General features: G+C 41.0%; 1 protein-coding gene and 1 long non-coding RNA gene across 2 annotated transcripts; one reads left to right on the forward strand and one right to left on the reverse strand.

The window, feature by feature from the left end:
- The first annotated feature begins 31,222 nt into the window (after window positions 1-31,222).
- Window positions 31,223-50,681, forward strand: LOC115770691. Its single transcript, XR_004018880.1, has 3 exons — window positions 31,223-31,306; window positions 41,554-41,602; window positions 50,607-50,681. It is a non-coding gene; the product is annotated as an uncharacterized LOC115770691 (long non-coding RNA).
- Window positions 50,682-50,790: 109 nt separating this feature from the next.
- LOC115770690 (serine/threonine-protein kinase MARK2) lies at window positions 50,791-57,606 on the reverse strand. Its single transcript, XM_030716083.1, has 2 exons — window positions 56,594-57,606; window positions 50,791-54,045 (listed from the first exon to the last, which is right to left on the reverse strand). The coding sequence occupies exon 2, from the start codon at window positions 53,415-53,417 to the stop codon at window positions 51,129-51,131; it is 2,289 nt and encodes a 762-aa protein (XP_030571943.1). The 5' UTR covers window positions 53,418-54,045; window positions 56,594-57,606; the 3' UTR covers window positions 50,791-51,128.
- Window positions 57,607-61,359: the final 3,753 nt, after the last annotated feature.

Raw genomic sequence — 61,359 nt, forward strand, 5'->3', positions numbered from 1 at the left:
TATAGACATGGGTCAAAATTACGACCCCCATAACTCGGTCAAATCTCATCCGATTTTCATGAAGTTTGGCTTTTTCTTCATGGTTTTCCCTCTAGATTAATCTGGGATTGAAATCTCGATACCGATTTTTTAGTCGAAATTCATGTCCAAATCTTACTCCAAGATTCGTATATAGACATGGGTCAAAACTAACCACCCCCATAACTCGGCCAAATCTCATCCGATTTTCATGAAGTTTGGCTTTTTCTTCATGGTTTTCCCTCTAGATTAAACTGGCATTCAAATCTCGACACCGATTTTTTGGTCGAAATTCATGTCCAAATCTTATCCCAAGATTCGTATATAGACATGGGTCAAAATTACGACCCCCATAACTCGGTCAAATCTCATCCGATTTTCATGAAGTTTGGCTTTTTCTTCATGGTTTTCCCTCTAGATTAATGTGGCATACAAACCTCGACACCGATTTTTCGGCCGAAATTCATGTCCAAATCTTACCTACAAGATTTGTATATAGACATGGGTCAAAAATTACCACCCCCATAACTTGGTCAAAACTCATCCGATTTTCACGAAGTTTGGCTTTTTCTTCATGGTTTTCCCTCTAGATTAATCTGGGATTCAAATCTCGATACCGATTTTTTAGTCGAAATTCATGTCCAAATCTTACCCCAAGATTCGTATATAGACATGGGTCAAAACTAACCACCCCCATAACTCGGCCAAATCTCATCCGATTTTCATGAAGTTTGGCTTTTTCTTCATGGTTTTCCCTCTAGATTAAACTGGCATTCAAATCTCGACACCGATTTTTTGGTCGAAATTCATGTCCAAATCTTACCTCAAGATTTGTATAAAGACATGGGTCAAAAATTACCACCTCCATAACTTGGTCAAATCTCATCCGATTTGCACGAAGTTTGGCTTTTTCTTCATGGTTTTCCCTCTAGATTAAAGTGGCATTCAAATCTCGACACCGATTTTTTGGTCGAAATTCATGTCCAAATCTTATCCCAAGATTCGTATATAGACATGGGTCAAAATTACGACCCCCATAACTCGGTCAAATCTCATCCGATTTTCATGAAGTTTGGCTTTTTCTTCATGGTTTTCCCTCTAGATTAATGTGGCATACAAACCTCGACACCGATTTTTCGGCCGAAATTCATGTCCAAATCTTACCTACAAGATTTGTATATAGACATGGGTCAAAAATTACCACCCCCATAACTTGGTCAAAACTCATCCGATTTTCACGAAGTTTGGCTTTTTCTTCATGGTTTTCCCTCTAGATTAATCTGGGATTCAAATCTCGATACCGATTTTTTAGTCGAAATTCATGTCCAAATCTTACCCCAAGATTCGTATATAGACATGGGTCAAAACTAACCACCCCCATAACTCGGCCAAATCTCATCCGATTTTCATGAAGTTTGGCTTTTTCTTCATGGTTTTCCCTCTAGATTAAACTGGCATTCAAATCTCGACACCGATTTTTTGGTCGAAATTCATGTCAAAATCTTACCTCAAGATTTGTATAAAGACATGGGTCAAAAATTACCACCCCATAGCTCGGTCAAATCTCATCCGATTTTCATGAAGTTTGGCTTTTTCTTCATGGGTTTCCCTCTAGATTAATGTGGCATACAAATCTCGACACCGATTTTTTGGCCGAAATTCATGTCCAAATCTTACCTACAATATTTGTATATAGACATGGGTCAAAAATTACCACCCCCATAACTTGGTCAAAACTCATCCGATTTTCACGAAGTTTGGCTTTTTCTTCATGGTTTTCCCTCTAGATTAATCTGGGATTCAAATCTCGATACCGATTTTTTAGTCGAAATTCATGTCCAAATCTTACCCCAAGATTCGTATATAGACATGGGTCAAAACTAACCACCCCCATAACTCGGCCAAATCTCATCCGATTTTCATGAAGTTTGGCTTTTTCTTCATGGTTTTCCCTCTAGATTAAACTGGCATTCAAATCTCGACACCGATTTTTTGGTCGAAATTCATGTCCAAATCTTACCTCAAGATTTGTATAAAGACATGGGTCAAAAATTACCACCCCATAGCTCGGTCAAATCTCATCCGATTTTCATGAAGTTTGGCTTTTTCTTCATGGTTTTCCCTCTAGATTAATGTGGCATACAAATCTCGACACCGATTTTTTGGCCGAAATTCATGTCCAAATCTTACCTACAATATTTGTATATAGACATGGGTCAAAAATTACCACCCCCATAACTTGGTCAAAACTCATCCGATTTTCACGAAGTTTGGCTTTTTCATCATGGTTTTCCCTTAAGATTAATGTGGCATACAATCCTCGACACCGATTTTTTGGCCGAAATTCATGTCCAAATCTTACCTACAATATTTGTATATAGACATGGGTCAAAAATTACCACCCCCATAACTTGGTCAAAACTCATCCGATTTTCATGAAGTTTGGCTTTTTCTTCATGGTTTTCCCTCTAGATTAAACTGGCATTCAAATCTCGACACCGATTTTTTGGTCGAAATTCATGTCCAAATCTTATCCCAAGATTCGTATATAGACATGGGTCAAAATTACGACCCCCATAACTCGGTCAAATCTCATCCAATTTTCACGAAGTTTGGCATTTTCTTCATGGTTTTCCCTCTAGATTAAACTGGCATTCAAATCTCGACACCGATTTTTTGGTCGAAATTCATGTCCAAATCTTACCTCAAGATTTGTATAAAGACATGGGTCAAAAATTACCACCCCATAGCTCGGTCAAATCTCATCCGATTTTCATGAAGTTTGGCTTTTTCTTCATGGGTTTCCCTCTAGATTAATGTGGCATACAAATCTCGACACCGATTTTTTGGCCGAAATTCATGTCCAAATCTTACCTACAATATTTGTATATAGACATGGGTCAAAAATTACCACCCCCATAACTTGGTCAAAACTCATCCGATTTTCACGAAGTTTGGCTTTTTCTTCATGGTTTTCCCTCTAGATTAATCTGGGATTCAAATCTCGATACCGATTTTTTAGTCGAAATTCATGTCCAAATCTTACCCCAAGATTCGTATATAGACATGGGTCAAAACTAACCACCCCCATAACTCGGCCAAATCTCATCCGATTTTCATGAAGTTTGGCTTTTTCTTCATGGTTTTCCCTCTAGATTAAACTGGCATTCAAATCTCGACACCGATTTTTTGGTCGAAATTCATGTCCAAATCTTACCTCAAGATTTGTATAAAGACATGGGTCAAAAATTACCACCCCATAGCTCGGTCAAATCTCATCCGATTTTCATGAAGTTTGGCTTTTTCATCATGGTTTTCCCTTAAGCTTAATGTGGCATACAATCCTCGACACCGATTTTTTGGCCGAAATTCATGTCCAAATCTTACCTACAATATTTGTATATAGACATGGGTCAAAAATTACCACCCCCATAACTTGGTCAAAACTCATCCGATTTTTACGAAGTTTGGCTTTTTCTTCATGGTTTTCCCTCTAGATTAATCTGGGATTAAAATCTCGATACCGATTTTTTAGTCGAAATTCATGTCCAAATCTTACCCCAAGATTCGTATATAGACATGGGTCAAAACTAACCACCCCCATAACTCGGCCAAATCTCATCCGATTTTCATGAAGTTTGGCTTTTTCTTCATGGTTTTCCCTCTAGATTAAACTGGCATTCAAATCTCGACACCGATTTTTTGGTCGAAATTCATGTCCAAATCTTACCTCAAGATTTGTATAAAGACATGGGTCAAAAATTACCACCTCCATAACTTGGTCAAATCTCATCCGATTTGCACGAAGTTTGGCTTTTTCTTCATGGTTTTCCCTCTAGATTAAAGTGGCATTCAAATCTCGACACCGATTTTTTGGTCGAAATTCATGTCCAAATCTTATCCCAAGATTCGTATATAGACATGGGTCAAAATTACGACCCCCATAACTCGGTCAAATCTCATCCGATTTTCATGAAGTTTGGCTTTTTCTTCATGGTTTTCCCTCTAGATTAATGTGGCATACAAACCTCGACACCGATTTTTCGGCCGAAATTCATGTCCAAATCTTACCTACAATATTTGTATATAGACATGGGTCAAAAATTACCACCCCCATAACTTGGTCAAAACTCATCCGATTTTCACGAAGTTTGGCTTTTTCTTCATGGTTTTCCCTCTAGATTAATCTGGGATTCAAATCTCGATACCGATTTTTTAGTCGAAATTCATGTCCAAATCTTACCCCAAGATTCGTATATAGACATGGGTCAAAACTAACCACCCCCATAACTCGGCCAAATCTCATCCGATTTTCATGAAGTTTGGCTTTTTCTTCATGGTTTTCCCTCTAGATTAAACTGGCATTCAAATCTCGACACCGATTTTTTGGTCGAAATTCATGTCCAAATCTTACCTCAAGATTTGTATAAAGACATGGGTCAAAAATTACCACCCCATAGCTCGGTCAAATCTCATCCGATTTTCATGAAGTTTGGCTTTTTCTTCATGGTTTTCCCTCTAGATTAATGTGGCATACAAATCTCGACACCGATTTTTTGGCCGAAATTCATGTCCAAATCTTACCTACAATATTTGTATATAGACATGGGTCAAAAATTACCACCCCCATAACTTGGTCAAAACTCATCCGATTTTCACGAAGTTTGGCTTTTTCTTCATGGTTTTCCCTCTAGATTAATCTGGGATTCAAATCTCGATACCGATTTTTTAGTCGAAATTCATGTCCAAATCTTACCCCAAGATTCGTATATAGACATGGGTCAAAACTAACCACCCCCATAACTCGGCCAAATCTCATCCGATTTTCATGAAGTTTGGCTTTTTCTTCATGGTTTTCCCTCTAGATTAAACTGGCATTCAAATCTCGACACCGATTTTTTGGTCGAAATTCATGTCCAAATCTTACCTCAAGACATGGGTCAAAAATTACCACCCCATAACTCGGTCAAATCTCATCCGATTTTCATGAAGTTTGGCTTTTTCTTCATGGTTTTCCCTCTAGATTAAACTAGCATTCAAATCTCGACACCGATTTTTTGGTCGAAATTCATGTCCAAATCTTATCCCAAGATTCGTATATAGACATGGGTCAAAATTACGACCCCCATAACTCGGTCAAATCTCATCCGATTTTCACGAAGTTTGGCATTTTCTTCATGGTTTTCCCTCTAGATTAATGTGGCATACAAATCTCGACACCGATTTTTTGGTCGAAATTCATGTCCAAATCTTACCTCAAGATTTGTATAAAGACATGGGTCAAAAATTACCACCCCATAGCTCGGTCAAATCTCATCCGATTTTCATGAAGTTTGGCTTTTTCTTCATGGGTTTCCCTCTAGATTAATGTGGCATACAAATCTCGACACCGATTTTTTGGCCGAAATTCATGTCCAAATCTTACCTACAATATTTGTATATAGACATGGGTCAAAACTAACCACCCCCATAACTCGGCCAAATCTCATCCGATTTTCATGAAGTTTGGCTTTTTCTTCATGGTTTTCCCTCTAGATTAAACTGGCATTCAAATCTCGACACCGATTTTTTGGTCGAAATTCATGTCCAAATCTTACCTCAAGATTTGTATAAAGACATGGGTCAAAAATTACCACCTCCATAACTTGGTCAAATCTCATCCGATTTTCATGAAGTTTGGCTTTTTCTTCATGGTTTTCCCTCTAGATTAAACTGGCATTCAAATCTCGACACCGATTTTTTGGTCGAAATTCATGTCCAAATCTTACCTACAAGATTTGTATATAGACATGGGTCAAAAATTACCACCCCCATAACTTGGTCAAAACTCATCCGATTTTCACGAAGTTTGGCTTTTTCTTCATGGTTTTCCCTCTAGATTAAACTGGCATTCAAATCTCGACACCGATTTTTTGGTCGAAATTCATGTCCAAATCTTACCTCAAGATTTGTGTATAGACATGGGTCAAAACTAACCACCCCCATAACTCAACCAAATCTCATCCGATTTTCACGAAGTTTGGCTTTTTCTTCATGGTTTTCCCTCTAGATTAAACTGGCATTCAAATCTCGACACCGATTTTTTGGTCGAAATTCATGTCCAAATCTTACCTCAAGATTTGTATATAGACATGGGTCAAAAATTACCACCCCATAACTCGGTCAAATCTCATCCGATTTTCATGAAGTTTGGCTTTTTCTTCATGGTTTTCCCTCTAGATTAATGGGGCATACAAATCTCGACACCGATTTTTTGGCCGAAATTCATGTCCAAATCTTACCCCAAGATTCGTATATAGACATGGGTCAAAACTAACCACCCCCATAACTCGGCCAAATCTCATCCGATTTTCATGAAGTTTGGCTTTTTCTTCATGGTTTTCCCTCTAGATTAAACTGGCATTCAAATCTCGACACCGATTTTTTGGTCGAAATTCATGTCCAAATCTTACCTCAAGACATGGGTCAAAAATTACCACCCCATAACTCGGTCAAATCTCATCCGATTTTCATGAAGTTTGGCTTTTTCTTCATGGTTTTCCCTCTAGATTAATGTGGCATACAAACCTCGACACCGATTTTTTGGCCGAAATTAATGTCCAAATCTTACCTACAAGATTTGTATATAGACATGGGTCAAAAATTACCACCCCCATAACTTGGTCAAAACTCATCCGATTTTCACGAAGTTTGGCTTTTTCTTCATGGTTTTCCCTCTAGATTAATCTGGGATTCAAATCTCGATACCGATTTTTTAGTCGAAATTCATGTCCAAATCTTACCCCAAGATTCGTATATAGACATGGGTCAAAACTAACCACCCCCATAACTCGGTCAAATCTCATCCGATTTTCACGAAGTTTGGCATTTTCTTCATGGTTTTCCCTCTAGATTAATGTGGCATACAAATCTCGACACCGATTTTTTGGCCGAAATTCATGTCCAAATCTTACCTACAATATTTGTATATAGACATGGGTCAAAAATTACCACCCCCATAACTTGGTCAAAACTCATCCGATTTTCACGAAGCTTGGCTTTTTCTTCATGGTTTTCCCTCTAGATTAATCTGGGATTCAAATCTCGATACCGATTTTTTAGTAGAAATTCATGTCCAAATCTTACCCCAAGATTCGTATATAGACATGGGTCAAAACTAACCACCCCCATAACTCGGCCAAATCTCATCCGATTTTCATGAAGTTTGGCTTTTTCTTCATGGTTTTCCCTCTAGATTAAACTGGCATTCAAATCTCGACACCGATTTTTTGGTCGAAATTCATGTCCAAATCTTATCCCAAGATTCGTATATAGACATGGGTCAAAATTACGACCCCCATAACTCGGTCAAATCTCATCCGATTTTCATGAAGTTTGGCTTTTTCTTCATGGTTTTCCCTCTAGATTAATGTGGCATACAAACCTCGACACCGATTTTTTGGCCGAAATTAATGTCCAAATCTTACCTACAAGATTTGTATATAGACATGGGTCAAAATTACGACCCCCATAACTCGGCCAAATCTCATCCGATTTTCATGAAGTTTGGCTTTTTCTTCATGGTTTTCCCTCTAGATTAAACTGGCATTCAAATCTCGACACCGATTTTTTGGTCGAAATTCATGTCCAAATCTTATCCCAAGATTCGTATATAGACATGGGTCAAAAATTACCACCCCCATAACTTGGTCAAAACTCATCCGATTTTCACAAAGTTTGGCTTTTTCTTCATTGTTTTCCCTCTAGATTAAAGTGGCATTCAAATCTCGACACCGATTTTTTGGTCGAAATTCATGTCCAAATCTTATCCCAAGATTCGTATATAGACATGGGTCAAAATTACGACCCCCATAACTCGGTCAAATCTCATCCGATTTTCATGAAGTTTGGCTTTTTCTTCATGGTTTTCCCTCTAGATTAATGTGGCATACAAACCTCGACACCGATTTTTTGGCCGAAATTAATGTCCAAATCTTACCTACAAGATTTGTATATAGACATGGGTCAAAAATTACCACCCCCATAACTTGGTCAAAACTCATCCGATTTTCACGAAGTTTGGCTTTTTCTTCATGGTTTTCCCTCTAGATTAATCTGGGATTGAAATCTCGATACCGATTTTTTAGTCGAAATTCATGTCCAAATCTTACCCCAAGATTCGTATATAGACATGGGTCAAAACTAACCACCCCCATAACTCAACCAAATCTCATCCGATTTTCATGAAGTTTGGCTTTTTCTTCATGGTTTTCCCTCTAGATTAAACTGGCATTCAAATCTCGACACCGATTTTTTGGTCGAAATTCATGTCCAAATCTTACCTCAAGATTTGTATATAGACATGGGTCAAAAATTACCACCCCATAACTCGGTCAAAACTCATCCGATTTTCACGAAGCTTGGCTTTTTCTTCATGGTTTTCCCTCTAGATTAATCTGGGATTCAAATCTCGATACCGATTTTTTAGTCGAAATTCATGTCCAAATCTTACCCCAAGATTCGTATATAGACATGGGTCAAAACTAACCACCCCCATAACTCGGCCAAATCTCATCCGATTTTCATGAAGTTTGGCTTTTTCTTCATGGTTTTCCCTCTAGATTAAACTGGCATTCAAATCTCGACACCGATTTTTTGGTCGAAATTCATGTCCAAATCTTACCTCAAGATTTGTATAAAGACATGGGTCAAAAATTACCACCTCCATAACTTGGTCTCATCCGATTTGCACGAAGTTTGGCTTTTTCTTCATGGTTTTCCCTCTAGATTAAAGTGGCATTCAAATCTCGACACCGATTTTTTGGTCGAAATTCATGTCCAAATCTTATCCCAAGATTCGTATATAGACATGGGTCAAAATTACGACCCCCATAACTCGGTCAAATCTCATCCGATTTTCACGAAGTTTGGCATTTTCTTCATGGTTTTCCCTCTAGATTAATGTGGCATTCAAATCCCAATGTATGTATATTGATGTAGTTTTATGCATATGCATGTATATGAATGAATATGTATGACACAAAATATTGTATACCAAGCGCTGAGATATGCTAAAAAATCATGATTTCTCGATATCGATTTTGATCGGTTTCATGGAAATGGGGAAAATGAAAACTTGATCTGCTCAAGCAATAAGATAAACTACTTTGCAAATTTTAAAACACCAGCTATTATAAAACAAACAGACAGACAGCTAGATGGACTAAACTGCAACATCTACTCGGCTGTTAATAATTTAAGGGATGGGCGTTGTCATTACAAATCCTGTAAAAGGCAATAATGAGAGTCCGAGCTACTTCTTACTTTTCTGTGACACATTAAATGAAGCTTTTGAAGTCCTGGTCAATAATTTGTATTATTTTATTCCCTTAACCTCCTTGTCCCATCTCCTTGTCAAAGCCTCGATTCTCTCATACGGCGCTTTGAATGGTTGGCCATCGAAAACAAAACGTGCAAATTGTTTTTTTGGGGTTTGCGCAATTGGCACTTAGCAAAAAAAATATATTTATATAAAAATATATTTATATATATATGTATACATATGTCGAGTCAGTGCAGTGACGTTTGCCAGGACAGTGCTGAAAAAAGCTCATTGCTGGGGGAGCTGAAACTCTTCCTTTCCTGTTAGCAGTGCGCTGTTGTTTGGGGTGTGAGTGCATTTTCAATCAAAATCGCTCAACAACAGCAACTGCAGCAGCAGTCGCAACAACAACATACAACAAGGGGCAAAAACAACAAACAAACTTCACAAAAATTGCACTCGGCAGCATTTTGGCAAGCTCGCAAACTCTTGCGGCGCACATGAGCGCATAAAACAAACAGTTAGGCTGCAAGTGTGCGTGTGTGGGGGTCTGAGTGTGTGTGTGTGTGTGTGTGTGTGTGTGTGTGTTGCACTTGGTCTTTATCTTTTTGCATGTAAACGTCGCTAGTACCAGCGCCCACCGCTGCACACTTCCACAGGCCCACTCCCACGCGTTACCCGCCTTGGGCGCCGAGTGCATTTTTGGTCAGTTGCAGCTCGCGACTGGCATTTTTTCTCGCTGCACTTTAAGTGCAGTTTAGCTTGTGCCCAGCAAGCAACCCCAAACCCAGCCTCACTCCACTCCTCCCCCCCCCCCCCTTTCCTTCCCTTCGCAGGACTGCCGCCACTGCAAGTGCCTGCCACCGCGTTTGACTGGCTCTTTGGCGACTTTGAGTGTGCGGCGTTAGAAATTTCGAAAAAAAAGTTGCGCGTTGCAAATGAGTTCTTACAAAGGACATGCGTCCACCCACAGCCCAATACACAAACATGCGCGCACACACTCACACACACGCACATGTGTGTGCCGCCAGATCACGGGTCGGCTTAGCGGAGTGGGGCTTGGCCGTTGCATTTTGGTGCGGCCTTTGGTTCGTTGACGACCAAGTGCCAATTCGCTGGCATGTTGGATTGAAGCGCTGGAGTGGCGCTTAAGTGCTACGGCTCTAGCCATGCCCCATTCCCCCTGCCCCAATCCCCATGCCCCAGCGGACGACCTCGTTGCGCTTCTTTTTCATTTAATTAAAATTATTTGCTTTTGCCAGAGACCAAACGCAGCCAGCCACTCGGAACTTAGCTAGATTTGGGCGCCGGTCGCGTCTTCCGGGTGTGCGATCCAAAACCTGCTGTAAGTGCGTGCGGCTTATTGTCAATTAGTGCTGCTGCCACAGCCCGCCCGACCTCCAGCCCTCACCGGCCACCAAAATGCAGCGATGCATTCAGGCAGCTGCAATCAAAGCCGAACGTGCAACAGCAGCCTCTGCGTCGTGTGGCAGTCGCAATTATTTGTGTTGCAAATAAATAAAATGCATAAAAACGTTGAAATAAATGCGGCAAATGCTTACATGTTGCCAATTACAACAAACGCACCAAAACAAAAAACAAATTGTAGTATAAAATATAAAATATAAAATATACACAAATTCGCGTTTGAATAAGCTACTAGTGTCCGGCAAAGCGCAAAGGAATGCAGTTGAATGGTCGGGCTTTGGTGTGAGTTCTTCCCGTTCTGTATAACGCGGTAAAGGGTATTTTTTTATTTTCGCTTTTTGTTTGGTTTAAAGTTTATGTGTTAAGCAATTTTCATAAAAAATGTAGGAGCTTTAGATTTAGTTGAGATTCGCTCAACACAAGTTTGCTTTAATCCAAATAGATTACAGAAGATTTTCTACAAAAGAATTAAGGGTGCGTTAACAATAAGAGAAAAAGATACTTCTTCAGTTTAAGAGAAACTGCCTCAGCCTTTCATCTTTAGCGTAAGCAGACTCTATTCCACTTCTTCGCCACGTTGTAAAGGAAACCGCTGGTCCCTACTTCCAAGGATCTATATGAAAAATCATTTTAGTCTGTTTCACATTTTTCGCAGAATCAAATTCGCAGAATTCAAAGATTTTTTTGGTGACCTTTTAATTTTTTTACGTTTTTTAGCGATTTGGGGAACTCCACCAGCAACAGTGGTAAATTGCTGCTTTTAAGGTTGTTTGTCCACTCAGTTTCAAAATCATTTTCAAAGCTTTTTAATAACATTGATTTGATAACACACATGCCACGGGCAAGGCCTGGTTGTACCCGCTAGTCAAAAATATGATTCTGAATTTATTGAATGAACTCTGGCGAGTTGGCACGCTTAACAGTGTAATTAGAATATTCTGTATGGTTGTTTCATTTTAACTAGGGCAATTATAACCGACGCACCATAAATTGCAATTACTTTTCTACAGCTGCCTAATGAGCTGTCAGCTTCCGTTTCTTTCACTGCGGTTAGGACATGCGGTAAGGACATGTGCGCCATGTTACGCTCCTATTAATAATTTCAAGATGCGTAATTATTGATTTTCCATTAACACTTTGAGGTGGCAGAAATTAAAACAAACACAAACAAACAAAAAAAAAAAAAAAAATAGAAAAAACAACCAACCAACGTGTGTGTGTGCGGTGGGCACTTTGAACTTAGGCCTGGTCTCCAACGAGGTCCTGTGCGTCGTCTCACGGCTGGAAAAGCTCTTTGAGGCAACGTTAACGGCGGCTCCCGCTTGTCGTAGTCGTCTGTCGCCTTTGTAGCAATTAGTAGGTGTGTGTTATTTATTAATAAATATTTTACACTTCAACGCCCAGGGTTAATTGCACTCACGTATGCTGAGGTTGCAAGGGTGAGGGTGAAACTGGCAAGCAAACGATTCTTAAAGTAAGCATAGCATAAGATTGATATACAATATCATTACTATACACTTATAGAGGGTATTTATATTTATCCTGAAATGTACAACTCTGTTACTATTAACATATGCATTGTTCTTTGACTTTTTATTATTTTATGTATTTTATTGTGTAGTATATATCGTAAACCAATATTATTCTTTGCTAAGTATATACATTTGAACTTAATACACATACATAATCTTCAAAATGGTTCTCCATCATATTCATCAATTACTATTCATCCATCATTAATTAATACGAATAAATAGCATGCACCCACCCCTTGCCTACGTCCAAGAGAATTGCTTTGTTTTTGTATGTATATTATGAATCATAATCAACATCTAAGTCAACATAGTCAGGTTAAACTTGGCATTTATGAGTTCTACTATGATGATTATATACGAACAATCTTAATAACATCGGACAGTCATATAGATTTACTTGAAGAACTGATCGAAAAGAATTTGAATATGAAACATTTATCCGTTTTTCAATAAATCTTGATCAAAATCAGAAAGGCTATGCCCTCAAGGGTATTTAATCTTCGGCGTGCCTAATATAGTCGTTCTTTATTGTTTTCTAATTAAAAAGTGTGTGTGGAGTGAGCTGGACCTGGTATAGTGCATTCTGTTAGCTGTCTTTGTTATTAAATTTGACAGAAAATGAAAAGTCAAACTGTTTAAGACATTGTACAAACATACTTTAAGCAGCGCATAGACAAGGGTGGTAGTCACTGAGGTTCACGCTGCGTTGAATTTGAATATACCGTATAAGGATGCAGGACTATGGGTATGGTCAGTCGCAACCCTTCTTGGACAGTGCCCAGCTGAGCTCTGTTCAACACAGCTCAACTCGGTTCAACTTAGCCAGCCAACCATCCATCCACACTCGCCACGGGCTGCTGCACGCAACGTGGCGCTAATTTCTTTGATTACTCCGATTCTGAGTGAGACGGCAAGGTAATCCTTTGTGCCTTGTCTTTGGGACATGCACGTAAACAAGCGGAAATGAGCTGCTTTCATTGACCAACTGAACTTCAAAACTTTGACTGGGCAGTTGACTAGGCTCAGCCCTTACTGACAGTCAGTCAGCCAACCCCCAAGGCAATAGATATTTGGTTTTTTTCCTTAATTATTGAGCAGCGGGCGTTATTTTCATTTTTTAATGCCCAGCCAGAGGCATTGTATCCCTTGTCTTCTATGTGTAGAAAATGAAAACTTCTTTAAAGTGTTTCTTGCTGGAATCCAATATATCGATTCCTTTAAAGGGTTTATTTTGTTTGTTTTTAGTTTATTTTACTTGGATTTTAGAAGAACCATGCAGCCCTAATACACCTAATTAATATTAACTAATCATAGCCCGTGAGGGCGCTTCCTCCTTTATAACCGTTGTGTGCGTGCAATTGAATAGACATAAAGGAAATGCAAAAAAGCCCAAGTATCCGCCGAGTCCGGGATTTCTAAATCGGGCGTTTCAGGAGCCGTACTGACCAACAGACGCTATTCAAAATCAAATGCAGTCCTCAACGTCAAACATTATCGCCCTGGGGGCAGTTTCGAGCATGTGCACGATACAAGTTTGAATTGAATTAATGTGTGCTCTCAATATGCATGCGTATGTGACTGTCTGTGTTAAATTAGGAATCAAAAGCCTTCACTGAAATAAATTGATATATATTTAAAATTTGATTTTACTAGAAAAGGTTATTTTTTAAATATTTAAGGTTTAGGAAAAAATCATAAGCAATGTTTTTAAGATGTTCAATTTTGCAATTGAGTCTAAAGTTTCAAAAAACATTTCAACAAATATGCTTAAAAAATATTTTTGGGAATAACAAACATCATCAAATATTAAGATAAACATGTAGAAGGCTCTAGTCGGGATCTCATCTACTAACACCAAATGCCAATCGCGTTACGCGCTGGTTTGGTTCAGCAGCAATAAAAATAAATTTAAAAAAGTGCTTTCTTGGTAGGACTCGATCTCTCCCTATTTGCAACCGCCTCAATCCTAATAAGAAACAAGTAAGAGGTTCTAGTCGGGAGCTCCCGACTAGGGGATACCCTGAACCCTCTTCTTCCAACATCAAATGCATATATATATTCTATTTTAGAATCTATATGTCAAGTTTGGTGACTCTAGATCTAATTATTTACCAAAATTGCCCATAAAGCAGGATATCAATATCGAAACGGAGTAAGTTATCGATTATCGAAAACAAACTCGATCTGCGCGGGAACTAGGAGCATCTACATCTACAATTTCAAGTCTCTAGCTCTTATAGGTTCTGAGATCCTTGCGTTCATGCATACGGACGGACGGACGGACGGACATGGCCATATCGACTCGGCTATTGGTGCTGATAAAGAATATATATACTTTATGGGATCGGAGATGCTTCGTATAGCCTGTTACATTCATTTGATTTTGCACAAATACAATATACCCTTATACCCATTTTTAATGGGTTCAGGGTATAAAAAACGGATTAAAATAGCTGCACAGATAACAATACAGACCCACAGAAATTCTGGCAATTTGCTGTTGCTGCCCCAAACTCGTGGCCAGCCACAACACGTTTTCTTTAATAACTTCTGTTTCTTAACAGATCTTGATGAAATTTTCAACAGTCGATCTGTATGTGCTATAAAACATTTGTATGTTCCCAAAAAGTCAATTGCATTTAAATTGTAGCTTAAATTTGTGGGCAATATAAAATGGTTTATTTACTTGATGTATAGTTATGAAGTAGTAGCTGGGAGGTGATGATAGCTATAAAATAAAAGATAATTAATATATATATATACTATTCTAGAAGCTACATGTCATGTTTGGTGACTCAAGCTCTTATTATTTAACAAATTTGCTAAAAAAAAAAACAGGAATTCGATATCGCTTTTAATCAATTTCTTGGAAGAGGGAGAGTTATCTGACTTCTGACACCAGGAGGACTTATAGCTAAAATTTCAAGTCTCTTGCTCTTATTGGTTCTGAGATCCTTGCGTTCATACATACGGACAGACGGACAAACTTATTTAGAATTTATTAATATTTTCATTATTTATTTAGTTGCTTGAGCAGAAAGTTTTTGGATTGAACCCCCCAGAAGATTATTAGTTAGCACTTAAATAAATGTGTGTTGTTATTAAGTAGAGTGAAAATAATTTCCCATAAGCTCATTTATTATCATTAAATTTAACTTATTCATTGCTTCTCACATCTACAATGACAGTATAAAGGCTGCTCAAACATGCACACATGTACTTCTTCTTTTCCCCGTATTTCTATTGCTCTTCTCTCTTACTCTGTTTTTCATCGCATCTAACATAAATATAAAACATCTCGTCGAACATTGGGCATTCAGTGCGAGCGATGGAAGAAACAGTGGAACAAAAAGGCAAACAGTCAATGAGGTCTCAAATTGTGTAGACTGGACTGAAGCACTGCTAATGATTGATGCTGACGGCCTCTATAAGCATGTGAATTTCATAGCCATACCATGCACAGGCCGTCGTGTGTGTATAGCTGGTAAAGAGAGCTCGCCAAAAAGGAACTTTGCACGCATGCACTTGTCGACTTTTGCATAATGCGCAATGAATGACTCGTGAATGGGGGTGGGGGAGGCTGGGCAGGCGGAAGGCTTTTGGCCGAGCTACTTTTCGGTCATTGTGCGAATGGATGGGCAGTGCTGGGCTCTGGCTGGAGCTGGCTATGCCCACAGAATCACACATACACACATGTGTGGATATGGAAATGGGAATTCTTTGATTTGATTTTTATTTGGCTGTTTGTACGCCACTAAAAAGTTAATTGCACGAAAAATAAGTTAATACACCGCTCCGGCCCAGTGCCCGCACCATACCGCTTACCATCCGCTTGAGTCCGCTCCAGTCGCTGTTTAATTTAATTAGTAGTCGTCCTTCTGTATTCGCACAACTACCCACCAGTCCGCCTGCCTGTCAAATGCGTCGGAGCTCGCGCCCGTGTCCGTATCACGATACGGACCTGCCTCTCTTTGGCTTTTTTTTGCTGACTGTTTGCCAATTCGCTGACGTGAAGCTGTAGCTGTATGTTCCAGCGGCGCTCAAGTCAATTAGCAAGTATTTTTAATTGCTTTAAATTTGCATAATTTCTGTCAACAAGCAACCAGTCTGACTGCTCCCACGCGGATCTCATGGCCTTTCTGTCTGCCCGACGCCAACTGAAGACTTTGGACATTAACTTCAATTAGCCATGACAATGAACAGTGGTCAGTGAGTCGAGGAACGCCTGGGGCTAGGTTAAAAGAAAGTCATCTAATGCCCGGTCTAATCCAAGTTTGAGTGCCCCAACTGTGGCGGGCATTTCAATTAACCCGACGCACCTCAAAACGCACGGCAAGCGCTGGCCATAAACTTGGGCAAGACAAATCCATGGCACACGCCAAGGAACGAAATGTCGAAATGTCCCTTGCATACAATTTGACCTCATTTTGCAGCTGGTGAAGACGCACAACTAATTAGACACATGCCAGCCAGGATAATACAGCTCGGGACAGAGAAGCAGACGACTGATATGTGTGGTTATGAAAGTTCATTTGTATTTGTTTCTGTAGCTGCGGTGTGTGTGTGCGCGCTTGACCGTACGCAAATTACTTGTGTCATAAATTTACCAGACAACCGACAAGCGACAAGAAAAGTCAAGCGACCCAAATGACACCCGAGGCTTACAAGTGGGTCGAAGAATAAAACCTGCCAGCCAGGCTGTAAGCCCAATCGAGCCCGGAGCAGCCCAAGGACTCAATTCAATGTGAGGCGCAGATTGCTTTTGTTTCAGGATATCGGGCAAAAGGTAACTATCACGTATCTTTAAGCATTCACATTAGGTTACGTTTTATGGCATTCTCTCATTCAATAGTTAGCGAGCGACCTTCATAAAGATTCGTATCTTAACGATGACAGTGGCAAAGTTGCAGCATATTCTGTTACACACACACTCTCGCCTCAAGATTCAAGCCTGCCCATTGTCTTTGATTTAAGCGCCAGCAAAGTTGGCTTTAAAGTCCCCAAAAATCGCTTATCGAAGCCCTTCCAATGCCCACCATGGACCAAAGCAGCAGCACAAAGGACCGAGATGCAAGTGCGCCGATAAGCTTAATATGCGTTTTCCTCAACTGCTCATTAGGTTAGCATGCCCGACGGTAGGATAACCGGTTGGCCATAGACACACACACACACACACACATACTCAAGGCCCGACAATAATTATAGGTTTGAATGCCGGCCTCAACTCAGCTCGAGTCGGCACTAAATTCATAAACACTTTGCATAGTTTTAACGGCCAACCCTTTCATGGCCTTCTGAATGGTTAATGTGACAAACAAAAGGACAAGCACGAAGCGAGAAGCCACCACCTGGGCTCCTTTGGCGACTGCCTGGCCGTTTCTTAATTTCGGCTACGTGACACACACGCAGCAATTATGCCAGGCCGTAGAATAGTGTAAAGTTGCGTCTCCAGAGTCTTACTCTTTTGTTCGCCATAAAGTTGCTCATCTGGATGCGTTTATTGTTTCTTAAAGATTACCATCGAGCTGGTTACCCCTTGAGTTATGGCCAAGGTTTTACTCAGTCAATGGCAACTGACCAAAATATTTACATGTGTTTAAACGCAAGCGATTTACGTAGACATTTGTAAGCAAACAATGCACTGGACATCAGTAGGAAATCATGAATGAAATCGCGTAAAAGTTGTTTAACAAAAAATAAATAAAAATAACACCGTGAAAAGCGAAAACGTGTGAAAAAATAATATCATTTGCGGAAATGAAGGGCACTGAAAAACGAGCGAATAATTTTCGCACATTGAGTAATCAATTAAAATTAACCGAAAAACGAAATAAAATTCATACCGCACACACAGACATAGGCCCATATCCTCCTGCAGGAGCACCCTACAGGACAATGTTGTGGCGCTGACCGGTTGCCGGAGCTGTAAACCGTGACCCCATTCCAATGGGGTGCGTACTGGTTGCTTCATTAACCGGCACATGTACATACACACAAGCACACACACTTATATAAACAAGGGCCCGTGCGCAACGTTTTCAACTCATTCACCGGACACGGAGCCGGCATATAATTTTTTTCGCTTACTCATACCATTACAATGCCACATAATAACAACAACAGCAACAAAAAACAACAACGAGCGTGTGTGCCAATGCCATTCAAGGTCAAACCATAATCGTTGATAATGAAAATTATTTCTCTCTCCCAGCTTTTTTTACCCCCTCAGGGTTCACTCACATTTTAATGGCCTTGTTCTGCGTCTCATATTTATTTTTGTCACTTGTTTTTCTTTAATTTTCATTTAATGCAATTGTTGCAACCGAGCCCCGCCTCAGCGCCACCTCATTGTGTAAATTATTGCCGAAAAAAGAAATGGCAAAAATGCAGGCGCCCCAAAGTATGCAACATAATTAAAAATCAATGGCACACAAACTGATAAAGGCCGCGGGGGCGTGGCAATAACCAGATTTTCCACATTAAATGCCTTTTTCGTTGCTTTGTTTTCATTTTTTATTGTTGGCCGCAATTTATTTTTGATTGTTTTTTAATTTATTTTTTATTCGCACAAAAAGCGCAACAAAAAACATGAAAAATACGCGCGAATGCGAAGCACACTGCAGAAATCAACAAAAATGCGAAAGAATACAAAAAATATAAATATAAATACAAAAAAATGATGCAAAAAAGCCGGCCAAAAACACCGGTCAGCAGCAGCAGGAGCAACAGCAGGCGGGTCGACGAGTCACATGGCGTGCTTTTTAAGTGTGTGAATGGCGTCTGTGTGCTTATATATATATATATATTTTTTTTTGTTTTTGGTAAGTGTATGCACTGGCACTGGTGAGCAGTAAAACTGTTGCTGGGGTGTTGCAGCGTCAAAAATAAAATAAAAACAGAATGTGTCGAAAATATAAAAATGGATATTGCAACAAGCAAACAGAAGCAGCTGCAGGAGTAACAGCAGGAGTTGGCCAAAAAGGAGCGGACTGAGTGCAAGAGAGTGCAGAAGAGCAGAAAAATCGGAGCATCACAATATAATTAACTTTTAAGAGTAAGCTGATCTGCTACTCTCTACATAAGAATGTTCCGTCATCGAACGAAGATAATTCCCCAGTCAAAAAAATATAAAATAATTGTCTGTGACGCAAGTTTTAAAGCAACTCCCCGAATATAGGTTCCATACAAAATACTTTTCAGATATTTTTCAATATTGTATGACAGAATTAAAATTGCTATTTAGAATTTCCCGTCCTACGGAAAATGTTGTATACATTGTGTGCATCCAAAAAAGGAATCTTTCATATATAGTTAGACAAATGCAATGGCTAGGGGCTTGGCTTTTATGCTTTATGGCTTAAATTTAAAAAGTTTGGCTCTCTAAGAAAATTAGCCCGGTTACAGATTTATTTATTTTTGGTTCGGTTCATAGTTGAGTTTTGCTGCCTTGTCTTAGTCGAATCTATCTTTAAACATAAAAAATTACAGCTCAGTTGTAATTAATAATTTGAATCAAATGTAACTAGAAAATTCAGTTGCTTGTTGCTCTAGTCAACTAGAGAGCTCCAACTGTTTGCTGCCTCGGTGCTTTTAATCAGCTTAAACACCTTTTGGGGCCCATGCGGCAACCATGTGTTGCTTCAACTCACAAAAGAGAAACACCAAAAGCAAAAAGGAAAAGAAGAAGACTGCACTTGCCGCCAATTTTTGCTCGTATATATCGTTTTGTGGGTGCTCATTTCCATGTGCTGCTTTTTTCTGTATTTTTTTTTTATTTGTGCTTTATTTTTTATATTTTATTTTGGCTGTTGTATACACATAGCCTGAACGGGAGTCTTCCTGGTCGCTGTCCTGTACTCGCTCTCATACTGCGGTCGTCGTTAAACGCGACGCTCACTCGTGCCGTCTCGATTTACCTCTGCCCACTGCTTCCCTATCCAGCCAACACATTCTCTACACGGTTTTTGTGTTGTGCCTTTTTTGACGGCCCGTAAAAATCACGTGCAATTTTTAAAATTGCAAAATAATGCCGGTCAAACTCATTATACATATGTGCATTTACGACACTTGCATCTCTCTCTTTCTCTCTCTCTCTCTCTGTCGCTCTCTCTGTGGCTGTATGTGGAGATGTGTGTATCAGGGAACACGTCATGCAACAGCTGGCAGATGTCGCCACAACAATAAGAGGCGTACCACAATGAAGGAGAAGGCGTCCAGTCCGATTATTGCAGCGACTGCTCCTGTGGTAACAAGCTCTTTACAAAATATTGTCTTGCCAAGGGATGGTTATAAGAAATGTGTTTTAATTGTCTTCAATCAAAATATGTTTACATTCATGTATAATAATACAATTAGAAATTGTAATACTTTTGCCGCAAATCGACCAGTAGTATTGGCCTTAATAAGGCAGTTAGAGTATGTTTTGAGGCCTTGTCAAATGTAAATTAAAATACTCGAAACTTAAGAACTAAATTCTAAACCGATCAATTAAATTATAATAGCACTACCGAGACGATGTCCAACCCGTCCGCTATGCATATCGTATGAATTCCTATTGAACTTTTTGAGACATTCATTTAGGAAACAAAACAACAAGGTTCAAATCTTAGGCTAGGTATAACTGAACATACATGTGTCGTTTCATTTTAAAAGAATAATAATAATAATAATAATAATAATAATAATAATAATAATAATAATAATACAAATTATAATAATAACAATAATAAAAATAATAATAATAATTATAATAATAATAATAATAATAATAATACTAATAAATATAATAATAATTATAAAACCAATAACAGTAATAAGAATTGTATTATTAAAAATTAATTTGAATATTTTTACTAATTTTCAATAGAAATTTCCTTGCAATCTTTAGGAAATATTAACACCTGCAGAATTCTCCCTAACACATCTATGCATAACGCCAATTGTTATAAGCAGTACATTAAACCGAACTTCCCAGCTATAAATCAACAAAATTACGACAAAGAATCGACGAACGATGACGACGACGACGACGCAACGATGATGATGATGTTTGTGATGACGAGTAGGTAACCAGTCTGGGCATTGTTTGTTTGCCATCAATGGAAGTTTTTAATTTGCCGGCCTGCAATCAGGGCTCATCCTTGTGGCTCATGGCCCGTTACCGTTCCTGTTGAATTGCAGTTTTTTGGCCTGCATAATATGCACTTTGGCCCGACTTTCACCCCTGGGGTTGGTTGTAAGGCTGCCAACTTGTTGTCTAGCAGACGTGCATGGCCCAAAACGCAATTACCCGAACCGAATCGCCTTCTGCCTATCAGCAGCGCAGTCCTTAGCCCTCCACTCTTGAGGCCGTCGAGAGATCCTGCACAATGTGTGCAATTGCATGCAATTTCGGGTGCAAAAGTTTTGCAAATTGCATTCGGTGTGGCGAGCGTAGCAAGAAATGCAAAATTGCCTTTAAGATTAAATTGGGGTAGCGCCCACAAGTATGCAATCAGTTTGGCGCCAGCTAAAGTTTCCGGCTCCAGGCATGTTGCGCCGGCTGCATAATTGTTGTATCGCTCAATCTAACTGGCAGCCAAATGGAGCCACTTCCTTGACCTCAAAATTGCAGCTAGTCACATATGTGGAAAAGGCGCACCCAGCTAAATGGCTGATGACTTAAGGGTTTCCACATACACACACACACACTTATCCACACACACACACACACGCTGGCACACATAAGTACAAGCGTGTTTATGCTATGCGACAACACTTGCGACCAAATTGATACTAAAAACGAACAAAAATAGAGGCCAGTTGCCGCTGGGTAACCCCAAAGGACTCAAAGACGGCGACAACTTTGGCCACACCTTTGCTTACCTACACGTGGGCACACACACATATTCAAACTGATAAACCGACGCATGTAAATAGTGGCAAGGCAAATATTTTCAGAGCCAAGGATTTCATTATCCTTATCACATGACAAGTGGAATTTTTTTCGTTCAGCGCACAACAAAAGCGCAAAATGTGCAAAAGATGTCGTCGCTCAGCGGTCGTCCGCCAGCCGGACGCCTCCAGCCAAGCAAACTTACGACTTGCCCAGCTGGCGTGTCCTTGTGTTAATGTCCTTTAAGCTGTTCTACTTTAATTATAATATGCCGCAAACGTTGTCTCTGCTGCTCTTGCTTTTGCTACAGTTGTTGTGGCTTATGCGCTGTCTCCTGAGATATTTCATACTAACCACAGACCGCCAGAGTGTGTGTGCGTGTGTGTGCATGTGTTAGTGACTGAATAAAAGTTGTGTGCGGCACTCCTCCGCGCTATTGTGCTTATCCTTAACGGCGGTTTGGCACTTAACTATTTGCATGTTTGTTTCGTGATGTCGCTGTTGCCTTGCTTAGCTTGTATACCCTTACCCTCTAATGATATTTAGACTTTGACATTAGGCTTGTTCTTTTTTTTTAAGGTTTGTTCAATAAGAAAAAACGTTGTATTCACTCAAATTTAAAATTGAGTCTTAGATTTTTATACATTAATTTTATTAATTTCTCGAAGTATCTACAAATTAGATTTGAGAGCTTTTGTTGCACCGGTATCTAATAAAGCAAAAAATAGTCAAATCAAAATAGTAAAAGCTTTGCTTCAATTGTATTGAACAAATTGTTTTATTTATATATACATTTTCCAGTGGTTCGGCTCTCGGTGTGTTTGGTTCGTAAAACTGGTTTCCCACACTTTCAAAGTTTCTGGCTATTTATTACTATTTACAATAGATCTAATCTAACTATTGAAAGTTGTATTATTATTTAAACAAGTAAGAGGTTCTAGTCGGGAGTTCCCGACTAGGGGATACCCTGAACCCTCTTCTTCCAACATCAAATGCATATATATATTCTATTTTAGAAGCTATATGTCAAGTTTGGTGACTCTAGATCTAATTATTTACCAAAATTGCCCAAAACACAGGATATCGATATCGATTGCTTGGAAACGGAGTAAGTTATCGATTATCGGAAACAAACTCTATCTGCGCGGGAACTAGGAGCATCTACATCTAACATTTCAAGTCTCTAGCTCTTATAGGTTCTGAGATCCTTGTGTTCATACATACGGACGGACGGACGGACAGACAGACGGACATGGCTAGATCGACTCGGGTATTGATGCTGATCAAGAATATATATACTTTATGGGGTCGGAGATGCTTCCTTCTGCCTGTTACATACATTTGGATTTTGCACAAATACAATATACCCTTATACCCATTTTTAATGGGTTCAGGGTATAAAAAAAACAGAATGCCCAAAAACTAAAACACGTTCAAGCTAAATCTAAAATCTCAAAAAAAATATTTTGTATTTTAAATTTGTTTAGGTTAAAATATTCCATATCCAGCTAAACTAGTTTGGATTTGGTTTATATTTAATATAAAATTTAAATTGCGTATGATATCGAATCGGAGCCTTGAGAAAAAATATAGTTACATTTAAAATTGAGTGTGAAAATAAAATTTTAATATACGAAAACATATGTACGTCAAGTTGGAAACTTCGTATTGATACCTTTTAAAAATATCTGTTTAAAAAAAAAACAGCACACAAGGACTCAACGCAAGCGTACTTCATAATAAAAAATAATATTATTTTCTAAATGTATTAATTTTAAAATAAAAACAATGGTTAAAGGCTATAACATTCTAAATTGATTGGTTCAAGTATTTCGATAGTGTATTCAGTTTGCTCCTTATTTTGTTATTTATTGGTGTTTGACATTGTCACTTTCTTGTGCCAAGATGACGTCGTCGTGTTTGTCCCGCACAGGTAATAACTATGCTCGCTGACACGACAAGAAAAGTCTCGAGTGTGTGTGCTTAATTGAAATGAGCACGTTTCTTTACATTTAACAATGTCTTAATTAAAGTAGAAGCTGGAAAATTTAAAAATGATTTCGTAAATGAAATTAAGCAGTTTGAATATGCATATTTGTTGCCATTTGATCAATATTCGATTACAGCTAAGTTTCATCCTATTTCGTAGGCAGGGTTCTGAATTTTTTGTGCAAGTGGAGTCGGAATTAAATGAAGTTGGCTCGCAAATTGGGGGCAATGTGGGCAAACGACTTTCGCAACCTCATAGACGGGCAACTGCAGTAAATATAAAGGCATGGCAACGGGCAACAAATTGATATATATGAACAAGTCCGCGGATTGACAAAGCAGCTGCAGCGTAAAAGCCCAGCCATGTTGCCTGTCTGTCTACCCATGCCAAGCTGCAAATCCAGCCCACGCCCCTTAATTGTGCAACGCCCGCAGCTGCTCTAACAAAATTCAGCGAACGGCAGCAGCAGCAGCAGTTGCAGCAACAACGCGACATTTGATGTTGTTATTGGTTTTGTTGTTGTTGTTATCGTGAAAGTGCATTCTGCGTATGTTAACGGAGTCGCACGGGGCGTATGAGCAATGCACGCAGACGCAGGCAGAGCAGCGCAGCTCAACAGTAGCCATCGCAGCGCAGTTGCATTTATTTTCTGTCATTGCAACGATGGTTGACAGACGCCACATCCACCATCTCCCAAGCCCACTCCGGCCCCTTCCTCACCCACTGTTCGCCTGAACGTTGGTAGGCGGAGCACTTTTGTATTTTTTGTGCGGCCTTTCAAACGCAAGCGCGCATTTTGAATGCAACAACAAGCAATGCAGTGTAAGGCCGCCCAGCCACGCCCACTCGCTCACACTCACTTTCAGACTACATGCCAAATAGGGGGCTTAGCAACTTTTGCTCTTGCTGTCCGCCCGCATTGTCTATAGAATTACAGAGTAAATAAAAAATATTCTATATTGAAAGTTCAAAGCTCGGTTGTAGGGCATCCGTTTTGGCTGCAGGTCCTTTGAGCTACGCTTTTTATTCGCTTGATTAATTAAAATTAATAAAATGTACTTATGGCCGGCAATCTTTAGGGACTGATGCGCGACAAAAAATGAGCCACATGAATTATAAAGTACTCGCGGGAGTTTGTGGAGTTGATGCTGATTCCAGTTTTCAAGTGCGACTTGTCCATATGGCGAGCCTGACCTGCACGTATGCACCGCTTGTCGCTTGACCCAACTCTCCCTACCTCTGCCCTCCTTGCCCACTGCCACGCTCAAGTGCAATGCGTACCTCCAGCCTGCATGGAAATCAGCAAACCTGCACCCGAACCCCATGTCGGCAGCTTCCCTTATTGCAGTTACTGGTGTGTATTATTTTTTTTTTGTTGCTTGAATGTTGCAACTGCATCTGCTTTGGAGCGAGGGGTAATGCCTCGAATGGACTTTTGTTGTTGGCTGTGTTGCAGCTGTCACTTGCCCCCTCTGCGCCAGTCGCATGTTTAGTTTTTCGCGCAATTTTCCGCGCTGTCTTTGTCATTTTTGTTGTTGCTGCTGTTACTGCAGCTGCCATACCATATTTTCATTATACACCGGCCATCCGAACTTCCCCGGGCCCAGCATGAATAAGGTTTCTGCCGTGCTTGATGCTTTTAGGCAAACGAATTGCAACTGCAACGCATGGCGCTTTGGGGAATATGCAAATCAGCCAACGACCATCAGCAGCTGCAGCTGCATCAATATAGACTACATCAGTATCGACAGCCGCATCAGCATCTGCACTCTGGCGTCCTTTCAGCTGCGCACAAAATCAACATCATCGAACTAAAAAGGAATTTCGGCAAACGCTCAAATGCAGCCCCAAGCAATTTGCGTTGTTCCCTTGCTAGATTCCTGAATTTCTAATAATTTTAATATTTAATTCGATCATTTTTGCTATTCATTTCAACCAATTTAAATAAGATTTGGGTTCACATTACTTTTCATCTTGATTTTTTATACCCTGAACCCAACGAAAATAGCTAAAAGGGTATAATGTATATGTGTAATATATGTAACAGGCAGAAGGACCATCTTCGACCCCACAAAGTATATATATTCTTGATCAGCATCAATGGCCGGGTCGATCTAGCCATGTCCGTCGGTCTGTCCGTATGTATGAACGCAAGGATCTCAAAACGAATAAGAATGCAGGTTCTCCTAGTGCCCGCGTAGTACGAGTTTGTGTCCGATACTCGATAACTTGTCCAGTTTGAACAAATTTTTAGGTTTTAAGAGAGAGAGAGAGCTACCAAACCTGACATGTAGCTTCTAAAATGGCATATATGTATTAAGAATTTTTATTTTAAAGCTATCGCCACCACCCCGCTCTCACCACATAGCTATAAATCAAGTAAAATCCCTCATTTGTGTTGCCCACCAATTCAAAGCACAATGTTATTGCTATTGAATATTCTACAGTATAATAAGATCTTCTAGTAAGTAATTAAAGAAAATCACTTTTCGCTGGCCACGAGATTGTGACAGAATTTCTGTATTCTATCAACAGCATTGCGATTGCTATTCTATTATTTTCTGTCTTGCTATTTAAAATTTTTTTTTTTCATTGAGACTCAATTATTGGTGTGGCTGTTGAGTAAAGGCGCAGATCGAGTTTGTTTCCGATAATCGATAACTTACTAAATTTCCAAGCAATCGATAAAAAACGATATCGACATCCTGTTTTTTAGCAAATTGGGTAAATAACAAGAGCCAGAGCCACCAAACATGATTTGTTGCTTCTAGAATATTATATATATTTCAAGTATCTTTCATTTCATACCTATCGCCACCTCCCCGCTACCAGCAAGTGGTGCGGTCGGTCGCGAGTTCGAGCCCTGCCAAGGGAACTTTTTTTTATAAATTTATTTGGTGTTGGAATAAGAGGGTTCAGGGTATCCCCTAGTCGGGAGCTCCCGACTAGAGCCTCTTACTTCTTTTTTTTGTGTATGGCATTAATTGATTTGAATTCGAATTTTTATTTTCTAGAATTTAATTACGCAATTGATTAAATGTAAAAAAATTTATTCTTTAAGTGAAGGTTTTTTATATTAAAATACGAGCTGGAGCCAGTTTATATATAGACACACATAATAAAATTAAATAAATATGGAAAATATACCAATAAATTGGGACCAATTTGATGGGGTAAAAATAAAAATAAATTGATATTTTTGTGGGGGCCAATAATTCTCTATAGATCCTAACAGAGAATAAAAATTATAGAAAGCCGTGACTTATGCGGAATTTCTTCACGGTTAACCCCATTTTTGTCTGCGCTCTCTATTTTGTTTTATTTTCTATGGAAATGATTTTTTTATCGCTTTTCAGCGCAATTTCACAATTTATGAGCCACATTCCACCGTTGATTCATTAATTAATAATCACAAAGCGGCTAATGGGCATAGATTGGGGGCTGGTGGACCGACAGGTGGATCGCCCAGACCGCGGGACTGGTAGACAGTTAATCAGGAACCGCAGTCCACAGGCCAGATATCTAGCTGTATAGCGGGGTGAAGAGGGGTGTTCGTATTTAATGTAGCTTTGGCATTTGTTTGGGGGCAGCTTATTAATCTATAAGCTATCTGGTAAGTCTTTTATGTACATGAAATGAATGAAGGCCACCCCACCGCCACAGCCAGATGCTAGCCACATTCGTAGCTACTAAACTTTGAACCAAAAGCAAAACCAAAATCAAAGTCAATAACCAATGCCATCGATAGCACCATAAATGTCCATATACAGACCTTATGGCCACCCCAGCACATACATGCATGTATGTGGCAAAGGTGTGAGTAGTAGCGGGCGGGTTATGTGCAGGCCTAACTTGACCCGCCCCGCCTACACGGCGTATGAGTTAAATGCGAAATGCGTGCGTATGCCGGGATCAAATGCATTCCCTGTTTAGTTTGCAGGCCATATGTATGCCTGACCATGTATGGGTGTGCATGTAGAGGCCACGCACACACACATATATATACTCATGCATATGCAGTTCACAGCAAGGGGCAGTGTTTTGGGCCCAACAATTTTTCTCCGCTTTTTTGATGCGTTTCCGCGCATTTGTGCGTACATGCATGGCTAAATACTGGGTATATTATATACATAAAGGGATATATATATATATATATGCGTATGTATGTAATTGTGTGTTTTGGATATGGGCAAAATTGAAGCTACTGTAGCTTTGATTTAGTTGTTCTTGTTGCCAGCGTTCCACTTTTTTGTGCTGATGTATTTTCTTGCTGCAGTTTTCAAATTGTGTTGGCAAAACTGGCTTTGCGTTTACCCATACTAATACCAAAATGGAGGAAAAAAAGCGCGCAATAAGGAAAAGTGTTGCATACGCGGAGGGGTAATACGCAAAGGTTTTAACACTTTTGCTACGTTTTGCCCCTTTTTGTTGTTGTTGTTGTGATGGAAAATGAAAACGAAAGAATTGCAATTGCCGTGCATGTGTGAGCGTGCGAGAGAAAAAAAGAACACAAGCACAAAACAAAACACAGACTATGCGGGGATTGAGATTGAAGTTTGGGTTGCCAGATGGTGGTGGGATGCGGGTTGGCGCTGCCTCTGGCGGGGCAATCGAATTGAGCGCGAAATGGCGGCAGCAACAATGCACAACTAGGAGCAACAGCGCTCCCCAAAACCACACATGTGCATGTATGTACGTGTGTGTGCGTGTGCAAAGTGGGTGGGTTGGTTGTGGGCGGCTCCTGCTGCGGGCGAGTCAAACGGATGAATGTTTTAGTTATGTTTTAGGCCCGACTGCGGCGTTTTCAGCTGCCTATATGCAGCTACGTTGCGGACAGCACTGTCCACGCCGTCCTCCTCCCCAACCACTAGCGAAAAACTATTCGTGTGCTGCATTTCGTGTTGCATACTTTTTGGCGCTATTTGATTTTTAGGCGCAGCAAACACAAAATGCGTTCGCCGCTTGATTGGGATAGCTGTATGTGTGAGGTATGTGCATGTCTCTGCCTACATCTGTGTATATATGTGTTCGTGTGTGTGTGTGTGTGTGTTTTCGCTGCTTCTGCTGCCATCGTTGTCGCTGCCGTCGTTGCGCTTTGTTTTGATTTTTCGCGACTGAGCGCGCGTTCCCTGTCCATGTCACTTTGCTGTCCCTATGTGTGCTTTGGATTTGTCCAACAATGTGCATATGTGCGCCTCAGATGTATGAGTGTGCGTCTGTGTGTGTGTGTGTACCACTGCACATGTATGTATGTACATTAACAACGCGACGCCGCCGCCGCTGCCGTCGCAGCAACAATTTTTTTTTTGCGCCAAGCACCAAAACCAAAAACGACGAGGACAATTGGCTGCGCGCTGGCGTTGAATTTTTTCTCGCTTTTCGCGCCCGCCACATCAACGCGCACGGCCAGCGGCCAGTTTCATCAAGCCAACCTTGGGTAGAAGGGAGTTGCGGTGCAGTGCGGTGACTGAGGTGAAACTTTACAATCATATAGCGCTGCAGCGACGTCATCGAAGGCAGCGACAGCGACGCCAGCTATCACGACCGCCGGTCTGACAACGACGCTGGCCATCAACGTTAACAATTTTTGCACAACATTGCAACAGAAATCTGCTAAACGCGAAACAAGTTGCGGCGTTTTTTCTGCTACTCGGGTCCTGTCCACGCTGCTGGCTTAGTACGCAGGCAGGCAAGCAGCCAGTCAGACAGACAGACAGGCAGGCAGGCAGACAGGCAAGCAAATATCTAGGCAGTGCCAGGCAGGCAGTCGGCAGGCAGGTCGACAGTTCAGTCCGCAGTCTTCGCAGCGCATAAATCACAGTCTCACAGCCAGGCCGAGACAACGCACAGACTCAAACTCAACTCGAACTCAACTCGAACTCGAACGCAACGCATCGGCAAGAAAGTGAAATACCAAAAGAAAAACATCGCAGTGAGGGTGCGTGTGCGTGTGCGTGTGTGCATCTGTGAATGTGTGTGCTTGGCAAAAAAAGTGAAAGTGCGCAAAAATGACTTGAAGTGCAAGAGTACAGAGCCAACCAAAATATATAAACCAATACAACCGCCCACACGTACAAGGCTCCAAATCGTGGCATCGTCTTTTTTCTTCAGGTGGGCTGCTCATATATGTGCTTCGAAATGCCACCGCTTGCCATGAAGGCTCAACATCCAGCTGGCCCAAGGCGCATCACTTGGTTGCAGGTGTTGCAGGCGCCGTTCCTGAGCGCCGCAACGCCATCTTGAATGCCAGTGAACGCCCAACGCCCAATACTGCCATCCATGCACAGGCCAAAGACAATGTAAACGCCGGCGTTTAGCATGTAGGCAGTTTTTTCTTCATTTCCAAAAACAACCAAAACTACAAACCAGCCAGCCAACAACAAATAATCAAATAGACAAAGTTACATTTTTACCAATACGATAAGCAGCAGCAGCAACATCAACAACAACACGCATCGCATTTTGTTCGTCAACAACAGCAAAGCAAACAACAAGCCAACATAAGGATTCAATATCAAGAAAAAATAATTAGTAGCTTATACTAACTACTAAATATACATATATACTAAGCAGGCAGTCAGTCAGTCAGTCAGAAGTAACTTCCAGTTTCAGTTCCGCACAGATTCCGATTTGAAGCAAAATTCAAGCGTCTGAATTTGATCTCGTCTCGAGTTGAGTTTTCCAAGTTTCGGTCCAACAAATTTTGTCTCGGTCCATATCTAACGGCAAATTTTAGTTTTCTTCAAATTCAGACGTAACTCTTTAGTTAATTAACCAATTTAATGGTGCATTTTGGCGTCGAACATTTGGGCGAATAAGTAAAATAAAAACAAATTACTAAAAACAAAAACAACAAATTTGAAGAGAAATTCAAATCAAAATCTACGAAATTACCTGAAAATTTTTGAAACAACTGAAAAGTCTACGAGAGCAGCACGGAAGCACGAATCAGAAAATTATAAGCAAAATTTTACATGTGCAAAAACGCATTATAATTATTTACAACAAAAAAACGCGAAAAAATTATAGAGGAAATTGAAAATAAAAAAAAAAAACTGAAAATCGTTTAGTAAAATTTTAGGAACACAAAAAAATTAAAACAAATTAATACCAAAAATTGTTGTGATGTGATATTTTTTCGATATATTTTTATTGTTCTGGTAAGTGAAGTAGTCATAAAAGTATTTTATTTTTAAAATATAAACATATTTGATGATAAGTAATTGAAAAATAAATTATTTTTATTGCATTTGAAAAATAATTTATAAATTATATTAAATTAAATTAAATTATATTATATTTAATGCATTTTCGAGAAGAAAATTATAAAATCTATAAGCAAAGCGCACTCTTAATGCTCTATTCAATAAACATAATAGAAATTGTTATATTCTTTTGGCCATCATTTTTTTTACTCTGCCATAATAGCTGATCCTTAGATAGTTTTATGTTTATTTTATATATTTAAAACAAAAGTTTTAATGTTGAATATTTTAAAAAAATCATAGTAAGCTGCAATCAAGTTTCTAATAGGACATGAAAAATAGGAAAAAATATATGAAGAATAATATATATGTTTTTATTATATATTTTTTGTTCATTTCAAGGTTCCCCAAAATTAATTTTATTATTTATATATAAAATATAAGAAAAATAAAAATATATTTCTTACACCTTAGAATGTCATCAGCTAAGTATATTGCATAAATAATTTAGAATTTTTTACTTCCACCAAATTATCTTAATAAATATATTAAACTTAAGGAGTTCAATCGAAAATGTATGCGCAAACGATCGTATGAGTTGGCCATGATCATTTGTTTCGTCTGCAGACGCCTTCCCCCATTCTATCAACCCAATAGACTCGTGTTCCTTGTCGTTCTCAGAGTTGACTCGTCGGCGTCGCCGGTGGCGGCGCTCAGCTACAGCAGCAACACACGGCAGCAACTTGCAGCATGCAGAAGTATGCTGCTGGTTGTATGTGCATACAACTCGGGTCTCCCGAGCTGAAGGTTTAGTTGTAGTAGTAGACTTTTTGCTTTTCTACACTCACAAATGCACATGCAGCACACAGATGCAATCGGCGACGCCAAGTTTGGGGCATACGGCACATAATGTAAACAAGGGCATGCGCAGTGCAACGCTGACAGCGGCATTTGCGCTTCCCCAACTGGAGAAATGTTGCAATGCATGGCAATGCAACTAGAAGATAGTAGCCCAGAAGGGGAGGGTGCACTAGGTGGGAGGGGGACGCTATGCATTTACCCAACTGCTGCTGTTGCTGCTGCATGTGGAGTACATGACAGCGATGCTGGCGTCGCTGCCAACGTCAACTTGCCACAATTTAGATGGCCAAAAAGGAGCTGCAACAAGCCAAGCTCATGTGCGTATGCCAGAGAATGCTAAAGAGAGAGCCAAACACAGCGAAAGAGGGAGTGAGAGAAAGAGAAAGCGAGCGAGAGAGTGTGTGTGAGAGAGAGAGAAAGCAAGAGTTGTCTGCGACTGCAGGCCGCAGTCCTCCCAAAAGCATGCAACGCAAATGCACTTGAAGTGCGAGGCAGCAGCGGCGCCTGCATGCAGGAGGAAGCAGACACACACAAGTAGTCGTTGCTTCTTTTTTTATGTTTTGTTGTCTCTTTTCGGCATATTTTTAGAAGTTATGCCTACCCCAGCTCCAAACTGTTTATTTACTTAACCAGACTCGTAACTTTTACATGGAAGCTACGCCGGACCAGCAGCAGCAGGAGCAGCTGTTCGTGGAGCCTCAGCACGTGCAGCAAGCAACTGACCAAAAGGCAGGCAGCTCAGCGCACACACACGCACATGCACACCCCCCAGCCAGGAGTTGGTGCATTGCAATTCTGCAGCGATGATGACCATGATGATGATGAGCAGAAGCCTGTCTGGCCCCCAATGGGTGGCAGTTGGGCTGCCCACACGCACCGATAGCAGCTGCACTTCTTTATCATAGTCGTTGTCGTCGTCGTGAACGTGGCTGCGTGGTTGGTCGGCTCAGTGGGCAGCTGGCTGGTTTGGCTGTGTGTGGGTGTGGGGCTTAAGTGGGTTGTGAGCCACCATTCAACGGAAGTGTGGTCGCGTAGACATTGCGTAGTCAGCGCCAAGTTTTTTCTATTTCTTGATGCGCAGTTTTTGGAATTTTCGTTTTTTTTTTTTGGGAAGGGAGGTCCACCCAGCCGTTCGATGTGCGTTCAATGCAGCGACGCTGTGCAGTATATAGACGATTTATATAGAGCGAGCTGTGCTCCCCACCTCTGTGTGAGTGTGTGTACTTGCTCGCGCGCGAGCTTTGACCAAGGCAAAAAACTTATCACAGATACTTTTTACATAGGACTTGCATAAATAGGGGATTGGGGGGAGCCTGAGAACCATTGCCCCGCACTGCATTTTGCGCGTCTGTTGGCCGTTTTTGTATTTTGGCGGTCGCTCTAACAGGGGCTAGCATGGAAGGCGGGTGGTGGCAACCATGTACGCGTCGTGCTCGTCCGTGTTATGTTTTGTGCCGTGTTGTATCGTTGGTTGCTGGTAACAGGCTGCCGTTAGCTGGTCGCTAGTTGATGGAACGCCGAACGCATCGCAGATCAGATCGGCATCGGACGCGCGGGTAGTTGGCATACGGCTTTTGGACGTCTTTTGAGTGCCAACATTGCTTTTTTATATTCTCGGCTCGACGCACCGAGCAAAAGGACGCAGAACGCACGCACGCAGTTCCCGAGTGGCAAAACGGTAAACGGGCAACGTCAACGCCGTCGAGAAGTCCTGGCAGAGACAGAGCTGGTCCAAGTCGTCGACGGTTCGGTTCATTTTCGGACTTGCTTATTTTCTAAAATGCTTATACACTCTCGCATTCGCATATAAAAACCCATATTATTATATATATAATATATATATATATATATATATATTGTATATATATTGTATGTATATATATTATATGGACGCAAAGTGCGCGCGCGTTTACCGCCCCCGAAGCTACCTTCGTATCGGTTGCCGTTGCCTGCATTGGGTTTCGAATGGCATTAAATATTATTCATATACAATAAATGAAATAAAATAATATATATATATATATATATATATGCATTTATATATATATATATATATATATATCTATATATATCAAATATCGCCGAAGCCTGCGCGAGTGTGAGTGCGTGTGATTTACAATAACAACACGAAATTCTAAACGCTTAGAATGAAGCAGCGCATGCAAATATAAAATGAATATTCACATTCTCAAATTAATTTTTAAAATTTATTGCCGCCTAATGGAAATAAAATTAAATTAAAAAATAAATAAAATAGTCCGCGTCACAACAACAGACATTTAATTGATAAAAAAAAAAAAACAAACAAAAAATTGTTCACGATAAATATTTAAGCCGTAATTCCAACAAGTCCAAACAAGTTTTTTAAGAAGCCAACAATTTTTTCAAGGCGACTTTCACCTATAATTTTCAACGTCTGCGTCGTCGTCTGATCACCGTTTATGTTAAATATTTCAAATGGCTGCCTCAAAATCAAAATCAAAAACTAAACTAAACTCAACATTCAAATATAAATCCCAAGTCGGTTTGAATTAGTTCTGAATACACACAACCAAGAAATAAAGACCAAAGCCAAATATCATCATTTCTTTGGCGTTCTCATGTACGCATACAAATTGAGGCTGCTGCAATTCGACAGATACTTTGACACATTCCAATTGCAAGAGCCACCAAGTTGGGATCCCTCGGATCGTTCGCATCGCATTTCGTTAACGGCGACGGCGACGCAGACAAAAATGCCAAATTTGGCAGCGCGCTGCGCCCCGCACTCAACGAACTGCCACTTCAGACAACCAGCATTAGCTGTGGACACGAGAGAAAACCTCAGCATTGCCATGGATAAATAACATCAGTAAATTGTCCTGTAGGTGATCGCAAAAAAAAATAACAAGAAAACCTACATTTTTAAGAACCTTACACCCAAGTTTTAGGATGTTTGCGATTGAAGTCCAATTCTAAACATGCTTTTTACTATGGTCCCTTTAGCTGTTTCACGCTCGTAACCGTTACGCTTTTTATTTAATTTATTTATGCATATATTTTATTAATATATATATATATATTTTTTTTTAATTATAATTTTACTCTTCTTTTGCATATTTGAAAATAGTTTTATAAATAATTTTCGTTTGTATCAAAATGTATTTTTTTGTTTGTTTTTTTTTTTTTCAGACAAAAACTCAATTCAATCTTAAAAATAAATATTATTATAAATGTATATTCGTTTTATTCATTATCTATTTACAAATTTCTTTTATCTGTATATTTTAACATAATTATTTTCTTATAAATCCAAAAACTACTTGTTAGCTTCCTTTCTTTGCAAATCCAAGCACGTGCTCGTTACCCTTTATATGCAAAAGTAAAAAAAAGGAATGTGAAATGAAAAGGAAACACACAAAGACAACCCCACACACAAACACACGTATCTAAAAAAATACAATTTGTATTTAAGCATAGAAATATATTAAGGTTGAATTTGAGAGTTTCTCCAACGCAATATTCGCCGCGAGTTCCTTAGCTGCCGTCGGCAAAAAGTCAAAGACAGTATAAAAACACTCACACACAGATTGAGTAGTATCTAGAAAAGGTATTTTAACTAATACAGCCACATATAAGGGAATCTGCGTCCTTTCGGCATATTTTATCTTAAGAAGCGAAGCGCATTAAGGCTGCTGCCAAAATATTTCTGCCATTTGCAGGGGTTGCTTAAGCGGCCTCCCACAGAACACGCATCCACAGACACCCACACACACACACACGTATCGCTCATACTCCATTTTGTTCTATTGCCCCAACGCGCAGTCGCTGTCGACGTCTCAGCTGGCGTCACTGTCGCTGCCGCTGCTGCTGCTGGCGCTGCTGGCTGCCCCTCCATGTATTTGAATTGCGCACTAACTCTAGCTCAAAGAGAGAGTTTTTGTGCTACACCCCCCCTTTCCCCTCCCACTCATACCCTAATGTGTATGTGTATCCTGTTTTTGCATTTATTTTATTGCCCGTGGGGGAGACAGCGCTGTCAACGATTTTATTTGCAAAAAGGCACCCGAAGGGGGGTAACGCTTGCGTTTTGTGTTTGCTGTTGCCTCTGCTGCTGCGATTGCTGCTGGCTTTGCAAATTTACAGCTGCTACCCGATGTCCTGCCAATGTCCTGCGCTCGCGTATTTTTTCGCGGCTGCAGCAGGAAACACAATTTTTTGCACTGGTTGTTGTTGGGGCTGCCTGCCAATACATGTATGCTCACTTACACACACACACACTCACAGACTGTGAAATGCGACGCGGCAACCGCGTCGTCCTCGGCCTATTCGCGGCGAAATAATTTTTCGCATTTTTAGTACAAAGCTTCACATCAACGTCGTCGTACAAACAAATTTTTATTTTCGGATTTTTCAATTACGTTTTCATTTATTTTTTAAAGTATTAATTTTGCGTGCACTAAAAAACAAAAACAACAAAAATACAAGCAAACCAAAAACAACAAAATCATTCAAAAATTTATCATACGTGTATATTGTACATAAGCATACGAACTCTATCCTCGAATCAAAGCAACTACAGCAAAAGTCAAAACACTTTTCAGAAAAAAAAAAAAAATTGAAAACGCATAAACAAAAAGAAAACGAACAACAAAATTGTATCAAACATTTTGCCGTTTTTTGGGAAAAGCGAATACAGAAACGAAAAGTCGGAAACATTTTTATGTGCAATTTCGATCAAGAAAATAAACACTCTAAAACTCGATTTCGACAACAAGCTACCAGAAGAAACTCTCAACTGTTTCCAAGTATATTTCATTTTGAATCTTGCATTTACGTTAAAAACTCTTAAAAAGAAATCATAAAAATTTTAGTTTGTAATAAAAAAAGTAAATAAAAAACAAAAAGCAGAAAACAAAATACTACAAAATACCAAATTCAAATGTAAAATCAAAAGTACAAAGCACAAAAGATTGTTGGCAACATTTTTATAAGTATATACGTATTATTATTATTTGTATATATGTATTTTTTATACGACAACATCGCGAACAACTAAAAACACAAACAACACGAAAAGCAACAACATTTTCTACACCAACAAAAAAAACACACGTGATGCTCTGAGACTCGACGAATTGGTAAGCAAAATGTGTGCGAAATCTCTGTGTTAAATGTAAAGGAAATTAGGAGAAATCAGACAGAACAACAACAAACGGTTTGCAATATCAGCAAGATGCTCACGTTTGTTGCTGCCGCTGACTTCTCCTTTCAGCTTCAGACAACTTCATTTCTAACACCTCCTAACATCCTCTCTCTTCGCTCTCGCCGTCAGCACACGAAGACTGCAGTGCCTTCGTGCTTCGGGCAGCATAATTTTCGGCTGCTTCGTGCGGCGCTGCTTTCTAATTGCGTTCGCTCTCTCTCTCTCTCTCTCTTGAGCTGCCGCCTGCATTTGGCTTTATATGTGCGTATGTGTGTGTTTGTATGTGTGTGTGAGTGCATTACATTAGCCTGCAACAGCAGCAGCAGCAACACATCGGCATCCTTCGGGCTTCGGCTTGGGCAAGTATGCTTGTGTGCGTCAGTGTGTGTGTGTGGGTGTGCTTCTCTCTGTAGCAGGCCTGCTGTTTGCTGGCTGCCTGCTTCTTCTAGTTCATCTTAAGCTACACGCGCGTACGGTTCGCCTCGCCGTTCGTGCTCGTCGGTTCAGTCGTCGCCTCATTCGTGAGGACGCTTCGTTATCGGCTCTTGCCTTGCTGTGTTTCTTCGTCTAGGTATGTGTGTGTGTGTGTGTGTGCGTTTGTGTGTGCGAGCAAGCGCACACTTACTTGCACTTACTGTCGCCTGCGTATAGGAAATTATCTGCTGCTGCTGCTTCGCCGCTGCTGCTGCTGCTGCTGCGACGTCGCCTAATACATATATAAATAATATATATTATTATATAGATATATTTAAATGCGCTCTTCGTTCCTCTCCGGGTATATAGAAAAAACAAGCAAGCATCAGACAGGCGTCGTTAGGTTGGAGCAAGCAAGCCAGCAAGCAAGCAACGACTACGATGACGACGACGACGAGGACGTGGCTGCCTGCTTACAAGAAAGTGTTGCATACTTATGTGGGCATTGCGTTGACGTCGCAGCAGCAGCAGCAGCAGCAGCGCCTTGGTCTTTGGGTTTTCGGCATTTGGCCAAACCAAGCATTTTACTTTTATATTCTAGAATACAAAATTCAGTACGTTTCTAGTCACGCGCGCTGGCAGAAGTTTTGCTTGGCGTTTCTGTCTTCTGACCCGACGACGTTGACGCACGCCGCCTCGACTTGTGTAAAAATGCATTCAATTATTTAAATCAAACTTATAAATTTAACTGGAAATAAATTCAAATATTAAAAAAAACGCCACTAACGGAATATCCATGGAAGCATATACAGTGCAATAAGCAACTGCTAAATCAACTAATAAATCTATAAAAACTACCACCTTAAATAATAAATAATTAAAATATTTCAAAATATTTGTCAAAAAAATAATATCTTAAACAAAAATATAAAAAACTAATATCTCAAATATTTCGCTGCTGCTTGTGGTACGTGAGAGTCGCAGTTGATGTTTAAATTCAAAGTTTAAATCGAGATGAGTTTATTTGTTGCTTACTTCAAAGCGGACGTCAGTTAGGCGCTCGATTAGCCAACCAACGCGGCAACCACACACACACCAAAAAAAACATAAACACTCACACACACACATTCAGTAGCGGCTGTTGCTGGCATTGGTGGTAGCCAACATTGCGCATACGACAAGTTGTCACTCAGTTTCGCTTGCTTCGTATTGGCAGCGACTGCTTCATGGCCTTGTTGGGGCAAAAACTCGGCCGGAAATTATCTAAAACTCTTAAGGCAAGCCGCCACACAGGCAAACTCAAAGTGGAGCGCCTGTGATTCGCCGCAGCACTGCTCAACTTTGTCAGCAACTGAATTTCATACACACAAATACTTTTATATTGAAATACGGACACAGAAATTTCTAATTTATATAAATACTCTCATACACGTACACTGCCAGCCACAATGTGGGTTTCACGAGTCGAATATAAAAGCACTTGGCCTTCGTTTCTTGTGAGACATTCGATCGTCTTGGCTCGCAGCGTCAGCGTCGTGGCCTCGCAGGCCGGAGCAACAGCAGAACATACTCAGGAGCAGAGGCAGCAGCAGTAGCCAGTTAGGAAAGGCAGCTGGTCCTTTGGTCAGTCAGGTAGTCAGTTGTAGTTCGGCTAACGCAGCATCCAGTTCGTGGGTACGTGTTGGGACTTTATCAAAGGACTCTGTTCTGCGAGACGTATTTCCATTAAAACATATTTAGTTTTAGCTCCATTATATTGATTACAAGATGCAAACAGTTTTATTATTTAAAGCTTACAATTAAGTAAATAAATTGTGCAAAATACAAACACTGAAGAAGTGCCAAGATACAAAATTTTGAAATATGAATATTTAATGAATAATAATAATACGAGCAATGTGTGTAAACAATAGCGAAAACTTCAAGAGATTGAGTTAACTAAATCGCTTAAAAAAAAAATAATATTGAAATACGTGATTTAATATGTTAAATAAATTCCAACACATAAATTACACAAACTTCTTACAGAACATAAGTTTTCTTATATGCTTCCATTTAGATACTATAAATATTATTTTGATTACCAAATATAATTCAAACATTAGGCATTATGTTCAATTGTGTTGAATTGTCTTCACAATTGGAACATTAAAAAGTTTTTACATATTTAAAATAATTTAAAATGTTTCTAAGCATATTCATGATATATTTATGCATACTTATTTAAATTCTCTCAAACATTCTTTAGAAATTCCCTATTTGGAAGCATAAAATTAGAAAGAATGATTAAAAATAAAATTAACAACTAATTTACATTAATAAAAAACTCGAAAAGCGCTGCGGCAACGAAACGAAATTTTAAAAAGTTATATTAAATGTGCTATAAAGATTCAACTTAATCAACAAGCAAACATAACTAAAAATAAAAATAAAGTGCAATAGCAAAAACCAAACAAATTTTTTAAAATAATGAAGCGCCATTTAAAATTCCAAAAAAATGTATATTAAAATATAAAGTGTAGCCCAACTTTCGGCAGTGCTTGAAGTGAAACCAACACGCAAAATTTTGAAAATGTAGCATTCAGCGCGGCTGTATGTCAAATGATATTGTTATTATTATTATTATTATGTTGCCACTTGATCCGAAATTTAACAACCAAATAAAAAAGTGTTCAGTGACGCCCGCTTTTGACCCCTCAGTTGCCCGCAGCGCTTCAGTGCATTTGTGTTGACCCTAAAAAAAATTCAATTCAAATTTTTTGTGTTCAAACGAGCCGGCTACAAAATGTGCCAGCGACGACGTCAACATCAAGCCCCTCAACTCCAGGCAAAGGCTTGCCACGAGCTTTTGCCACTGGCACAGCCACTGCCACTGCCACTGGTCAGTGTCCAGTTAATGGCGGCGCCATGGTGGCGTCCAAGCCGGGCCGCTAGGTCCGCCAGTAGCCAACGCTGAGCCGCAACGCAGTTTCCGCTGCACGAATTCGCAAATGGCTATGTAAACTTAAATTAAGGGTAAAATATCGCAAATGGTATTGGTGCAAAATCAAAACAAACAAAAAACTACTAAAAGAAACTAATAATATATGCATACTTGATATAAAACATAAACCCAAGACTTTCAAAGCTTTTGAGCCCCTAAAACGTTGAGCTTTGTTCCCTTTATTATGTAGATTCTTATGTATATCAAAGGCTATCGCACTTCATAATTTAGAAGCTTGCATATAAACTGAACAGAAAAGCAGCAAGATTTTATGTTCTCTTCTTAAATGAAATTATTTATTTATTTTTTATTTTTCTATTGTTTTCATTAATTATTTTAATCTAATTATGGTTTTATTTATTAATTTTACTCAATTTTTAAAAACTTCTTGCAGAATTTTATAAACTAATTACTTTTGTTAAAATTCTTTTATCCTAATCTTAATAAAAAACTATTTTTTAATTTTTTTTCACTTGCAGCTTCAAATAATTCTTCGAGCAAGCAATGCTGACTCGCATATAAATATTAAACCGATCAATTAAAAAAACTATTTAATTAAAGTCTAAAACCAGTCAAAGATGTTGTTTAGGCCAAAGTTTAGATTCAACTGCAGTTAAAATCGATTAGCTCGTTTTCCACACACACACACAAATAACTATAAATATTTTTTTGCAGCCTTAAAATCGCCAACCGAAAGATCAAATTACTAATCACAACATTCTTTTGCGCGCTGTGCAACTGTCTGCTTTTTACTTGCAGGTTACACCATATCGAGAAGTTATCCAATGAGAAAGCCGCTTAAATTTTGGTAAGTACCCGTTAAGCTATCTTTAAGGCAATCCATCCATAGACTGACCAAAGACATAAAGTCTTCTGCAAATGAGACGCTTTTATGTGCCCGAATGGACTTTATTTTTTAATTAGAAAGTCAACACACACACACACACACACACACAGAGAGACACAGATGCGGGCGGGCAGGGAAATTGCGGGGGGCAAACTCACATATATGAGAGACGCCTTTGTGAGCTCTCACTCCTGGCCAGTTTGTTTGGCTTTTGTTTACTCGTATATTTGTGTGCTACTTAAGATGAAATGGCAAGAAAAGTGACGTTTATGCAGCGCACAGGGGATGCAAGAGCGACGGCTCTTAAGGGTAGGGCGGCAGTGAAGAGGTGGGACCTCGTATGCATGGCACAGCACTAGCCTGTGTCCGTTTTAATTTTAGGTGCTCTTAACGCAACGTTGACTGCCAATTCCTTTCATTTCTATCTCCATCTTTCTCTCTCTCTCTCTTTTCCTCCAACTCTTTCGATTGCAATATAGGAAAAATAGACGCTGACTAAGAAGACGAGGCGTTTCAGGTTCGGGGAGGCACCGCCTCTTAAGGCAGACGCAACAGCAACGGAAGCGGATATTGCTGAAGTTGCTTTTGTGTGTGTATGTGTGTGTGTGTAATGATGCGACATGTTGTTATCCTTCTGCTGTCAGCAGGCGCAGTTAGTTGTTGCCGTTATTGCTGCCGCCGTGCAACATTTACAAGCAGTTGCAATTATTTTCAGCTTAAATGACAAAATACAAGGAAACAAGTCTTAAGCATTTCTAGCACACCTAACCAAAGCCAGCCCAGGTACAGGTCTCGTTATTATTCTTGTTGTTGTATTGTTTGTTGTTATTCCTGTTGTTGCTGCTGGCAGTCAGCTCCTCCACGCAAGTTGCCGACGTGTAAATGAGTTTTTTTTTAGTATTCCACACACGAGAATACCCTCCATCTAAGATTAGTAGGGCATATCACAGTACACATAAAGTAAAATAAACAAAAAAGTTCATGCATAATTCTTATAGATAATTTTCTCTTTGTTAATCTATAATATTTGTTAAGAAAATATGGCTAACACTTTTTAGGTAAATATTTTTATTTTGTATTTTCATTAAAATTGTAAAATAAAATCCATTTGTTTCGTGTTGAATCAAGTAAGACCAGCCTTTAAAGTACGTTAACACGTCCTTAAATGGAATGGAATGGAATGGAAAAACGTTTGAATTAACTTTGAATATTCTTAAGCTTTTCTAAGCTTGAATTTTTATCATACTTAGCTCACGAATTTTCAGTAGTTAATTACAAAAATGCTTTGATTTGTCGCGGCGTTTCTTGAAATCTAACATTATTTGTATTTTGTAATATTCCAAATTTAAAGGAATTATATTTTAAATTTTAGCTTAAATATGAATATTATGATGTCCAGCAGTTACAGACATGTCATTAAATGTTATTCATATCTGAGGCTTTTAGTTCAGAACTATAATCATAAATGAAAATATTTCTGACTGGTATCACACAGTCATGCCATCTTATCTATATGGTATTCTGTTTTCTTTATCATGAACTTTGTGTACCCCAGCATTTCTGTTGTTGTGTGTGTTGTGTTGTGCTGTGCTGTGTTTAATTTAAACAGGCCCAACTTTGCCTGGCTGCTTGAGTCACGAGTCCTGCTTCTGTTGCTGCCGCGTGTGTGTGCTCCTCTCCCCTCTCTTTCTGGTGGCCATGTGCATGTTGCTGCTGCTACTTTGCCAGTTTTCTTTTCATATTTGCCATATGTGCAACAGCAGCAACAACAACTTCTCATTTCGCTGCCTGCTCAGCTGCTCTTATGTCGGCCTAAGTAAGTGCACCTAAGGCTACTTATGAAAAATGTAAATTAAAGTTGACTTTTAGGCGCACAATGCCCGAGCCAGCTACAATGACGTCTCTGAAGTCCCTGCTCGGGCGCCTTTGAAAAACTTGCCATGCTGAGCAGTGTACTTTGGTGTTAAGAAAGTTTTGTACATTGAATATTTAGCACAGAGACCCATGAGCTCTGCCCAGTTGCTACTAATCAACCCACCAGCCCGTCTACCTCAGCCTGAAAAATTAGTATGGAAAACTGTTGTTCGCCATGCACTGACAACTCTCAAAGAGTCAGCAGCCAGGACCGGAAATCGTTTTAAGAACGGAAGTGAAATTTCTGGCATTAACTCGTGCTCGTTCGCCAGTTCGGCGGCAGCTGAGCGCAACCATCTAAACACACATCTAACATCGTCCGTCTGGGCAGCGTATAATCTTTTATATTCAACTAAATAATAATAAAAAAAAATAAACAAAAAACTAACAAAAAACCGCGACTGCAACGCAAATTCATTCAATTGCAAAAAGAAAATTACCCTAAAAGCAGAACAGCGACACAGGCCGAGGCTTCTAGTACTCAGCTAACTACAGCAACAAGTCGTTATGATTATCTAGAATTAAATAAAACATACACACATTCACAGACACTCTCACACACTCAAATACACACCCGCACACACATAAAGCTCAAGTCTGCTTCCGACTCGGGCTCTGACCAATGGCCAATGGCAGTCGCTCACTTGAACGTTGGACCAAGTTGCACGCCTCGCTGAGCAGCAGCCGCGACCCCGAATCGAGCCACCGTTCCATTCTGATCCCCATGCATCCACCCCCGACCCCAAGCCCCATTTCGGCCCAATTTTCACTGCTCCCAAACGATCGCGCGCGCTATTCGCTTTGGAAATTAAGTCAGCAAATGACTTGTAGAATATCAACACATGCCCAGCGACTGTTTATCAGTCCGTCCATCCGTGCCGCCGTCCAACTGGTCGCTGCTTGTCCATGTATCTGTGAGATTGTTTTTTATTTTGGTTGTGAGCCGGCGACGTAAATAACAACAACGAGAACCAGCCGAGCAACAAGATAATCAAGTGTAATTTATTTCGTATTTGGTGCGCGCCATGCATGAATACGACGAATACGACTAAGTTTGACCGCGACTATAACTATGACTGTGAATGCGAACAACCATCTAACTATCTAGTATCTAGGAACCATAACGCGCGCTGAGATAAATACAGCTGCAGCTGCACACACACAACACACACAATCTATCATATAAATTTAAAAAAAAAAAGTTCCACTAAAGCTGGGACCTTACATAAAAGCAAGACAGCTTAGTTTAGCACTAATCAACGACATTTAAATACTCTTGACTATTTGGATCCAATTTTGTGAAGTCAAAAAAAGTGAAGTTAATATTTAGCTAAAAATATTTCAAAACGCTGCTGAAAGTTTCTCAAAAATAATTAAAATATAATATCCATAGCCTGTACAGTTTAGTTAATTTCAAACAATTTTCTTGTCTTTGGAAAAAATTGAACAAAAATTCATTTTATTTATCTAGTATTTATATTTAGTATTTGCATAAACTCTTAGGTTTCGCTACCTTTAATTATATAATTTTAAATTTATTGATTTTGTAATCAATACCTATCGAACAACTACTCAAACATTTGTAACCAAAATTAAAACATATTCTTAACTTATTCAATTTAACCAGTATGGTATACGAATTTTTATCGGCTTATATCTGAAAATGGTTTTTTCAAATAGATAAAAATTGTCCACTCTGCGCACAACAAACTTTATAGTGAACCTGTTGTACCTCCTAAAGAGCATTTGAATAACACGCCCAACCCCCTCGATCTCGACCGGATGCACGAGCACTTGGCGTGTCATTAGTCGATTTTAATGCCGATTCTGTGGATCTCCAGGCCTGTCCACTGGCCCTGGTCGCGTTTTAAGTGTCTCATATGGCAAAATCATTGAAGCATCGAATTACACTGCCCAGTTCTGGTACAGTTTGGCTTAAACACGATAGAGACTCATGTATTTGGAATTGTGGAAATGTGTGACAAGGCGGCAGTTTAATGGCTGCGAATACTGCTATCAACAATAGCTAACTGCAAGTCGCCGCATATATATATGTTTCCCACGTGCAGCGGCACCAACAAGTGGCACACCCTCAAGCCCTACTCACACCCTGCCGCAGGCACAACAAGTCGTTAAACCCAACAACTCCATATAGCACGCACCAAGCCCGAAATCGAAACAATAAGGGTGAGCGCGACATAAATAAACACGCTTCACCACGCCGCAGTTGAGATACCCTTGTCGTGATGTGGCTTAATGCTTTCTTTGCGTCCGATGTAGAAATACACTATAGTAGTCCTACTAGAAACAAGTTTGTTGATATATTGGAAGAAAAACAAAGCTCGTACTTGGTTTCGAGATATCTTGAAAACAAAAAGGGTTTTAAAATAGCTAATATTCCGATAAAGATATATGATAAGTAGTCCGATTCTGTAAAGACTTAGCCCTTACATATATAGGAAGCATAGTGGCACTTGTTAATCCCAAGTTTTCTCAATATTTAATAAATAGCACCGTCGTGACTTTTATATATTGGTCTGCTTCTGCCAATTATGCTAAGTTTATGTTGTTAAAAGTAATCGAGCCAGAGGCTGATACTGATAAAGAATATATATACTTTTATTAGTTAGAGCATATCTCCTTCCCTATGACCCATTTAACAACAACATTAAAATACCCACTAAAAGGGTATAAAAAGAAAAGCAACAAAAAGCCGAACAATTAATAATACTCCAGAAAGCAACAACAGCAAAGGTAAAAGCGTCGCCCATGAAGCAAAGTTCCGATGCCGTTGCACGTTGCACGCTGCTCGTTGCACGTTGCTCGTTGGTGGTTGTCGATGCTGCTGAAAAGCCGCAGACAGGCGGCACAGAGCACGGGACAAAGTGACAGCGAAGGTGGTGGCCCAAATGGCTAGCGCAAATCTTTCAAGAGTAGTTCCGCTTTTTTGTTGTGGCCGCAGTCGCAGCACATCCGCTTCAAGTTGTGTGCCTCACGGGCTGCTGCTGCTTGCTGCTCGGTGCCCGCTGCCTGCCACCGCTCCGAGCGGAACTGTCACGAAGAATTTTGTCAGCCGCAGTCCCAACCGTGAGGGAATACGCACTGATTATCTTTGTATAATGATTACAATTAAAAGAGCTTTAGGGGGCAGAAGGCGTGGCGGGCGCAGGGCGTGTAATGTGCGGCACAGGTCAACATCTAGAGGGGGGCCGCACCTGATCACTTTTAACTGTCACCGGAAACATCCGCCATTTTGTCTAAAAAAACTCGAGTTCAATTTAGCTTCTTGTTGCGCATTGGCCAGCAAAAGAGACAGAGATTCAAATTATATTAGATCTCAGTAATTCGTAATGTTGTTGTTTTCGTTGGCGCAGTTGCTGCTTCTACATGTTTCGTTACGCCTAATGAGCAGACCGTGACGGTGAGTGTGTGTGTGTGCGTGTTGTGGGTGTATTTCTTTGCGCTTGCATAAGCAGCGCGCCTCAGCGAATCACTAGCGCAACAATATCAGAGAGAAATCGTCACATGGGAGTAGCCGTCGCAGCGTTGATCGCTAGTCATACCCCCCCCCCCCACCCCCCCCCCTCCTTCTTCACCACTTATCTACCCACACACTCGCGCTCACACCCGCGCCGCTGGCTTTGTCGCTTCTTCTTCGCCTTTGGTCACACAATTGATTTCGCCGCGTTTTGTATTTGCTACTCACCGTCATCGTCGCTTGGCTGCCTCTTTGCTCAATTCGCCTGCCCGTCGTCTCTTTGATTTAGTTCGGTTTCCACACCTTCCCCCTTCCACCCTACCCCCTACGCTTGAACGTCTGTCACTTATCTTTCATTTAATGCATTGGCCGCCGTTCGCAGCGCTGATTAACTTGCAAGTCGGCTCGAGATTTCATTGGCTGTTCAGTTTATGGGGCTGGGCAGGGCCTTCCCGTTGGGCATTTTCTTAACTGTAGGCTTTTGTTTGTGTGTGTATGTCCGAGAGACCTAATCAATAAATCACTTCAAGGTTTTCTTAATTAAAAGTTTTTGACCAACAACCACAGACTCGCTTTTCTAATAAACTTTTCTACATAAAAAAAAGACATGAAAACACAATAGCGAAAAATTGATTAACTGCCAGAAGACCACAAAAAAAAATGTTCGTAAAATCAACTCCAGCTGAGGACGCTCAATTTTAGCAGCAAAGTTTCGAACCCTTTCCAATAAGAAAAACTTTTCAACTTCCAACAAGAAAACGAGGCAGCCCTCCGAGGAATATGTGAAACTATAGCTAGCAAAAACTGTAAAACTGAAAACTGAAAACTATTAAACGCTTAAGTCAGGCGGAAAATGAGACAAATAGTTGTAAACTAAGACACGACAAAAGAAGCATAAATATGCTCAGCCTTAATTAAGGGTAGCTTGCGTAAGGTACAAGGAAAAGTATTAGTAAAAGAAAAACCAAAAAACCAAAAAAAGGGAGCCCATAACGAATTCGACTAATTGGCTGGCGTGAAAAGCACAATGCTAAAAACGAACCAAGGATAGAGAAACTGCTGGGTAAATGCTTTCAAACGACATGAAAAATCAAAAGAAATCAGAACGAAAACTCAACATCGACCCCACTTGACATTAAATGTTAACCGCTTAAGCTGGCCACACTTATTTATGCTTTCTTCTGGCAAATTTCTTGAAATATTTGCCCAGGCCAAACAATGGCAAGCGCCAAGAAAAAAGGTAAGACCGGCAACACACAGACACACACACACATACACACAATGCACACTACAAATTTTTTTCAGTACCAAAAAAGTTGTTCTTGGGGGCTATTGACATAATTTTTGCGGGCGAGCGACCCACAAGTCACACTCAAGGCGTTTGGCCAGGCACTTGAGGTCCTGATTCTAAAGACAAATCCACCCTCAATTAGCTGCTCGAGTATCCTGCCAAAGACGTTGTCCTTTTGTAAGTGTCCTGTAAGCCAGCATGTTCTTTTGTTAATATTTGTTTTCTTTATTTGGGCTGTTTGGGTCTCAGTTTCAGTTTCAGTTTATGGTTTTGGTTTTTGGTTCTGGTTTCATTTACATGCTCGTTATGAGAGTTTTGCCGCAAATTAGCTTTTGTTTTGCTCTAAATACGCAGCTGATTACGCAGTCGCCTTCTTATTGGCACTTCCGCACCAAGTTTACATAGCATATTTATAGGAGGATTTCAGGCAGGCAACTTAACATATATCTAATGGTAGTTTAAGCGCACACAGTGAGAAAAATTCGAGAGATTCGTAGTCGCTTGAGAAGCGCGGAGGGCAGTGCGTCGAGGTTTTGGGAACGAACCCCCGTGAGGACAATTTATAATTTGTTATAAATGGCTCTAATTAACTGTAGAAACACAAATGTCACTTTAAACAAAATAGGTTTTATAAGCTTATTAATTATTATACCCAGCCTAAAATAATTATAAAAAGATTGTCTTTCTAAAATCAAGTCAAGTCCTCAAAGTACGAATGGCCCCGTGTGTACAAGATTCATGTGACTTTTCAATTTACTAAAATAAAAAAAACTTTTCAAGTTTGATACATATAAACTTTAAAAAGGTACATTTTGTATAATAAATTATGTATATAGCTGAAATTAAGTATGTGAAATGATTGATTCAAGCATTTTTAGCCTGATTAATAAGTTCGAACTTTTCGGAAATTATATATGTAGGTATTGCTTGATTCAAGAATTAGCAGGTTGATGAAAAACTTTGAAATCACCTGAAATTTAATACGTATTTAAATTACGCACTAGCTTTCTCTCACCGTGTTCTTGTTATTATAGGGGAGTTGGCGTTGAGGTTTTAGCTGTTTGGACTATCTAATCTGTTATCTGATTGCCTGCACCGTTTGTCAAATCTTGTGCACACTTGAATCCTTGATAAACCGCGATTGCGGCTATATCTGGCATATAGATATTTATATGTGCCCATATCTAATCAGGAGTCGGGCGCACTGCCAGTTAAAATATTGACTCGCATTGTTTGCCTAACTAGTCACCTTTTATTTGCCTACTTGCTGCAAGTATTATTTCGAATTCGATTTTATCAGGCAATGCGATTCGTGGCTTGCACCCAGATTGACTTTCCACTCACAAATGGAAATTGTCGCTATTTGTTTAGCAGTACCTTATCGGGAAAGTTCTGCTGGAAAAGCATTTAAATGCATTTTCCATTACACACTAATATGCATAATTTATGTGCGACCTGTTAGCTCGCCCGCCCAAACACTTCCGCAAATTAAACGCGCTCTACTTCCGCCATCAACGCGAGTGTCCAATAAGTCGAATAGTCCTTGGCCAACCCTTAGCTTAGGCCCTGTTCTTGTTGCAGTTTCGCTTTTGGGTTTGTTTTTTTTCCAGTTAGTTCCCACCATAAAAGTCGGCGCCCCTCTGCGGAATTTCCCGGATATTGTTATGGGCCCGGACATTGGTATATGTATATGTATATCTTAATGGGAATGTGAACGCCTTTTCCTTCCGCAGCTCAACGCCTACGCCGACTTGTATACCTGTTGTATACCTTTTCCTGTTTATGCTCTTGATGTTTTTGTTGTTGTGTTTAACAAATTTGAAAAAGTGCAAAATGATTGCGGTTTCGTGTTTGCAGTTGTTGTTGTTGTTGTTGTTTGGCCTACCCCTTAGCACCCCGCTCTAGCCAAACTGCTTCCCTCAGTTAATTCCCATTGGCAGCTTAATGTGTGGACAACACGCTAACTGGAAATTGCTGTGCGAAAAACAGTTTCAGTGGCACTGTACAGTTTGTGAGGCACTTGCTGTTGCCTGTTAATTGGTCCCATTCAACTGAAAACGAAGGCAGTTGCAAATTAAGACTCTAAAACCGTAAATGAAAGTTTGACAAACAAAAAACTGATTTTTGCTTAAATTGATTGAAAAGATAAAGTATTAATCGTTAATGATTGAAAGTATATTTAAATCCCACAAAAATCAGACAAATTATACAAAAAAAAAAATTAGATAAAAAGATAATTTTTAGATAAATATTAATTTAAAAAACCACACAATTCGTGACAGCAATTTTGTTATGCCCATTTGTCGTTGGTGCCAGAAGGATGCCAAACTGTAATTGGAATGCCAACATGGCATTTGTTGATGTACAGTTTGAGAGTCGCTCGCCCCTGCTGGAAGACGTGTTGTTCTTAAAATTGAAATGAATTTTTATTGCAAAGTATTATGATTATGTGTGTATTTTGTTCAGTTTTAAAAAATATACCAACTAAATATATACTCTACTATCACTTATAGTTCTAAAGAGCAGTTAACAATTTCACGTTCGTTTTTTCCACTTGATGTTTTTGTTGCTTCTCATGCGATATCATTTTCCTTTGTTTATGTTTTTTGTATTGTGTTTCATATATATATATATTTTTTTTAGTTTTTCTTTTGTACTTTCCAACAACTTGGTGACATTTTGAGGCATGCATTTGGGGTTTCTTGGCGTACATGGACGATATATGAATATATATATACACATATATATACACATATACATATACATAGATATATATGTATATATGTATACATAGTAATACTATGCTACTTGGTCAGGTTCTTGCGCTGCTCGGCGACATCTTTCTCGTTCAGTTGTATGACACGACGACCAAAGCGCGCCGTCAGCTTGGAGAAGAAGCCGACGCGGGAGGCGGGCTTGGTGTCGTCCGCCGAAAGCGGCGGCGCCTGATGGTAGCTATCCTCATCGCAGTTGCCAGAGTTGCCGCGCCCATGCTTGCCACTGCGCCCCTGACCAAAGTGAAACGTGGCGCGCGCCACATTGCTGCGCGTGAAGGGCTTGTCGCCGCACTTGTCTGGTGGGGGCGTGGGCGTAGGCGTGGGCGTGGGCGTGGCACGGCCAGCGGCACAAGCACCAGTTGCCTGGGCATTGACGTGCAGCCGTTCCAGCAGACGCCCATCCATGGGCGATCTAGGCGCCTGCAAAGGACTCGCTGCCGAAGTCGCTGCTGCTGTCGCGGGCTCAGCCTTCTCGTAGAGCGTTGTGGGCCGCCGCCCGGAGCCCTGATAGTGGAAGCGTTGCGGACTGTTGGCCAACTTCTGGGCCTGGGCAAGTTGCCGCTGGGCACTGAGCAGCGTGGGCTTGACATCAACGCCGCCAGCACCACTGGAGCTGATGGCGCGCTTGCTCTGCGGCGTCTGCGGGGACCGATTGCGACTGGGCGTGGTGGTTGAGCTGTTGCCGGTGCTGGAGGAGGCTGTCTTGCGAGCGGGCGTGCGGCGTGTAGGCTTGGCAGGCGGTGGTGCTGCTGTTGCTGCTGCTGCTGCTGTGGCGGTGGTGGTGGTGGGCGGACTTATGATGGAGTTCGGTGCAGGGCTAGCAGCAGCCAGCGCATTGGCCACTCGCGGCGGCAGGGGACGATTTGTGGCTGATAGACTTTTCTCGAGCGGCAGCGTCACCTGCACACAGCTGGCCAAGGGCAGGACACTGGAAGAGGAACTGTCCGAAGTGGTTGATTCCGAAGTGGTCTGGCGGGAGCCGCGTGGTTTGGAAACGCCCAGCAGCATGTAGGTGCAGTAAATGTCATCAAAGGCCTGACCCCTCAGGGATGCCTCAACATCACGACGTTTGTAGCCCATGTGGACCAGCTGATCCAGTCGCACTGCATCCTGCAGCTCCATGGGCTTCTCGCGATACGGTCGCAGCCGATCCGCTTCCTCGTGCCCGAGGTTGATCCACTTATCGCCCATAACACCATTCAGTGTGGTGCGCTTGGCGGGATTGAGCACGAGGAATTTGCGCATCAGATTCTCACAGTCCATTGAGATGTAGTAGGGCACACGATATTTGCCGCGCAGCACACGCTCCCGCAGCTCCTTCAGTGTGCCGCCATCGAAGGGCAGCGATCCGCTGACCAGCGTATAGAGGACCACACCCAGCGACCAGGCATCCACCTCGGGCCCGGCATACTTCCGCCCCATAAACAGCTCCGGTGCAGCATATGGCGGGCTGCCACAAAACGTTTCCAGCTGGGCATTCGGATCGAACGTGTTGCCAAATCCAAAGTCCGCGATCTTGATATTCATGTGCTGATCGAGCAGCAGATTCTCGGCCTTCAGATCGCGATGCACCACAAACTTGCTGTGGCAATACTGAATGGCCGACACCAGCTGCCGGAAGATGATACGAGCGTCTCGCTCCCGCATGCGTCCGTTCTTGACCAGATGATCGAATAGCTCGCCGCGACTGGCGTATTCCATGATCAGATAGAGCGTGCGCTCCGACTCGATCACCTGGAATAGCCGGACAATGTTCGGATGATTTAACAGCTTCATGATGCGCACCTCACGGTACAGCTTCTGTCTGGCGCTGGTGTTCAGCTGCGTCTTGTCTATCACCTTGATGGCCACCTCACGGCCAGTGGGCACATGAAGGGCCAGCTTCACCTTAGCAAAATTGCCCTTGCCCAGTGTCTTGATGATCTTGTAAACACCGTTGCCGTTGCCATTCACATACGACTGAAACTTGAGCTCCGTACCATTGCCCATGCCATCGGTCGCATCCTGGCCGGCTGCTTGGCTGCCCAGACGAACCGTGGCTACGGCGCTGATTGTGGGCGTGGCCTGTTCCGCCTTGGGGGCTTGACTCGAGCAGCACTTCGCTGGCGTTGCACTTGCTGTCGCTGTTACTGATGCAGCCGCTGTTGCAGTGGCAGTGGCAGCTGTCGGGGATTGTCTATTACAGTTCTCTTTCTCTGATGTTTTAAAAGTTTTTGGCGCTTTCTCGTCTGCTGCTGCCGCTGCTGCTTTTATTTTTGCCGCACTCTCATCTGCCAAGCTGAATTCTACAATTTCTAAATGTTTATCCGCCGACATTCTAAACTAACAAATTTTGTAGAGCTTCAAACACGAAACTGAAAGCTAAAGAGATCGGCTCCTAAAATAGCCAAATGGCGTTTGCTTTTTGGTGGGATATGGCTTCTGGCTGCCAGTTCGGCGCATGCCACACACGCGTTCTTTGCGGCAAATGGCAAATGTAAATAATTCCTCGACTCCCTCAGCGACCCTCAAGGCGCAAATTGTGGACTCGTCAACTCGACTGGGTTTTCACTCCGAACATCTGCTCTTTTTTCGTGCACCCTCCTCCTGGCCCGGTTAGCTTTAAGATAAGAACCTCAACCCTCAGCATTCAGCTGGCGGTGCTGGCAACGCATGGCTGATAAGCAGGGCTCGTCCTCGACAGGATCGCTTTGTCTCGCCCCTCAGTTGCGCACCGCAATGCAACTTCTTTATGAATTCAACAACCCCCAGTACTTGCTATCGAAGTCAGAGGCGATGGCCTAATGCCTCATGTGGCACGAGCCTTTTATGGCCCTCGTCTTTGCTGTCCCTTCCCTCCTGATGACGTTGCTGATTCTGATCGTGTGCCGTTCTCGTTGGTGTCACATGAATTTCCACTTGGTTTATCGCTGAGCGTTGACAACTTGAATGTGTCAGCAGCTGCCTGCAAGGAAAACAGCAAAGGATTTAATTACAGGTGATAAATGTGAGTAGAGCAAAGGGGGGTCTAGAGCAGGGACAGCCTGCAAATCGTATCCAACTTGGTTTAAATATTAATGGTCGCGATTCCATTAAATTTGCAAATTTTAGTCTTTTCCATTATCAAATCGAGTCAAATATTACCAATCTAATTCGGATAGTAGTTCCTCCTATTCGACGTGAAGATCAATTTAATTTAAAAACATGCACTACGTTTCCCTGAAATTGATTAGAATCGATTTTAAGGTGAACTTTTTTTTCATATCTCAGAGATCATGTGAGGTATAGTACACATGGATCCATTGTGTATCACTTAACGCCCTTCCCACTAAAACAACAAACCATTTTTGTACTCATATACTCTTGAATTAGCTGTTTCCCTGAAAATTGCATACAGATTCGACTATAAACGCGGAGGTTTTTAAAGGTTTCTTCAGGGTAAAGGCATCTATTACTGGGTATCTTCCAGTCGGCTACTCTTAATTGGTTTAATCAACAATATTCTCATAAATGTGACCATCACAATATCCAACGATCATTGTTTGCTTTTGCATTCATTTTAGTTCCATTTCGAACCACTGTACAACCGCCATATGATCCCTCTATAAGTAATTTGCTCTCAGTACTGTCTCACTCTCTTATTTTTTCTTTCCTCCTCTCTCTCGCAGTCCATTAATTACCTTTCGTTGCGCACTGTGTTCTTTCGTTTGTTTCTTAATTCCCTCTTGCTTTGCACTTACATTTCGCTTGCACATCCTGCGATCCGCAGGACGAGCTACCTAGCCGAACTACCCTAACAGCTACCTATTTACCTCGAAAACACAATAAAGAGAAATTAACTCATGCAACAACTACAACAAAGGAAATGAAACTGGTCCTTAATCTGGCTTTTCTTTGCGCCTCGGCATTCGCTCGTTCGCCCCGTGCGACGTGTAACAATTTCTGGTTCTCGCTTTGAGCGCTAGCACACATGTGTCCTTGATCCTGCTTACTTGTTTTCGTTGTTTCGGCGCTGTTGTTGTTGTTGCTTGCAACATTTTCTCAAATTTTGCCATCGTCATTCTCATACCCTTATCCTCCATCCAACCCTGACTGCCTGTCGCTGCCTGCCTGCCCCTCAGCTTGCCCGTCTCGTCGACTTGTCCGCTTTGGGTCGCATGCAGCGGCATTGTCGTCTCCTTTTTTTTCGCTTCCTCCTCTTACTATGCCCTTTCTTTGTGAGCGTGTGTGTGTGTGTGTCTGTGTGTGTGCGTCTCGTTCATTCGTAATTCAATTGCAGCTGCTTCTTTTATGATTTTATTTGTATTATTTTTGGCCTACACATTTTCTCTGCTTTGTGCCGCAGCTCGAAAAGATGCGATTCGCAATGTCAGCAAAAAAAAAACAAGAAAAAAAAACAACAACCAAATTTGTAACAACAACAGCAGACACTTGCATCCACATGGTAATTCCTAGAATTGGCAACAGCTACGATTATTTGGTAAATCGAATTTCTGCCACAGCTCTGCAGTTGCAGCTGCCCAGTTCAATGCACCCCAAAGACCCCCGCGTTCCGCTCCCCTACACTGTTACCAACACCAGGGCCCACATGCATATGTATGTATGTACAAATGTATGTATGCAGAAGTAAACAGCAGTGGGGCTTAGATGGTAGACCGCGGGGTGCGGGTCGGGGTTTTTGTTAACATTCAAGTGTCGCCTTTGTTGCCGTCTTCTTTAGCGCCTTCATTTGTTTGCCCCATTCTATTTTGATTCTTATTCTTGCATGCGTTTCTCGCGCCACAACCGACTCTCCCTTAGTCGTTACTAACCGTTGATCGACGCTCTCAGTCTGTTTGCCTGCTCGCCTCTTCCTGATGTTTATCTCTTGCTGGCCACAAAATACTCTTCCCGTTGAGTCATCAGCAACTGCCCGCAGCCTGAGACGCCAGCGGCGTCGGCGGCGCTTGGTCTTCGTTTTTCACTTGATCTTCTCGAGTTCTCTTTGCTGCTGCGCGTTGCTTTAACGCACTTTTCTAGTTTTCCATCGATCTTTTGCCCTTGGCTTGGCATACATTCACATGCACACACACACGCACACGCACACGCACACATACTTACGCTTCATTAGCAGCCTGCCATCACTTAATTGTTTTATTGTTTCTACTTTGACACTATTTCTTCAAAACGAGTCAGACATTTTTTGATGAGTGCCAGCTCAGCGTGGAGGAGCACTTGAAATCGCAATTCCCAGCGGATTGGATCGCTTGGTTTATTAATAAAACGCCTCTTTAATTGCAAAAGAAGTACGCCCACTTAAACAGCAGATGGACAGATGGACGCGGACGCGGACGCAGACACCAAGACAGACCGCAAACTGAGAGCGGCGATAAGGCGGCAGCAGCCGACGGAAACAGCTCCGCCGCTGTTAAAGTCCCCATGGAGCGAGCGCTTATCTTGTGCCCGTGTCCCGAAATCGAAAACCAGAAATCAAAGACCAAAGCAGCGCCAAGATAATTGCACATTTTACTTACGTTGCGTTTCGTTCCGTTGCCCCGTGCCCGATTCCGCACCAGTCCCGTTCCCGTTCCCCGGGCAGCAATCAAAAACAAATTAGAGTTAATCCACACACATATGAGCTGCGAGCAAAATCCAAAATTTATCTGCGACTCTGCGCGACGAACTACAAGATACAAAGCGCGTCGTTGTACTGAACGCACAACTAAAGTGCCAGTGCCCAGACCCAGACCCAGGCCAAGTTCCAGATCCATCGCACATAGCGATACAGGTCTGAGACGAAGAGAGAGTATCTTAAAGAACTGCACGATACAGATGCGTTCGGAGAGTGCGAGAGAGTGAGCGTGCGAGCGAGCGTGGCTCTTCTTATGCTCATCGTCGTTTATGCCTATTACACGCTCATTCTTTGCCGCTTCTTGCCATGTTGCGGCTCAAACGTTTGAAGGTCGTTGTATTTCCTTGAGCGTTTCTTGAGGGGTGACGTCACAGCTTGGCAACGATGACGACGTCGTTGGGCAGGGGAAAGAAACGATGGCCACAACAATGCACAACTTCGGTCTCGGCTTCGTTTTCGTATTCGTCTTCGTTTTGTAGCTGGCTGCCTCTTGCTCTCTGGCTTAAGTTTCTGCGGCGAATTTGTTGTCAATTTGCTTTTGTAGTGGTTCAAACGGCTCGCCTCCACATCTTCTCCTGAAACTTTAATGGTGTGAGTTTTCTTACAGTAGCTGTTGTCGCGGTGGTGGTATGCCCCTGTTGCCGACTCTTTCTAATTGTAAAAGTGTGCGTGTATGAATGTGTGTGTGTGCCTTGAAGTATTCTTATTCGCCGACTGTTTTCGCTGCGTATCGTGCACTGTGTTTGTGTATTTGGTATCTTATCGTGTGCCCATCGCTCAATCAAGTGTACGTGTTGTTGGTGTGGGTGTCTGGGACGGGGACCAATAAGAACGAGGCAATCTTAAAGCGAGTTCCGCTTGGACTGTCTGGCCAACTGTTTTCCCTCGTTTAGCTGGCAGAGACAATGCCAGTCAAAAGCCAAAACAGTTTGATTAAAAAACCCAAGCAAAACTTGCCATAACGAATAAATAACAAAATGCACTTGGTTTACTCATTTTGTTGTTGCTTGTTTTTTATTTAAATGAAAAGAAAAATTATAATGACAAAGTAGGCGACAAGAGCTAAAGGGGGCGGCATGGCACGGAAGGCGTTGCCTACTCGGACGATGCAGATGCTGCTGATTATAATAACGGTTTTTTTAAATATATATATATATTTTTTTTTGCTTGTTTCTTGTTCTATTTTTTGACGTTTTACGGGTTTCTTTGGACGCGGCAACTTTGAGGCGCCTGATTAAAAAGCTTTTGCAGGCTTTTCTGCCTTTTGCAAGCACTACAGTTTTCCTTTTGATTGAAATTACTTTGAGATAAACTTGTCCCTCCTTCCCTTTAATTCTCTCTAACCCTCTCACCCCCTCTCTTTCTATTGTAATGCATGCCTAAATCGCATTACTCCAATTCAAACTCAAATAGTCGTATTTGCATATTCACAAGTATGTACTTAGTTTTACATAAGAAGAAGAAATTCACGCTGCGAATGTGGGCCAAAGTGACATGTTAATAATTAAGCGGGTAATTAAGCATGCCAACAACAGCAGACGAAAGCCCCTAAATATATCAAATGGTGAATGGGTTTCGGTTACGAGCTACCCTGTGAATAATAGCAGATTAAGAAAATCATAAATTAACTTTCATAACTTTTAAAATATAAACTGAACTTTAATACTTTATTTGTTATATTTCTCAGAGAATAATTAGAACTGCTTATGTTTTACTTAAAATGCCTTTGTGCATGCCTTTCATTTTGGGTATTTAGTAATTTAATATTCATATTCGTAAGTTCGAATCAAAATCCCTTTATTATTGTCGTAATTTAATTCTTGTTCTTTTAAAAATGTATTTGCTTGGCTATTTTACATATTTTAAAATGATGTTGTATATGAGTATTCCTCCTTATTGCTATCGTTGTAAGAAATACGAAACAAGCACTTTTTTAACCACCTATTGCACAAAGTGCAGGGTATGTATACATCCAAATGCATAACCAAGTAGAGCTAGATAAGCGAACAACAGCAAGACGGGCATCTTGCAGCTCTATAATTGGGCCATCCACACGTGCCACATGGTGGCCACAGCTGACGATCCGGCCTTAGTTCTAGACAGACAATGGCCCAGTGGGCAAATCACAGTTGGCCACAAATAGACACGCGCCGACAGCGGCAGCGGCAGCAGCAACAGCAGGAGCAGGAGCAGGAAGAGCGGCAGCAGGAGTCATCAGAGCAGGGCACCTGATATCAATGCAAAGTCTTCAAATGCGACTTGGCTGCATTTGGCAATGTTTAATCATAGAGGATGCGGAAAACAGATTGCAGCACCAGATGATGCAGCGCAAACAAAGACCAAACGGTTAAAAGGGACCTGGACGTGGCCGTGGAGGGGCATGCAGGCAGGCAGGCACTCAGGCGTCTGCTGCTGCTGCTGCTGCTGCATCTTTCATTTTGGCAAACAAAAGGACGAACGCAGGATATGCGATACATCCACTTTTGCACATTGCCATGAGTTATGGACATCTTAGGGATGCGGGTGCATATCGATTACCAAGATGCCGTCATTCGACTTTGGCGTATGATTTGCGTTTTCCTTTTTGACGCGACGCCGCAAAAGGTGCAACATCGGCAAACGTGCCACAAATTGTCGGCAGCAACTTAACGTTTAATTGGATTTATGTTTCAATGCTGGCAGTAGACGCACTGCATCAATATTCGATAATGCCGCATGCTAATGCAGCCTGCCAAGGAATTTCTTGATCCAGCATCAGCACCAGCACCAGCTGAGAGGTGGCTATCAAGGACAGCTGCTTCTGCTGGGCTGCTGCTTGGGGAAGGGCAGCCAACCACCGGGACAAACAGCTAAATATACAAATTAACCCATTCAAACAAAAGAGGCTGCTGGCATTCTTGAAATGTGTCAAAAGGTGAGACAAACAAAGAACCCCAAATGAATGCTGAATGCATATCAATAAAATCACAACCAAGGAAATCAAATTTTCAGCTGCGCCCCGAAAGTAAAAGTGCGCTCTTTTGATGAAGAAAACTACGGGAAAACTGTAGATTTTTCTCACACATTCAAATATGGTAGATATTGACAATCGTTTGTCATTCGAGTGGAAAGTATATGCACTTGGGCATTGCCAAATCTACCTTTTGTTAATCCTTTGCGCTTATTTTGCATTCCCAACCAATGCGAATCCTTTGCCCGGGCCCGACCATTCATATGTAGCCTTTCAACTGGGGTTTGGTTTGGATTCTTCTCTCTACTACCTGCCATTGTCAAAGAGTTTTTCCTCGACTTTGTTCTTTATTCGGCCTGGTTTTGTTACATTTTTGCATAGTTTTTGTAGTTTTTGTTGTGCGTGTCGCAAGGACTCTACTTAAATATGCCTCGAACACACAACAACCTTAGCGCAATTTGCAATGCTGGTACGATGAGGAATTAGCCGATAGAAAAATCATCCATAAGCTAGCTGGATTTTCCACGAACCGGCACTGCCTTGCCCCAAGTATATATATACATGTATATGTATATATATATATATATATATATATATATATCTACAGCTTAGGCTGGGAGTCGCGGAATTTAATAAAAAGGCTCATAAACATCGATTCGATTATGATGTACAGCTATTTTTGAAATATTTTTTCATAGAATTTGAATTTTTTAACATGTAGATAACTCTAGTCAGGAGTGTCCGACTAGGAGATTCCCAGAACATCCTTCTATGCGGACATACACAAAAACCTCACACACAAATACACTACGGCCACGCTTCTTCTTCCCTTAGCCCCATACTATGGGTAATGTGTTCTCAAATAACTTTAGTATCTATAATCCGATCTCTATGGAATTTGCAGGGCTTTAATTCGGCACCCAAATGAGTGCATATACCTAAGCATCTAGCTCTTGCTTGAAAAAATGGGGTGAATTGGGGCTCGTATCCAAAGAAGTAAAATTCGAAGATTTCCATACCAAATTTGGTTTATCGAGACCTTATAATCTTTGAGTTACGTCCAAAAAACCTTATCGCAGATTCGATATCTATAGATATTATGGAAATACATTTTATAAGTTAAACCAATTTTTAGTGGGTTTATACACGGTTTTCATTATCATGCATGTATCTGTCAAGCGAAACGCTTTCATATCCCGTAGGCAACGCACTTTCCCTATTCCCGAAAGTGTCGCAAAGTTAGAACATCACAGATTTCACACCTACGAAAGAAGAATATTTGCCGAGATATACCAAAATCCAAAAGCTGGATTAGGGCTAAAACCCCTATTCAAATTGCTTCAAGCTTGATTACCAAGCGCAAGTACACTACTCTTTTTAGGTCATTTATATAAATAGTATTGCTCTCTCTTGAGCAGGCATCAAACCCAGCAGGGTTCGAACCTTTAGCAACGCCCACATGTCCGGGCAAAGGATTGTCAGCAATATTTTGCCTATACTGCAGTCTCTGTTGTGCCGGAATGACACTTTTTGTGCCCGTGCACACACACACACACGCAGCTACAGATATATAATCAGGAAACTAATCCTTATGCTAAGCAGACAAGCGGCAGCATGTCCTAATTGAAATGCGGCATCCTAAGCATTTTGGCGTGAATTATACTATATATGTATATATATCCGACAAATGCATTTTGGCAGAATTCTGAATGCCAAAT

Source organism: Drosophila novamexicana, unplaced genomic scaffold (genome assembly GCF_003285875.2).
Source record: "Drosophila novamexicana strain 15010-1031.04,08,12 unplaced genomic scaffold, DnovRS2.1 tig00004560-arrow-pilon, whole genome shotgun sequence".
NCBI classification, from domain to species: domain Eukaryota; kingdom Metazoa; phylum Arthropoda; class Insecta; order Diptera; family Drosophilidae; genus Drosophila; species Drosophila novamexicana.

Bases quoted from the DNA above. Each gene is read 5' to 3' on its own strand.
- LOC115770690 (XM_030716083.1), bottom strand. From the start codon at position 53,417: ATGTCGGCGGATAAACATTTAGAAATTGTAGAATTCAGCTTGGCAGAT.